General features: G+C 35.8%; 6 protein-coding genes and 1 non-coding gene across 7 annotated transcripts; 5 read left to right on the top strand and 2 right to left on the bottom strand.

Moving 5' to 3' along the window:
* Nucleotides 1-11942: 11942 nt before the first annotated feature.
* On the top strand, nt 11943-12908 carry LOC133037364 (uncharacterized). The gene has a single exon (XM_061114435.1). The coding sequence runs from the start codon at nt 11943-11945 to the stop codon at nt 12906-12908; it is 966 nt and encodes a 321-aa protein (XP_060970418.1).
* A 10743-nt stretch (nt 12909-23651) lies between these two features.
* Nucleotides 23652-24756, top strand: LOC115703853 (CASP-like protein 4D1). Its single transcript, XM_030631082.2, has 3 exons — nt 23652-23967; nt 24069-24189; nt 24302-24756. The coding sequence occupies exons 1-3, from the start codon at nt 23726-23728 to the stop codon at nt 24536-24538; spliced, it is 600 nt and encodes a 199-aa protein (XP_030486942.2). The 5' UTR covers nt 23652-23725; the 3' UTR covers nt 24539-24756.
* Nucleotides 24757-31499: 6743 nt separating this feature from the next.
* Nucleotides 31500-34697, top strand: LOC115703850 (CASP-like protein 4D2). The gene is made up of 3 exons (XM_061114397.1): nt 31500-31504; nt 33384-33504; nt 34476-34697. The coding sequence occupies exons 1-3, from the start codon at nt 31500-31502 to the stop codon at nt 34695-34697; spliced, it is 348 nt and encodes a 115-aa protein (XP_060970380.1).
* Nucleotides 34698-41981: 7284 nt separating this feature from the next.
* Nucleotides 41982-44676, top strand: LOC115704910 (actin). The gene is made up of 5 exons (XM_030632129.2): nt 41982-42237; nt 42732-42801; nt 42938-43331; nt 43655-44268; nt 44363-44676. Exons 2-5 carry the CDS (start codon nt 42742-42744, stop codon nt 44426-44428), a joined length of 1134 nt encoding a protein of 377 aa, XP_030487989.1. The 5' UTR covers nt 41982-42237; nt 42732-42741; the 3' UTR covers nt 44429-44676.
* Nucleotides 44677-44769: 93 nt separating this feature from the next.
* Nucleotides 44770-46240, bottom strand: LOC115703849 (epsin-3-like). The gene is made up of 4 exons (XM_030631079.2): nt 45912-46240; nt 45656-45781; nt 45403-45564; nt 44770-45290 (listed from the first exon to the last, which is right to left on the bottom strand). The coding sequence occupies exons 1-4, from the start codon at nt 46019-46021 to the stop codon at nt 44939-44941; spliced, it is 750 nt and encodes a 249-aa protein (XP_030486939.2). The 5' UTR covers nt 46022-46240; the 3' UTR covers nt 44770-44938.
* Nucleotides 46241-53312: 7072 nt separating this feature from the next.
* Nucleotides 53313-56473, bottom strand: LOC115707581 (uncharacterized). Its single transcript, XM_030635593.2, has 10 exons — nt 56120-56473; nt 55972-56020; nt 55577-55683; nt 55285-55330; nt 54982-55116; nt 54761-54850; nt 54526-54657; nt 54354-54437; nt 54187-54251; nt 53313-53922 (listed from the first exon to the last, which is right to left on the bottom strand). Exons 1-10 carry the CDS (start codon nt 56236-56238, stop codon nt 53736-53738), a joined length of 1014 nt encoding a protein of 337 aa, XP_030491453.2. The 5' UTR covers nt 56239-56473; the 3' UTR covers nt 53313-53735.
* Nucleotides 56383-56455, top strand: TRNAK-CUU (transfer RNA lysine (anticodon CUU)). The gene has a single exon. It is a non-coding gene; the product is annotated as a tRNA-Lys (tRNA).
* Nucleotides 56474-72089: the final 15616 nt, after the last annotated feature.

Below are 72089 nucleotides of genomic sequence, written 5' to 3'. Positions count from 1 at the left end.
GTTTGCTTCGATCCCCCTTTGGCTGACTATGAAGCCCAGGAATTTTCCTGACTTGACCCCAGAGGTGAACTTTTTTGGGTTGAGCTTCATACCGTATCTCTGGACGACTTCGAAACATTCTTCTAAGTCGCTTGCGTGGCTGTTGCATGCTTTGGATTTGACGAGCATGTCGTCCACATATACCTCCATGTTTCGTCCCAGGAGGCTTTTAAACATCCGGTTAACCATTCTTTGATAGGTTGCTCCGGCGTTTTTCAGTCCGAAAGGCATGACTAGGTAGCAGTATACCCCCTTATCGGTCCTGAAGCTAGTGCACTCTGGTGCCGTATGCATTTTTATTTGGTTGTAACCAGCATAGGCATCCATGAAAGACAGCAGTTTAAATCCGGACGTGGCGTCTACCATCTGGTCGATCCTGGGTAGCGGGAAGCAGTCCTTTGGACAGGCTTTGTTTAGATCTGTGAAGTCTATACAAACTCGCCAAGTCCCGTTCGGCTTGGGCACCAGGACCGGATTGGCCAGCCATTCCGGAAAGTATACGTCGCGGATCATGCCGCTGGACAAAAGTTTATCCACCTCTTTCTCTAAGGCCTCGGCTTTCACCGAGTCGAGCGGGTGTCTCTTTTGCTGTACAGGGGGCATGTCCGGGTTGACATTGAGTACATGTGTGATGACATGAGGGCTTATGCCGGTCATGTCTTCTTGGCGCCATGCAAAGATGTCGATGGCGCCCTTCAGTGTTTTTATTATTTTGTCCTTTTCCTCCAGATCCAGGCTCTTCCCTATCCGGAGTACTTTGGTGGAGTCGTCGTCGCACACTGTTATTTCTTCGACGTCCTCCATTGGTTCCACGACCCTTTCGGATCCTATGCGAGGATCCAACTCATCCTCTTCAGCCTTCTCTATCTCAGGAGACTCCCGGACCATGAGTACAGGTAGGTGGGTGGCAACATTGTAACATTGCCTGGCTTCTCCTTGATTTCCCCTCACAGTTCCGACTCCGGCTTCCTGGGTAGGGAATTTTAGGCACAAGTGTCGGATTGAAGTAATTGCGCCAAAGTCCACTAGGGCCGGCCGGCCAAGGATCGCGTTGTAGGCTGTCGGACAGTCCACCACCACGAAGGTGCAATATTTAAATGTGCTCTGGGGGGTTTCTGGGCACAGGGTAACCGGGAGCCTTACTTTTCCCATCGGGATAAGCGTCGTCCCGTTAAACCCCGTGAGCTGTGACCCACTAGGCGAGAGGTCCCGGTCGGTCAACCCTATCGCAGTGAAGGCTTCTTTGAAGAGCAGGTTCACGGAACTCCCATTGTCAATTAAGACCCTAGCCACCACTTTATTTGCAATGGGGGTCTCTATGACCAGCGGGTCGTGGTGAGGAAAACGCACCGTCTTGGCGTCTTCTTCCGTGAACGTGATGGGTTGGTCCATTAGCCGAGGCCTTTGAGCTGGGAGTTGAGTAACTTCCCATACCTCATTGTGCTTCGCGGCCTCGGCGTATCGTTTTCGCTCCTTGCGAGTGTTTCCTCCGATATGGGGACCTCCGGAGATCATGGCTACCCGCCCATTAGGCCGGGGCGGTAGCCCGGGAATATGCCGGGCGTCACCTGCGGGAGCAGCTGGAGCCAATACTCCTGCTGTACCCCCTGGTGTTCCCGGAGGCATACCCCCGGCCACCTGCCCTGGATTAAGGTGGGGCAACCTATTTTTGATCCACTCATAGAGGTGGCCCAAACGGATTAGATTTTCATTCTCGTCTTTGAGATTCTTACACTCATTGGTGTTATGACCAATGTCGTTGTGGTACTCGCATCTTTTACTCGGATCTCTCCGGGAGCTGTCTTTGTACAATGGCTGTGGTCTCCGGTAGTGCGTATTTTGCCTAGTGGCAAAGTACACACGTTCCTGGGAGTCCGATAGCTCCGTGTACTGAGTATATTGGGGTGTGTACCCCTTCTTCTGGCGCTTCTCTCCCGTTCGGGTGCTGCCCTTGGAGGACCTTTTGCTCCTCGACCCCTGGGTAGGGCCTGTTAAGCTAGCAGTCGGGGCAGCCTGTGAAGGAGCTTGTCCATTCACTCCGGACGGGTTGCCATAATGGGAAGATGCTGGCGCCAAAGCTTGGCCCTGGCTGTACCCGGGGGTAGCAGAGAACTGTATGCCACTCACTTGTAGAGTTGCGGCCGGGGCAGTACCCGAGGGCGATACTCCTGGCATGTATCGTGCTATCCCGGTGGGATAATAGCCTCCATAAGCCACGATCTGGGCTTCTTCGAGGTTAATATACTTTTGGGCTCTTTTCTGGAAGTCCTGGAGGCTAGCAGCACCTTCTTGCTGCAACTCATTCCAGAAGGGAGTCCCAGTGCGGATTCCTGCTTGGAGAAGTGCAAGCTGTTGTCCGTCATCAACCTTCTTGGTCTTCGAGGCTTCCTCTCGGAACCTCTTGATGTAATTCTTCAAGGTCTCGGTGGGCAGTTGCTTGATATTGGTCAAGGCACTAACCTCCAAGTTAACCTTTCTGGCGGCGACAAACTGTCTCCGGAAGTTGGTTTGGAGTTTGTTCCAACAGCCCACGGATCCTGGTTCCAGCTTTTTGAACCATTCCTCCGCTGATCCGCTTAGAGTGAGGGGGAAGCATAGGCATTTGGCATCATTGCTGACCCGCATGACTGTCATGACACGGTTGAACCGTGACAGGTGGTCACTGGGATCGGAGTTCCCGGTATATGCCGCCATTTCGGGCATCTTGAAATTTTTAGGGAGCTCCGCCTCCAGGATGTGCTTGGCACATGGCTCCCGATCCTCGCTGTCCGAGTCGGAGTCGTCTCCCTTCTGCCTCCGGGAGACTCGAGCAATGTCTTTTCGAAGTATGGCGAGTTCCGCCATAATCCCTTCGTTTAACGTACCCGAGGAAACCACGGGCCTGTATCTTTTTTGGTCAAGGTGATCCCGGAGGTCACCTTGATTCCCATTGATTTGATTTCTCAGATCAATGGGAGGACATCTCTGTCCTCTTCTTCCTCTACCCCCTGGTTCCTGGTGCACAGAAACGCTTTTTCGGTCCCCTCGATCCTGAGGGCCAAGACTCCCTTTTTGGGGCTTGCCCCTCTGCGGACCTTTCCCCTTAGGGAAATCCGAGCGGACCCTTCGCGGATCCTGCACCTTTTTCTTTCGCCCAGGGGTAGAAGTAGGGTTTTTTGTTTGATTTTCCTCAGCAGGGTACCTTATAGGGCTAGGTTCCCTAGATTTTTGCTGCTGGGAATTAGGCGAAGACGTCGCTGGCTCTCTGTTGAGCCCAGCGGTCATTGCCTTGGGGTGCACGTGAATACCAGCTGCCTTCATGTCTTTCTGCATGGCTAGCATCACTTCCTGCATTTTTTGGTTTTGCGCTTTCTGAGCTTCGATCTCGGCTTCATGATCGATAGCTTTTTGTCTGAGGAGCACCAGCTCTGAGTAACTTCCTTCGTCATAGGCATACTCGTCAAGGTTCCCCTCGTAGTCCTCGTCGGGGACTATTTCTTCTTCTTCCTTGGACTCCTCTGCCGCTCTTGAGGCCACATCTTCCTCATTTGGATCTTGAGCATCTTCCAGAGGGCGAGGATGACGTGTACTTCTTGTCTCCACCATTCTTGTGAAGTCAAATGCTTGTTATGTAGCAGCTTTCCTCAGCTCTCAATGAAAGCACCAAAATGTTGACCGAGATTTTCGGCAACTATTAAAATATGATTATAGTAGTGAGCTGTAAGAAAGCGAGATGGGGATTTTTACGTGGTTGGGGCGTTAATGAGCCTTAGTCCACGAGTCTTTGTTATTAATGGATGTATTTAATACAGATTCCATACTTGAGGGAATGTTGTCCTCATAAATACAGAGAATGTTCTTGGTGAGTATTTTCTCTTCTTGCTCATATGCAACCCAAGATTCTCGACCCCATTAAATGAGCTTTGAGGGGGTATTTATAGTGTTTTGGTGGGGTAATCCCTAGAATCGTTCTTACAAATGTATCTGTAAGTATCCATAAAGTTGGGTATTTCCAATGAATATACCATGGGTGATGCATGGTCAAATCCCTAGGTGCTGTAGGGTTTTTATGAGGAATGTCCTTTTTGCCTTGTGATTGACGTGACTCTTCGCAGAGTAGCCGTCGCTAGACTTAAATGATCATTACTGTGGCGCTGCTGTTTGGGGGTTGTGCCGTCAGACTTTATTGCGTGTTACAGTCCCAACACGCTTCCTCCCATGCGACATTAAATGCGACTTGATTGTTCAGGAGAGGCCTGACACATCCCGGAGAGGCTTCATGCTATGCGAGCTTCCGGGAGTACCTTGTACTCCGGGTGCCTCCTCCGGGACCTATGCCCAGTGTGCTTCCTTGTGGCGTACAAAGACTTATCAAATATTTACAAATTATCTGATCCACGTGTCCCTATTCGACTGGTCCACGTATTTTGGGCAAATTCAGGGGCAACAATGCCGAAATAAAAAAAAATATACACATATCATAGTATTCAATTCAAATAAAGTAAAAGTACAATACATAATTATATATACAATGAATTTTTATTTTAAAAACGTAAACTTAGTTATATATGTATATATGAATGTATATATGTATATATATATCAATATTTTTGAGGGTTGGGTCAAATATAATAAATGAAGTTTCGAAAATGGTGGGGGGCCATGGCCCTATAACTTAATATATACCTCTGTCCCTAGATATGCAGCCTCATGCATCTTATTTCAAATTCTAACCATATATGTAGCAAAAAAAACTGTATTATGAAAGAGAAAAAAAAAAGTTTGCATGTATTATCCAATATATATATGAGATAAGTTGAGGAATACCTCCATTTTGTATCTATTAATAAAAAATACCTTTATACTATATTTTATTAAAATATACACACTTTTATGAGTGAGTTGCCCAATATACCTTTACTCTCTACTTAAGTTTAAAATATAATTTACATCAATTAACCTAAGGGGTTTAATTGAGACATTATTTATAAATTAAAGTGAGCATATTTTAAAGAATATACAAATGAAGGTAAAAATTAAAACAAATAAAGTAAAGTAGATATACAATGTAATTTTCTTTATATTATATTATAACTAGGGCCGGCCCTAGACATAGGTGGGTAGGCCCGTGCCTAGGGCCCACACTTTTTAGGGGCTCGAAATAAAAAAAAAATCATTAGGCTTTATTAAAGTAAAATTAAGTGTAATTTAAACGATAAATATTCATAGCTTAATTGGTTGAGGTGTATGACATATTATGCAATGTTGTGTTCGAATCCCATAACACTCTTTTTTTAATATTTTTTGTATATATTTTTGAGGGCCCAAAATTTTAATTCGCTTTAGGCCCATATATTCTCAGGGCCGACCCTAATTATAACTATATTATGGTGTGGTGTGCATGCTCTTTTTAAGAAAAAAAAATTATATTATGTGAAATACAGCTGGGTAATAAATAATTCTAATGAATAATTAGTTATTAAAGTTAACTACTAAGGGCCAGTTTGATACAGTTGTGCTGTGGGAAAAAACAACTGTAGTTGTGCTATGAGAAAAAACAGTTGCAGCAAAACTGTAGAAAAAAGCTGAGTTCAGTATTTGGTAAATTATAAATTTTAAAGTACTGTGAGTTATTAAGATCTATTATAATGATAATGATAATGTTATAATCTAGTTTATTATAATGACAAATATGTAAAAAAACTTAATTATTTTATATAATATTTTATTTTTTATATATTTTTTTTATTTTTTTGAAAATATAAATTTATATGCATCTGATAAAATAATTTGTAGTATTTTTATATTATATTGTATTAAATATAAAAAAAAAATTAAAAACTCAAGTACATAAAAAAAATTCTAGATTGATGTTATTTGTTAATATTAAAATAAAATATAAATTATTTTTTAAAAAAAATAATAAATTTAATAATTATTTATTTTATTATAATTAATTTATTACTTTAAATATTTTATTTTTTTTAATATATAATAAAGTGAATATAGTTTTAGTAAAATAAAATTATTATAGTCTTTTAATCAAAACAGTTTTTTCTAAAAGTTGAGTTGGAGCAGCTTTAGCTTTTAGCTATAACTTCTCTAAAAATTCTTCAAAAACTGTTTTTATATTGCTTACGAAACACATTTTTATCATAACTTTTTCAAAAAATAACTTTTAGCTTTTTCAAAAACTGTGCCAAACGGGCCCTAAACAAATAATGATATACTTATTTTAGAACATTATATTTACACTTACCCTAACATTAAAAAATATGAACTTAAATTAAATTTTTAAAATTTATTCTTAATATCTTTTTTACTTTTACATTCTTTTGTATTAATTTTAAGAATATTTTCAATCTTGTTTTCTATTTGTAAATCATTTATTTTAAATTTATTATAATAAGATTCATTTGTTTTTAATTTAGTTTATGCTAATATTTAAAATTGATTTTATTTGATAATATTTAAATTTTTAGAATGAAGAAAAGGTAAATATATTTCATGAAAATTAAAATAATAAAATAAAGTATATCCTATATGAGTGCATGTATTATTAACTTTTTTTTTTCTTTGTAAAAACTCTCATTTTTTTTTGACGAAAATGAGAGATTTTTAATTAAATAGAAAAATTAAACCTAAAATAACATTTTTCGTAATACAATCCATTAAGTGAAAAGCTCCTTAACTTCAAAGCAAAAGTCAAGGAAATATATCATTAACAATAACTATCGGGGGAAAAATTTCTCTCTCTCGCGTATGGGTGTACGATACAGGTAGTGGCGTCCTTCCTTGTACGATTTGAATGTCCGGTACGGCGGACAGGGGTAGTGGTCTGCTACCCCCAGACCCTTTCGCAGTGGTCCTAGGGTTTTTTTTTACCCTTTTCATGCTGAGCAAAGGTATTTGGCTTCTAATTCCTTTGCTGATAACGTCTTTCTACTGCCTCTTTTTGACGAAAATTTGAGTATTCTTCTGGATTCTGTTCTTGGTTTTCACTGGTTGCCCGTTCCCTCTTCACATCCCCTCTGTTCTGCTCTTATGGCTAATGTTTCGTTCGGGTCTTTGGAGGAATCGGTGGAGGAAGTTGAGAACTTCTCCCTGGATGATTTTTCGCTGCATATTTCCCCTGATTCTGCTGCAGCTCTGAAAACTATTGAGTCTTCTTTGGTGGGTAGATTGTTCTCCAGGAAGCCTCTCTCGACTGGGACTCTGAGGAAGGTTCTCTCTGGGATGTGGAGACTCCAAAGTGGCTGGAAGTTTCAGGAGGTGGATCGGAAAACTAAAACCTTTGTATTTCGGCTGAGTTCTCCGGCGGAGGTTAAAAGAATCCTTAACAACGGGCCGTGGTCTCCTTGCGATGGTTTTTTAATGGTCTCAGCGATGCCAGAAGACGGGGTTTGGGCCTCGGCGGATCTCTCATCGTTGGATATTTGGGTTAAGGCGCTGGGGGTGCCTCTCCCTTTTTTAACAGACGACTCTGCTGGCAAAATGGCTTCTCGCTTGGGCAAGTGCATCTCGGTTGACAAGGTGAGGAAGAATGGGATCCTGGTTCGGGACTTTCTGCGATTCCGAGTCCGTATCAATATTCTCTGCCCAATGATCCCTGGGATTTCCCTTGATGATGGTAAGAAAAAACATTGGGTCTATTTTAAATATGAACGATTGCCTATTGTATGTTTTAAATGTGGTGTCATAGGACATATGGAAGATGTTTGTTCTGGCAGAAAACGTGTGGTCTTGGTGGATGATGGTAGAGGTGTTCCTCTGTTTGGACCGTGGTTACGGGACGGCTCTAAACTGGAGAATGGGTTTGCTCTCCTTGAGGTGGGGGATATCCATGATATTAAAGCTTTGGAGAAAGATGATTCTATTCTTGGAGGCAGTGCTAGTGCTAAAGGTGATCCTTTCTCAACTAATTCTGTGATGGAAGGGGCGTCTAAGGTTATGGTGGATATTGCTCCCCCCTCCCTCTGGGGTTACTGTGGACTTGGTAGTTGGTGAGAATGGTGGTGCGCCTTCAGTTAGAAAAGACATTCTCCCGACGGGAATGGAGGGAGTTCCTAGGCAACGATCCGATACGGCCTTTTCAGTAGCCTACAATGACTATGTTGATCTTCAGTTTCCTACTCAACATGTTGAACGTGTTGCTGAGATTTTTCAAAAACACTTGTCTCCGGTTCGTTTCGGTGCGGGTTGCACCAATGATGAGTGTGTGGGTTCCCGGTCCAAGTCCACCTACCAACTTAAAAGGCCCAAGTTGATTGGCCCAAAAGGAATTCAAAAGAAACCGGTCTTTAGATTTTCAAATAGGGATTTGGACCTTCAAATTGGCAATAAGAGGAAGAAAGTGTCTACTATCTCTGATCTCGAACCGGGCTTTACCGGGGAGAGCACGGGGAATGACTGTATTGCTGTTCTTGATAACCATAGAGTTCCAGATGTCTTCGGTGAAGGGAGTGCGGTCATTATTGAGGCAGATGATAATTCCCCGAGCGAAACTAATATTGTCCCTAAAAGAGTGTGTTTGACGGGGGGAATTGAGGTTAGTGAGGTGCCTCTCAGTCCAAGTCGGCTTGGTGCGCCTCCGGTTACTTCGGGAGGTGAGTTAGTGACAGATTCGAGTTTACTTGTTGCTTCTGCTCCTGCTGTTTTGGATGGCCAAGTTAAAGTGGGTGACTCTTGTGTGTCTGATGCGCGAGTTCCTCTCTTGGTACACTCTCTGGTGGGAGAGAATATTGATAGTGCGCAGGATTTTCCAATGGCCGAGGAGGCGGGCCTTATCATGCCCCCCAAATCCCCATGAAACTCTTCTCTTGGAACTGTCGGGGCTTGGGCCAGGCTCGGACAGTCTCTGCCCTTCGGGGATTGGTCTTACAGGAGAATCTCGATGTTCTCTTCTTGATGGAAACAAAGCTCAATTTGGCCAGGATGGATGTTTTATGGCGCCAAATGGGTTTCTTTGATGCTATTATTGTGGAAGCTTCTGGTGCTTCAGGAGGTTTATGCTTGTGTTGGAAAGCCGGGGTGGTGGTTTCTAGACTCAAGGCGGAAAAAAATCTGATCTCGGTTCGATTTGATAATACTTTAAATGTGCCTTCTTGGATTGGTTTATTTGTTTATGGCCCTCCTGTGCGAGGGGATCGAGCTTCGTTCTGGGAGTCTCTTGCCCTTGATATCACTCACTTGTCTCTGCCTTGGGTGGTTCTTGGTGACTTGAATGCCTTGTTGGACAATGGCGATAAAGTTGGAGGAAACCGTGTCTATCCCGGAGACCTTCAATTCTTGTCTGATTTTTTGTTTATCTCTGGTGGTGTCGACTTAGGTTGTGTGGGTAATTTTTTCACTTGGTCGAACAAGAGGCAGCACCCGGATCTTATTAAGGAAAGATTGGATCGAGTGATTAGTGCTCCGGATTGGATTACTCTTTTCCCCAAGGCTGGGGTGAGTGCGCTGCCTATTATTTATTCTGACCATGCCCCTATTGTTCTGGACCTTCTCCATGACCTTGAGAATTATCATAAACCTTTCCGGTTTTTAGATGCCTGGACTAGTGACCCTTCTTGTAAAATCGTGGTCCAGGATGCTTGGAAGTTAGCGGTGTCTGGAGCCAAAAGCTTCCAATTGGTCTCTCGGATTTCTAACACGAGGAAAATGTTATCTAAGTGGAACCGTGAGGTGTTTGGATTTTGTAAAGAGAAATTGGTTGCCTTGGAAGCTTTGCTCCTGGAGGTCCAACAACGAAATCCTTCCCCGGTAAATCTAAAGTTGGAAGCTGACATCCTTTTGGAGATTGAGGAAGTGTCCGCACGGCAAAGTAATATTTGGAGACAGAAGTCCCGTGAACTGTGGTTACGGGATGGGGACCGTAATACCAGGTTTTTTCATGCCTCGACAGTCATCCGTAGGAAACGAAACTTCATAAGCTCGGTCTCGGATGATGGTGTTTTCTGGTTGCGTACCCGACAAGAGATAGGTAATTACTTCACCAATAACTTCAAAGAAGTGTTCTCTTCTTCGCATCCCGATATTGGCCAGGATCTTTTTGAACTATTGCCCCCGGTTATCAATGATGAGATGAATGTGGAGCTTACTAGAGTGCCGTCTGAGGAGGAAGTCCGTAAAGTGGTGTGGTCTATGGCCCCCCTCAAGTCCCCGGGTCCGGATGGCATGCCGGGCCGGTTCTACCGGGCCCATTGGAGCACGGTGGGCAAGGATGCTGTGGGCACGGTTATCGAGTTCTTTCGCACGGGGGAGTTTGTTAAGTCCTTAAACCGAACCTTTATCGTCCTTATTCCGAAAAAGAATGGAGCAAGTAAGTTTGATGAGTTCCGTCCAATTTCCTTGTGTAACTTTGTTTATAAGGTAATTGCTAAGCTTTTGGCGAACCGGCTGCGTGTTGTCTTGCCTTTGATTATCTCTCCTTTTCAATTGGCCTTTGTCCCGGGGCGGTGGATCGCTGAGAATAGTATCATTGCTCATGAGATCTTGGACTCTTTTAAGAAAAAGAAGGGTAGATCCGGGTTTGTTGGCCTCAAAGTTGATATGTCTAAGGCCTATGATCGTCTCGAATGGAAGTTTATTGATAAGGTTATGGAGGCCTTCAGATTCGGTGATGATTTCAGAAAGCTTGTTGTGAAAAGTATATCCTCGGTCTCTTTCTCTGTGCTCCTTAATGGGGGTCCTCTCAGACAATTCTCACCTTCTCAAGGTCTTCGACAAGGGGATCCTTTATCTCCTTTTCTGTTTATTATATGTAGTGAAGTGCTGTCTCGTTTGTTGATCCAGGCCGAAGGTAGAGGCCTCATTCATGGTTTCAAAGTAAGTCCCCGCTGCCCCCCAATTTCTCACTTGATGTATGCCGATGATACATTCTTGTTTTGCAAGGCCAAAGCTTCTGAGGTTGACACTATTATCCAATGCCTCCTTACTTATGGCAAGTGGTCCGGACAGCTCATTAATTCTGACAAGTCTTCTGTTGTCTTCTCTGCTAATACGCGTGATGATATTAAGGATACTATTCTATCTACCTTGGGGTATCGGCCTATGACCTTGGAGGACAAGTTCCTTGGAAATCCGGTCTTCTTTTCAAAAAGTATGAGTCGGGACTTCAACTTTGTGGTGGAAAAAGTTAAGAATCGTCTTGAAGGTTGGCGTTGCAAGTTGCTTTCTCAAGCCAGTCGCACTACCTTGATCAAATCGGTGGTGTCTGCCACCCCGCTTTATCCCATGTCAACTTTCCTTCTCCCTTTGAGTCTTTGCTCTGAATTGGACAAGTTGGTTAGGAAATTCTGGTGGATTGGGTGTGTGGATAAATCTCGATATCTGGCGCTAACTAGCTGGGACTCAATTTGTAAGCCTAAAGAGTTTGGCGGGTTAGGGATTAAGAAGTTCTTTGATCTCAATCTATCCTTGATTTCTAAACTCGGCTGGTGTCTTGCTAGAGGGACTGACTCTCTTTGGTGCCGTGTGTTTCGGGCTAAGTATTGTAAGCGTGGTGATTCCTTCTAGAGTTTGTCTCTCCCGAACTCGGCTTCCAGATTTGCTCGCGGTGTTTTGGTGTCTAGGAATCTTATTCGTCAGGAAACTTGTTGGCTATTGGCGGATGGAAGAAATATTGATGTTTGGCACTCTCCGTGGATTCCGGGGCTCACTTGGGAGGAGTATAAAGCTGCCTTCAATCCAAGAATTCAACAACCTAAAGTGGTGATGCTTAGCGAGCTCTGCTCTGTGAGGGGGCTTTGGATCCAAGTCTCCTTGCTGGCTGGTATTTACCTTCTGTATGCTCAACTAGTCTCAATATTGAGGCTCTCCCCGGTGCGAGTCAAGATACTTTGGTTTGGAGGGACTCGCCGGATGGCTCCTTTTCGGTTAAACAAGCCTATCTCTCCTTGATTAAACCAAGACTCGGGGTTTCGAATATGGAGTGGAAGAAGATTTGGGCTTCTCCGGTTCAGGAACGAATTAAACTCTTCCTTTGGAAGATGAGAAAGAACATCCTCCCGTGTGGGGATCGCCTTCGTTCTGTGTTTGGGAACAGCTCCGTTTGTGTCTTTTGCAAAGGTAACAATGATTCTCTCTCGCACTTGTTCTTCCATTGCTCTTTGGCGAGAGCTTGCTGGTTTGCCAGCCCCTATGCTCTTCGCAGTGACTTACTTTGCTTCGGTTCCGATTCGGAGATTGTTCCCTGGATCTTCTCCTCGGTGTGTTGCCCCTTCTTGGCTCCGAATGACAATGACTTCCCTCAGTTTGCGTCTCATCTTTGCTACTCTATTTGGCATGCAAGAAACCAGCTCTTCCACCAAGGTATTGCTCCCTCTCCTTCATCTATTATTGAGAAGGTTATGGCTGCCATTAATGATTATAATAGGTTGCTTGAGAGAGGTCGGGCCTCTTTTGATGAACCTTTGCTGGAACCGGCAAGGACTGCCCAACCCGTGCCCAAAGTGGTGAATTTTTATGTGGATGCGGCTGTCCGAGGTGATCTTGCCTTCATTGCGGTGGTGGTTCTAAATGAGGAAAGGGATTTTCTTGATGCTATATCTGCCAAGGTTAAATGTGCTTCTCCTCTTGAGGCTGAGTGCTGGGCTTTATGCCATGCTTTTTCTTTATGTCTGCGGATGAATTGTGAGGATGCCAACTTCTTTTCGGATTGCCTCCCTCTTGTTTCGGCTATACGCGGATCTACCATCCCGTCTTGGAAGCTTACTAATATGTTTCTGCATTTATATTCTTGTCTGAATTTTGATGTTAATTGCTGTGTGTTTTGGATTCCTCGTAAGGATAACTCGCTCGCTCACAATGTGGCTACTTGGGCTGCGTCCCATAACATTGTTGGGCCTCTTGGTGTCGGGGATGTAGCACCCCTTGTTGCTACAATGGACTAGTTTGCTGGTTTTTTTTTCTCTTTTTCTGGTTTAATGCAGTTTCAGTTTCAGCAAAAAAACAATAACTATCGTTCCAAATGGCATACAAAATTAATAGTAATGAAAATCTGGCTACCATAGTCCATAGATAATCATTGTCCATAACTAATGGTAGTTTAGCTAAAACATAAGTCACGCCACTTCTGACTCTACGTACAACAACACAAATAAGAATCTTCAAAAAAATCACTTCAAATCTAATAATTTTCTCATGTATACCACAAAAATAAGAAAGGTTTATACACTTGTGGTTAATATATATTTTTTTTTTTTGATAAAGGGGAGATGCTGAAGGCACCAATTCATTAAAAAAATAGCAAGAATGTAGGAGTCAAACAACAAAAGAAGCAGTACAGAAATAAGCTAACTAGTATAGATACACTACTACAAAAATAATTTTTTCCGATGTTTTTAAACAGTCGTTTAAAGTATTTCCGTCGGTTTCTATAACCATCGCCTATACGACCGTCGCAAAACAGACAAAATAGGCAACGGTTAAAAACCATCGCTAATGTGGACTTCCTGACGGTTTAAAACCGTCACCTATAACAGGGTATAGGCGACAATTTTAAACTGTCGGGAATGTAAAAAAAAAAGAAAAAAAATACAAATTTTAAACCAAAAATAAAATCTATATTTTTAATGGTAGAAAAATTTGTATTTTTTCCTATTTTTTTCCTACATTAGTTTTATAATTTTACCTAAATTAAAATAAAACAACTAATTAATTAATTTTATTATAATAATAACTAATTTTAAAACACATTAAATTTATACAATAACAAAATAATAAATAGGGAAAAAAACAGAAAAATTCCAAAAAGGGTAAAATATTACAAAAAAACTGTGGGCCGGCCCAATCAACATTTGTACAGCCCACTATGAATATATTACAAAAATACCACCTCACCTATACCTTCAGCCGCACGTCACGAACGGAGACGATGAATGAACCTCCATCGATGCAGTCGACTATGCAACCAGAATGAAACCAGATCGAGCGTAGAACAACCATCAATTCTGGCGAATTTCGATAGGAAACAAACAAATCCAAGGATCTGAACAGAATTTTTTTTTAAAAAAAGACCAGAAAACCATGGAGAAACTGAAATTAAACATTTGATTTCAGTTTTTAATCGTGCAATATCACTCAAACGAGCGTCGAAAATCCAGATTGAAGCAATGTAAATCTGTATTGAACAAATCTGGAGCTCCCCCCTGAAATCCAAAAAAAGGTATGAACTGAAATTTTTTTCAACAATGATGTACGTCATACACAGTTGCATTCTGGTTGATTCACCGGTTTACAACAGGAAAGTCATATTCTAACAACAAAAAACAAGAACTGATTCTAATTAAGGAACCACATGATACTAATAAGGGCTTTTTTAATTTTTTGCGTTGCCTTACAGTTGCAATATCGTTTTAAAATGGTTTACAAATCATGAAGAAGTGTCAATTGACGAGTACCAAAAGCTAGCATATATACAAGGTACGATTTATGTAAATGGTAGCAAATTAGTTTTATAATAGTTGGAAATTGATCTGATTCGAATAAACATGATGAAAAATGACAATAAGTAAGAACTATGTAATTTTGAGGAAAGAATTGTGGTTTTTAAGTTGATTTACAGTTTCATAATCATTTAATAATAGTTTCATTACATTTTTTGCAGGAATTTATTTTGGAAAAGATAGAGGACAAAACAGTTTGAGAAATGGTTAGTTTCCCAAAATTTTAATGAAGTTTCTTAATAGTTTTATTCTCGTTTCTTTGTAGTTTATTTACAACAAAAAAATGGCAAAAGCAGGAATCAGGACAGGAAATACAATGCTTGAACAAAGGGACAAAGATAGAAGTAAGTTTGTACTCTATTTCATAACAGAATCAAACCAGTTTTAAAATTTGTTGCCTCAGACTAATAAACATTGCAAAAACACAGGAAAGGAAAGACATTCCATTCCTAGTCTTCTACAATGGACAATTCGATGAGCGAATGAATTATGAAAATTATGAAGCCAGTGGACATTACATTTCAGCCAATTCTAACTATGAAGATTTGCAACAGAAACTCAAAGATGTCCTGGAGTGCAACCAAGAAAACACTGTTTTGCAACTGAAATATCAAGTGAAGGAAGGATACCAACCATTGAGGATAAAGGATGATCAAAGCCTGCATTTCTACATACAACTCAAACTGAAGGACCCCGACTTCACAACATACCCATTGTGTGTGAATGTCATCCACAACCCAACAACAACCATCGATGCATCATTCTTGGGAAATGACAATTCATTAATTACACATACAAGCGCCTTCCAACCAATCGAATACAATGCAGCAACAACAGAAGATTCAACAAATCATCAACATACAATTGAAGCTACAGTACCAGAATTTGGGGGAGAAAGTTTTGACTTCATGGACTATGCAAAACTTGTGGCAGAGGAGATGGTTGAGCAACTAGAAAGCAACAAAAAAAAGGAACCAGAAATCACAGATTATGACGAACTACTAATCACAGATCCGCAACATCCTGAAATAGAAGAAGCACAAATATACAAAGACAAAGAAACACTGCAGAGTGTGCTTGGTTTCTATGCAATTAGGAACAACTTCCAATTCAGAGTGAAAAAATCATGTGCAAGAACATACAAGATTTGTTGTTTGGATCCAAAATGCAAGTGGGCACTAACAGCATCCAGAAACGGGCCAACAAAGTCATTCATCATTCGAAAGTACGACAGAAAGGTGATACACACTTGTGATCTAAACATAAGATTTGCCGACAAGAGACAAGCTACAACGAAATTGATTGAAAACTACATCAAGCCACGGTACCAACATAAAAACAACTCAAACGCCACAAGACATCAGAGGAGAAATGAAACACAAGTATGGGGTGAGAATGAACTACATGAAAGCATGGAGAAGCAAAGAGCACGCGCAAGATGAATTATGAGGAAAAGCCAACGAATCGTACAAGCTGCTGCCCGGTTTTTTGCACATGTTGCAAAAAACTAATCCCGGAACAATAGTGCACATGCAAACAGAGGATGACAACAGCTTCAAGTACTTGTTTGTCGCACTGGATGCATCAATAAAAGGATGGAAGAAATGCAAACCTATAATAGTTGTTGACGAAACTTTCCTTAAATCAACATATGGAGGTACATTGCTCTCTGCTTGTACACAAGATGCAAATGGACACATTTTTCCACTAGCTTTTTCTGTTGTGGATTCAGAAAACAACAACTCATGGCAATGGTTTTTCACAAAAGTAAGAGAAACATATGGGATTAGAGAGGAACAGTGCTTGATCTCAGATAGACATGAGAGCATAATTAAGGCAGCTTGTCAAGTATTTACAGAAATCACACATTGCTATTGTGTATACCACCTGTTAAGCAACCTAAAAGCAACCTTCAAGAAGAATGCAAGCAAGCTGGATAAACCATTCTTCGTTGCAGCCAGAGCATACACAGAGAGGAAATTTGAATACCATATGAGCGAGTTGGACAGCTTGGACATCCGTGTAAGACCATATTTACAACAAGTTGGATACCACAAATGGTCAAGATACCACTGCAAAAACAGCAGGTATTCAACTATGACTTCAAACATTGCTGAATCTCTAAATGCAGCAAACTTAGCAGCTAGAGAGCTACCAATCACAACACTGATGGAGTCATTGAGAGCTTTGATACAACAATGGACATACACAAACAGGAAAAAAGCACAGAAAACAACAACATTTTTAACACCTACAATAGAGAAGAAATTAGTCGACAACTTTGTGGACTCATTGACAGAAAATGTAATGAAATGTTTAATATTTTAGTTGCATTATAGTTTCTTAATAGTTTGGTTGCCGTTTTCATACATAATAATAATTTTATAAATTTACTTAATCCGCAGGTAAAACCAATAAACAAGACCATGTTCGAAGTCGTTGAACTAACCAGATCATGGGTCATCAACCTCAAGGAGAAAACATGCAGTTGCAACAGATTCCAACTTGACGAGTTACCGTGTGCTCATGCGCTTGCTGTTATAAAAGAGATGAACTTGAATGTTTACAACTACTGTTCAGGTTATTACACCACAAAAACATGGCTTGAAACATACAACGACTCAACATATCCGGTACACAATCACACAACATGGGATGTGCCACAAAACATAAAAGATATCATTATTCTGCCACCAAACCAAAAAATAAGATCTCGAAGACCAAGGAAATGAAGGTTTTTATCTGAATGGGATACAAAAAAACATAACAGGTGCAGCAAATGTGGTCAACACGGACATAATCGAAAGACATGCAACAATCAAGCAATAAAATAGATACATATGAAATATTTGAATTGTTTAATTCTGTGTGCAAATTCAAACAGGTTGATCTGTGATGTTCTAAATACATGGGATTTCATTTTTATGAAATTTGAAACAATTTTTTAATAGTTGCAAAATCGTTTTGTTACAGTTGTGACACTTTGAAAATATTAAGTACCGAAATGACTTCTGCTTTACAGTTTTAAAAGCAGTCAGGTAAGAATTGATAAAACATAACTAAAATAAAGGAAAAAGGAGTAATGGAAAAACAAAGAATAAAAATACATTCATAGCACAATTTAGAAATATGAAAACATTGTTTGTATTCAGTTGGTTAATAGTTTCTCCATAGTTGAGCGACCGTATACAAAAACTTGAACAATTAAACAAAACAAACAACTTTAGGAAATATAGACCTATACAATAAACATATTATAAGGACTAAATGTCAAATATCCTAAAAGTTATAAACCAGGTCCAGAGTATAAAATCAAATATAATACCTACATTCAACCAATAACACTAACTATTGTCTCATAATAGATTCAACCAATAACACAAAATAGTCACCAATATAAAAGATCCTATTTTTTCAATTTAGATGCCTTAGAAGACTTGCTTTGCTTCTCATCCTCGTTATCAATGCTTTCATCAATTTTCCTTCGGCCATATGAGAAGAAAAGTGCAGCAAGCCGGGTACGATAAACTTCGATATCAAAGTCCGCAGGGACATCCTTTCTGTGGATAAAGAACTCGGCAAATGCAGCAACATATGCTCCGCAATCACTATAAAAGCAGAAGAAAAATAAACAGTTTAGAAACTAAAAAACAACATAAAATAAACTTAAAAGAAACACTCACTTTTTCTGCTGAGACGGCAGACCACTAATCTCCACGATTCTTAAGGGAGCTGTAGGGTCAGAACCTGAAGCAGGAGCATGTGACCTATTCTTCCAGAAACCAAGTAAATCGAAAAACAAAGGAAGCAACACAGAATAAGCCTTCATGGCATTCCTAGGTGCAGCATTCATTTTCGCAGTCCTCAAAGAATTATACAGAAACAGAATCCCTTCATTCAAGTCAAGACGACCAAACACCCAATGACTTTCCCTTCTTAGATTGATGATGAATAACACATGATCGGCTTCATACCAAGGCTTGGAACAGGGAATGCGCATACCTCGGATGTAATGCGCTATTGGGTGGGCAGCGTGAATGTGTGACATCTTAGTCTTCATTGACTTGGTTTTGTTATATTTGTGGTACAAAGCTTGGATGGAATCATCAAAGAGACAATCAGTTGTTGCAAAATTCAACGTCACAGCGGAAGAATATTTACCTTTTTTCCGAAGGTAATAGAATATGGTGTTCATATGCTGAAAAAAAAACAACGCAGAAACACAAATAAAAAGGTTGAAAATTGTTAAAAAACTGTAATACAGTATCAAAACTTAAAAACATTTATAAACCAACTGAAAACAAACTATCATAACTACAATAGAAATTGGAAACTTTACCGAGTCGTTTATAAACATGTCGCATGTAGCCAAATGATAAAACTAAGTTTTATCCTCAACATAATCAACACCTAGCCTAAAACCCGGGGTAAATTTCTTTGCGCCATCTTCATAACAACTGTAATGCCTAAAACAACAAAGAAACAACAAAAAAATAGCATTAAAACCAGAATAAAACTGAAAAATAAAACATAATACAAAAACAGATTTAATAAAAACAGTCACCTAGGATGTTTAAGCAATCCTTCACCAATCCAAGCGTCAAATTTTGCCTCAATCTCGGGAGATACGGGATCACGTACGCATCATTAAGAGCATAAAGACCCTTCACATAAGTCACCATTTTAAAATCCCTATCATCCCCAGCTGATTGAGAACCTGAGGACATAAGCTCCATTGGAGTGCTCCCCACATCAGCAGACCCGAAATCAACAAAAGGAGATTTCAAGGCCGGAGCACGCTTCCTCTTATCCAACAGAGGTGTATCAGAGACAGTGTCCTCAGTTTCTTCATCAGTATGAAGGGCATCTGACTTTTGACCAACAACATCTGGATTGGGTGCGGGGACCTGAAAAAAAGAATGCATTAAAACAGTTGCAAAACAAACTAGAAACTATTGAGCAACCAAAAAGAAACCTAATTTTCTTGCAAACAATTAAAAATACACTTACATGGATTTTACCAACAGCCTCCAAGCCAGCCAACGCAACTTGATCATCATCTATTTCAAGCTGGCTTAACCCATCAAAGAAATCGTCCCCCTTCAATCGAGACTCATCGCCCTTTGGCTTCTCAACATCCTTAGCATTTTTATCACTCCCTCCAACAGCCTCAGATGGATTCACATTAGCAGGGGCAACATCAGTAACAACCTTGTCATCATCATCAGCATCACCACCAACTTTAACCAACTCACCACCATCGTCGGAGTCGAAATCAATATTTTCTGGATCAGGCAGTTGCTTCTCATCATCCTCAGCATCATCATCATCAGCATCATCATCAGAATCTTGAGTTACTAATTCATCCGATGACTTTCCCTGCATCAAACAACATAAATGAAACAGTAAAGAAACTTAAAAAAAAATATGAAAAAACCTAAACAATAAAATATGAATAAATACCTCATCAGAAGGACGACGATGAATGGCATTAACCTTCTCCTGGATATCCTTAATTACAGTCATTACGGACTTGAAATTAAGATCAACAAAACACCTCAAGGATATGAAGTCCTCGGCCAATGATGATTGATTCGAAATGACCATCTCCAACTTAGATTTCATCAAATCGATATCCGCTGAATCAGACTTCTTTGAAGATGACCCACTCTCAAAGGATTGCTTCGCTACACCACGGTCATCAATAAACTCATCGAGAAATAAACCGTCAAGTTGAAGCTTCTGCCTTACTTCATCAGTAGGACACATGTTTTTGATCTTCAACTGAACAACATAATCAAACATAATATGAAAAATATTAAAACAATTGAAAAAACTAAAAATTAACAACATAAATAAAACTGAAAAGAAACAGTAAAGAAACTGTAAATTACCTTGTCCAACGGCAAATCAAAAATCTTGCCCTTCAAGTCTCGAAGAGTTGGATTTTTGGTGACAATGGTGTTGCTCCAGTTCAGAATCCTTGGAATAGAAGATGAAACTCTCTTACAGAAAGAGTTCACCATTGCAGGACAACATTCATAAAATCAAACCGTAAAAACCCAAGGACATCCTAAAGCCCTATACCAGCCATCATACTGGCCTCCCTTCTCTGCCTTCCTATTTTTCATAATAATCCCATGCTGAATCCTACCTTTGAATGAATCAATTGTCAATTCAAATGATTCCCTACCCCAACAATACTCGTCCCACCGACCGCTATCCACAACATCTAGATCAAACCTAGATACTTCTTTATCAAGAGTATTGCTAAGAAGAAAACACTGAATGAAATACAAAACAACTATTTTCAAACCAAGAGACTCATCCAAACCCCACCGACTACCCAAAAAAGCATCCTCGATGGCTTTGTGGTCAATAGTTTTTACACCACGGAAACAGGTTTCTACCAACTGATTTGTTTCCTGTGAAAACAACAACTTGTTGCAATCACCGAAACAATCTATTCCAGAAATCAAGTAAAATTCCTCGGCACTAAATCGTATGCAACGGCCAGCAACCTTAGCCCAAAACTCTTTAGGATTGGGCTGGAAAACTTCCCTTAGTAATAAACTATGTACGACTTGCGGATGAAAAATAAACTCAGGCATATCTAGAAAATGGCCAAACTGAGTTTCACGAAACATAGAAAGCAAATTAACAGATAAAGTGTTCTTAATATTATCTATCACGGAAAAAACACTAGTGCATACACACTTAGATCTATAAAAATCAGAAGGACTAAATTTGTAGTCCCAAACCTGCAACATAACAAAAATGGCCACAATAAATTATTAATCGTGAATAAAATAGTATGAAAACTGTAATAAAACTATAAACAAACTACAAACAAACTACCAATCAGATACAACTACACAAAAATAAACAGCAAAGACCTGAAATCGTTTTGAAACCTAAAAAATAACAGCAAACAACTAAACCTAAAGAAAATCGAAAAACACATCAAACATAACAACACAATAAATTATTAATAGTGAATAATACAGTAGGAAAACTACAATAAAATGATATACAAACAACAAACAAACTACAAAACAGATACAACTATACAAAAATAAAGAGCAAAGATCTGAAAATCGTTTTGAAACCTAAAAAATAACAGCAAACAACTAAACCTAATGAAAATCGAAAACACATCAAACATACCAACATTAAACTATAAAAAAAAACTAATAAGAAACTACATACGACTGATTGTACACACTAAAAACGAAAATAAAACACAGAACCTAAAGCACAAAAAAACACTGAAAATAAAGAAAACAAAATCAAATTTAAAAACCACACCCAGAAAAGAACCAAATAAATTGTTCAAAACCCACAATAAATAACTAAAAAATTAAACAACATAAAACGAAATGTGCAAATGAAACCCTAAAATTACACAAAGCAGAATGAACAAAAAAACGCCAAAATCTGGGGAAAGTGTAAATGTTGGAAAAGGGGGAAACGATAATGAAACTTAAAACCAACCTGAGTTCGATCTTCAGCAGAGGCAAGAGATTTTTTCCCAAAAATTTCTGGAACCGTGTGCTCCTCCACGTTGAGCTTCGTTTCCTTCGAAGAATGGGGCCTCCCACGCTTGGGCAGTGGAGCATCAAAATCAGAATCATAGTCTTCAAGGATCGGGCGTTTACCCTTGGATTTGTTGGCCAAAGTTTTCTTGCCCATTTTCGATTTTTGTTTGAGAACTGGAGAAGGCGATGATGATGAACGAGTGATTTCCATCTTATAAATAAATTTGAAAAAAAATGAAACTGAGAGGGAAAAACAGTTGAGAAATCGTGGGCTTAGTGGGAGTTGAAATTTTGTGGATGAACAAAAAACGAGAGGGAAAAAACGTGATCAATAATGGGTGGTTAAGCTTATGAATGGAGGTTACTTGATCTTCAAATCAACTTAGAAACAGAAAGGAAAAATCGAAAAATGAAATTGAAAGAAAATGAAAAAAGAGAGGGAAGAGAGTGGGATTTGATTGATGAGTGATGTGGATAGCACACGTGTATGTGCATGAAATGATGACTAAGTGGTATTTTTGTAATAAAACAAACATGGTAAGTAAAAAAGTTGATATATGCGTGTAGGGGTTTTTTTGTAATAAATTGTGTAAAATGAATTTTTCATGTAAAAATTTCTAATAAATAAATGTATTTATACCGAGCTCAAAAAGAGGGAGACGGACGAAAGGTGGTGGTGGAGATAAGAGGGAGACCGACGGGAGGTGGTGGTTGTCCGACGTATGTGATGGAGAGGAGAGGAAGGCCGACGGAAGGAGGGGTGGGTGGAGATCGATGGACGAGAGAGATGAGAAGAAAGGGAGATCGAGAGAGGGAGGAAGACGACGAGAGAGGAGGGCGATGGTGTGGAGGCGTGGGTGAGGTTTTGGAGAGTTAAAATTTTCGTTTTAGGGTGTGGGAAATGGAGAAGAAATAGATGAACATGTGGGAAATAGAAAAAAAGTAGGTGGGCGTGAGAAATGTGGGGAGAAGTTAGTGACGATTTTTGAATGGGCCCTGACGGTTTTAAGGCATAGTATAAGTGACGATTTTGCTGGTGGCACACCTACGGGCGCATTCAGCAAAACGAAGCGCAATAAAAAATATTGAAACAACGACACTTTTAAAAAATAAGTGATGAATTAATTGATTTTTATATTCTTTGACTTGAAGATAGTAGGCGTCAGAAAATGCACGCCCCAGCTGTTGAGACCTGGCATTATCGACATTATATATATGTTCCTACAAAAAATGTTACATAATTCTATTTTCCCTAGTTAACAACGCCAATCATTTCATAAATATATATATACACACATATCATGCATGAAAGTTTGGCTCTCTTCCTTTACAGGATATATATTTAAAAAAACAAAAAATAACCAGCATATATACACACAAACGCGTGAAGCCAAATTTAATCTAGATATATATCTTATTAAATATATACCTGTAGGCTAATTTCGATCGATCACAATAGGATAATGGCTTGGTCTTTTGATTAATCCGTAATTTTGGGCCAGCTATATATTAACGAGATGATTTTAATTAAGTTGATCATAGTGGTGTTCTTGATAACAAGGCTGACTAAAAACAATATTTCAACTTATTAAATTAAGCCTGCCCAATTGAACTGATATATATATATATATATATCTGTGTGTGTCTCTCTATATATAAATCTGATAAAGGTGCAAGAAATATTATAAATAAAGTAATTATATTACGAACAATATAAGTTGAGGAATGGCTAGTACTGATCAAGAGAGTGGTACTCCTGCGGTTAATAGTAATAATATTAGCTATGAGCCCGTTGGAAAACCACAAAAGTTAGTGCTAATGTCTACGGTTACACGGATTGTGTGTCTTGGATTATGGCTCTTCATTGTTATTCTCCTCTTTATAGCATTAATTGTCCTTGCCACTAATTCCAAGACAATTGAAGATATCCCAATTACTCTAAATGTTCAGAATGTATCTGCTTACAGGTACAGATATGAATATCTGTACAAAACATTTTCTTGTATATATTTCTTAAGTTTAATTTTATCAAAACTGTCACTGATCTTTACTTGTTTTTGAGATACAGTTACATGCTTTCTGTGATTGTGTTTGGCTTGGTATATTCCCTCTGGCGATTAGGATTCTCAATCTACCTTTTCATAACTAATGTGAAGGGATACTTTTTGATAGACTTCTATGGTGATAAGGTCAATTCATTTGAAATTAATCTTAGTGAAAATGTTACAATATTATCTCTGAAACTTAGTGAAAATGTTATCATAAGATATATAAATATATAACGGCGGTTTGATTGAACAGATAATATCATACCTGCTTGCCACTGGAACAGCAGCTGGATTTGCTGCAACCAAAGATGTGAAGACATATTTTAGCCAACAATTTCAACTTTTGGATTTGGAAGATGGGGAATTAGACGGGTTCTGCTCAATGGGATACGCATCAGCTAGTTTGGTTCTCATCGCATTCATATGCACAGCCATGTTATCAGTCATGTCTTCCTACGCATTCGCTGCAAACGCCAAGCCTCGTGCTTAATCCCTTAATTAATTAACAACAACAATATTACTTATCATTTTTTGTTATGTTATTTAAATTTCCTTCTCCGTAATAGCTGTAATTTTTGTGCCATAATTAATGTGCATTTTCATTATTCTCTAAACATTGAGCCTCTTGTATACTCATTAGTGGTGAGAAGTCCTCTTCTAGAAGTGGAAATATATTTCAACTGAATTATTAATTAATAAAGGCCTTTGTAAACTTCTGTCTTTTTTTAATTTTTTAATCATAAAAATGATAATAGAATTTTGATTTTTTAAAAAATAAAAATGTGTTCTATAACAATTTTGTCTTTTAATTTTTTTTAAAAAACAAAAATGTACGTACTTTTGTTTTTTTGTTTTTTATTTATGTGAGGAATAAGAAATTAAGCTAAGAGAAACTAGGTCGAGGTACAATACTAGGGCCTTGGTCTAAAGCCAAGGCTTGGGTCCGAGTACGGGTCCTAGTCAAGGTTGGGTTTGGGTGGGACCGGAGTTGGGAACCAGGGCTGGCCCTCAAATTTAGTAGGCCATAGAAAAAAAAATTATTTTGGGCCCTTATTTAAAAAAATGTGGTATTTTTCAAAATTAGTAAAAAATTGTATAATTTTAAAAGGGAAATATTTTTTGGGGCCTTTGGGCTAGGTGGGCCTTAGGCACAAGCCTAGCCCGCCTATGCCAAGGGTCGGGCCTGTCGGGAACTTAGTGTCCAAGTTCAGGATTCGGGTCCGAGTTCGGGTTTCAAGGTTCAGGGTTTGGGGCCAGGGATGGGGTCAAATCCGGGTCTAGGTTCAGGATCCTGGTCAATGTGCAAGTCTAGGGTTCGATTTTAGGTCTTAGGTCTCAAGTCTGGGTCTAAGTCCGAGTTTAGGGTCCAAGTCTGGCTACGAGTCTGGGGTTGAGGTTAGTCTTTCAGGTTCGAGGTCTGGAGTTTGGATCCAGGGTCTGGCTTTAAAATTATATTAAGAGTAATTTTTAATATTATTTAAGTATTTTTCTAGTAGAGTGTACTTATCATTTTATGGGGTGCAAATAGAATTCATAAAAACCTATAAATTTAGTGTTAACCCTATAAAAAGATAATATGACAAGCTTAAAATAAAATTAAAAAAAAAAAAAAAGACAAAACACAACAAAAAAAAAATGAAGCAACTCAGTACAGTAAAATAGAGGTGCTTAAAAAAAACACAAAAATCAAACTAAGCATTATAATATTCAATCTCATATTATATAAAATCTTGTTATAATGCAATTATAAATTAAAAGAAAAATATCAAGACATCAATGTTGTTAAAATATACAAATCATTCATAAATTAACTTTAAATAAACTACAAAACGTCCAAAAAAATATATACTACATTTATTAATTATGTAACAAATAGAAAAATATAGGAGGAGTGCTCTTAATTTTTTGTAAGAGAGAAAAAAAGTGTTAAAAAAATAAGATATAAAAAAGTACTTATTATATCTATTCTATATAAAGTGTGCCTATATAACAGAATTCTTGGTTTATGAGAAATTCATGGGTGACTTTTTATTTATATTAAAAATAAAATAATTTATTATTAAAAATAAAATAGTTTATGAGAAATTTATGGGTCACTTTTTATTTATATATAAGAAAATAAATCTCATTAATTCCAAAAAAAAAATATGATTGAGTTTTTGTTGTTGTACATCTACAATTTTTCTTTTCTTCTCTTCTAGAATTACCATTTTCCTATAAAAACACTCATTAAAAGAAAAAAAATTATATTTTAGCACATACAGTATAATTAAGAAGCCATAAAATTTATAATTTCGTCTTCTGTTAAATAAAAATAAAAGCTGCTTTATACATGCTGCGACAAAAAGGAATGCCAATCTTATTAATTTCTCCATGTTCTAGCTATTAATGCAAACCAAAAAAAGAAAAATACATTTACTAAAACCTACGAAAACTTATCATAATTAAACCTGAGGCATTAGATGCAAAGAAAAAAAAAACAAATCAGATAGTAAATTACAGCACTGTTTTTGATCACGTGCTCATAAATTAGAAGCACAGTTAAATATATTAGCGAAATAGTAACTAACATCCAAATTTCAGAGTTAACGAAAAATCTGAAACTGAATCAGGTAAAGACTACTACAATATTTACTTTATAAAACTAATTTTGTTTCAATATCTTACTATTATTAACATCATTTGATTTGGATGTACAAAAAATATTTTTGGATTGAGGCGACAATAAAAATAACTGATATCGTCCAGAGTTTTTATTACATGTCATGTGACGCATGTCATAAAAAAATAGATTTATACAATCACAATGAAAAAATTATATGTGACAAGCCAACATGCGGCCAGGAAGGATTTCCTACACCACGGTATATTACAAAAAACATATGATGTTATTGAAATTAAGTTAAAATAAAAAAAGATACTAACAATCTTATTATGCATTTTACAGTGCTATAGCATATGTTGAACTTGATGACAATACAAAGAGCCTATCTGCTATCATGTTCACAGATATTGTGGAAAAAATATTTTCGTGTACTGCTGTCCAACTAATGAAATATACTGCAGAGGTGTAATTCTTAAAAAATAAAATAGTTTTACATACCTTTCATAAGTTAATTTTTTTTTTAATTAAATAAGCTATGCACACCATGTCTAATCATTTTAAATGAAAATAGATCACGGTTTGTAGGAACACTGTCCCTTTGTCGGCACTACCATATTCAATTTATCAACGAAAAAATGGACAATCCAGATATATGCGGACCCGGCTAGAATGAAAAGTGCAAAATACAAAAATTACACTATTGTCTCTATCGAAGCAAATGAAGATTGAAATCCGCCAATGGCTATCATTAGTTTTCTTATCTACAATTTTTAGACAAATGTTATCTTCAATTATCAATAATTTCGAGATTGATTTTTAATTTTCTTTTTATCTTACATCCATTTAAGTAATGTTTCTTTAAGTATTGGAACATCAATTTTTAATTTATTTTTGGATTAATTTAAGAACATATTTAAATCATCAAGCTTTCTTAAACGCTAATATATTGCATTCGGTATTCACTTTTAATTGACAACATTATAAACTATAATATTTAGATACACATAATAATAATCTCACCTAATAACTAATAATATTTTTTCTTTAATTTTTAATTGTATCACTTTCAACTAACATAGAAAAAAACTACCATAAAATTTAGTATACGTGCCTCGCACGTAGCTTTTTGCTAGTATATTTATATATGTATATATGGGTGCACACTCTTAATGGGTATTACCTATATCTATTTATATATGGGTATTATATATTTTTAAAATTAATATTTATATTTAAATTTATTTAGTATCCATCAATAGGTAACACTTGAGAAGTGTCCTATTCATCTACATGTATGTATGAGACAAATTTTGTCAAAATATACAATTTAACCAGTTACCAGCATACACAACCAAAGTTTGTTACAGAAAAGCCATAGCGTTAAAATTAATTTATATAGTTATGTCTTATGAACTAAAATGGTAATGGCTTTTTGGTTAATCCGTAAACGTTTGTAGCAAAGCTTAACAAAAGAAAAAGAAAAGAAAGACAACCAATTAGGTAGAATAGCAGTTATATATAAAAGTTGAGTATCGAAACATAGTGGTGTACTTGGTAACAAAGCACATTAATAAATATTAATGCAGCTAATTAAAATTGACAACTTAAAAGGCCTGCCTAATTAACGTATATGAATGTGCCTCTTATCTCAATATATATATATATATATAAGGTAATTAGGGAATAAATGAAATTTATAAGGGTAGTGATCTAATATAGTAAGGGCAGTAAACAGTAGATAATGGCAAGCAGTGATCAAGAGAGTGGTATTCCTGTGGTTAGTAGTAATATTAATAAGCATGAATCCGTAATTAGAGGATCACAAAAGTTAGTGTTAATGTCTAGTGAAAATTACATGAAATATGGGATTTCATAACAAAGTTAGAAAAATATGGCATTTTTAGGTTTGCCACTTTTCTATGGCATTTTTTCACATTTAAGTTTTTTATGGTATTTGATATGCCATATTTTTATAAACTTATTATCCAATCCCATATTTTATGTTTTTGTTTTTAGCTTAATTAGTTTTATTTATTTTTTTAATTTATTTTACACTTACATTTTAGGGTTTCTTTTTATTTGAAAAATTTACACCAAATACTACATTTTTTTTTCAAACATTACATTTTTAATTTGACAAGAACATTTTACTTTTATACTTTTATTAATTTTTTTTTTCTTTTTTACTTATTGAAACTTCAAAAAGTTTTTTATTTTTTTTTTGTCTTTTTTATATATTTTTTAAGTCAATTTTGGCTCTCTTTTTTCTTTTCAACTTTTAAGTCGCCGTTACTTTTTTTTTCTTTCTTTCGCTTATCTCTCTATTTTTTTTTTTCTAATTTCTCTTTGTGTCTCTCTTTTTTTTTTTCAATTTTTTTCTCAACCTAATTTTTTTCTCTTAATATATATAATAAGTGTACATTTTTATATTTCATTTTTTTTTACAAAAATTAAACTTGTTTTTTTATTTAAACTACTATTCGTTTTTTTTTTTTTGTTAAAAACTAATTATTCCATTAAAAACAGCAGAAAAAAAAAAACCAGTTTCATCAGTATCATCCTGAAAAAAAAAAATATAAAAAATCATAATCTAAAAAGAATCCAAACTTTAAAAACTAGTTTCATCAACATTGAAAGAAACTAATAATTTCATTTAAAGAATACAAAAAATGGTTTCATCAACAAGATAATGAAAAAAATTATAATCTAAAGACGATACTAACTTTAAAAACCAGTTTCATCAATATTAAAATAAACGAATTATTTCATTAAAAGAGGCAAAAAAAAAATAGTTTCAACAATAACATAATAAAAAATACACAATGCCTAATAACTAAACTTTTACAAATTAACGATACTAAATTTAAAAACCAGTTTCGAACATATAAAATTTATATCAATACCTAATAATCAAACTTCTAACTTCATTCTTTATTTTGGCATTTAATTTTTTATTTGCTTGCTCAAAAATTAGAGTTAATTTAAACATACAATATGACGCAAATATAACAAAGAGAATCACAAATTAAAATCAAAGAGAAAAAAAAGAAACAAAGAAAATTAAAGAGACAAAAGTGCAATAAAAACCATAAAAGAATAACAAAAAAAAAACCGCGGAATGTGAGAAACCAGTTAGTAAAACAACCAAAATAAAAACAAACAAATAAAAACCAGTTTCTTGAGATAAATTAATAAAAAATTGAATAAAAATCAATTATGAACAACAATAAAAAAAAATTAATTACTTAAAAAAACCAGTTATGAAAATAATAAAATAATATGTATGTCAGAAACTGATTAATTAAAATAAAATAAAAATTGTTGTTCAAATATCATACAATAATAAAACTGGTTTTATACAAACGAAACAATATATAATAATATCATAAAAATTGAGCAACCCCATTACAGAATAGTTAAAACATGTGAAACCAGTTTCGACATGTGAAACCAGTTTTGACGTTATAAAAAATCATAACAAAATACAAATGTTAATAATAAAGTTAATTGAAACCAGTTTCATCAGACAATCAAATAAAAACATACACACACACAAATATACAAAAAAAAAAAAAATACTAATCACAAATATAATCAAAACAACACATAATGCCTACCAATAATTTAATAACAAAATATAAGTGTAAGTTTCCAACCTAGAAACAAAATAATAAAAAAGTAACTTGAAAAAAAATTCTAATAACATAATGAAACTATTTTTTTTATTCTTTTAATGAAATTAATAGTTTCTTTCAATGTTGATGAAACTGATTTTTAAAGTTTATATTATCTTTAGATTATAATTTTTTATATTGTTTTTTCTTCAGGAGGATGTTGATGAAACTGGTTTTTTTTTTTATTTTTTTCTGTTGCTTTTAATGAAATAATTAGTTTTTAACAAAAAAACAAAGAAAAAAAATAGTAGTTTAAATAAAAAAATAAACAAGTTTAATTGCTGTAAAAAAAATAATATCTATAGTTGAGATCATTTTTTATTTATTTTAGTATTTTATTTTTTTAAAAAATAAAAAATAAATAAAAAGAAACACAAATTTTAAGTTTTTTATGGCATTACTCAAGACTTTTTCCCATATTTGTAAGTTTTTTAAAAAAATGCCATATTTAGTGTAATTAAGTTTTTATGCCATATATATCAAAACTTATCTTTATTTTCCCATATTTTTGTAAATAGCCCTAATGTCTACGATTAAAGGGATTGTGTGCCTTGGATTATGGTTCTTTACTATTATTCTTCTCTTGATAGCCTTAATTATTCTTGCCACTAACTCCAACCATGAACTCACACTCAACTTTCAGAGTCTATATGCTTACAGGTATATAGGCCATCGCCAATCAATGTATCTTATATATTAAATATGGTTACGAATTTTTTTTAATATTAAAATTTAAATTTAACCTCATTGCATATATTTAAAAATATATATGTATAAAAAAATCTTTCTAAAAAATTTTAAACTCATTACAATTATTATTTTTTTTATCCAATTTACATATTTAAATTTTTTTTACTATTAGTTTCTTTTTAAACAATAAAATAGAATAAATATTTATGTTTCTTAAATAATTATTACTTTTAACTATTGTATTTCTCAAAAAAAATATTATATAAAATTAAAAGTAGGAGTTTTTTCATTTTTACATTTTAAAATAATTTTTTTTTGTATTTTTACGAAATTCTACATAGAAATTTCTATTGCAACTAACGCTGCAATCTAAATCGCAATAAAAAATCGTATAGAAACCCTTATTGCAACTAGTGCTGCAACTACTTTAAAAACTCAAACCGCAAATTTGAAAAAAAAAAAAAAGTTATAAAAAACAGTATATGAGGTAATTCCCCTTAAAAGTATTACTATATCATAATTAGTAATAAATTTTGAATATTATTGTATAGTTTTTTTTATAAATAGTTCTTAATTTAAATATGTTTTAATAAAAAAATAATGTTATTTATTAAATAACATCTAAAAATAAAAAACTAATATATATTATTAAAATATACATAACTTAAATAAAAATTAAAAATATAACATTATTTTTACAAAAAATTAAGAAAAACTAAGAATATAAAAATGAAAAACTAATATTAACCTAATATATATCTATTCTATATAAAGTGTGCCTATATAACCGAATTCTTGGTTTATGAGAAATTCATGGGTGACATCTTATTTATATTAAAAATAAAATAGTTTATTATTAAAAATAGAATGGTTTATGAGAAATTCATGGGTCACTTTTTATTTATATATAATAAAATAAAAATAAAATAAATCTCATTAAATTCGAAAAAAAAAGAAACATCATTAAATAAAAACAAAAAAATGACTTAACATCAAATCTTCAATTACACCATACATGTAATTACTCAAACATCACATCTTTCAATTATAAAAAAAAATGACTTTTTAAGAGGGAAAATATGATTGTCTAATAGAGCTAAAACAATATGTTTCCAGTGTGATGAAAAATTAAAGCAACAATTTTGCTAATATCAAAAAGTTTAATTCAATTAATATTATAATCTTAATTTTACGCTTTTTAGAATCAATATATGAACAATAATTTGAATTAATCTTATAATTTTAATTTTTTAATTCAATTAATAATTATTTGTCACGTAATTATTAAGTCATTTCCCTTTAATTTTCCTTTTGTTGATGATACTAATTTATTCATATTTTGATTTCTACAATTTTTGTGTTCAGCCCATTAAGGTAGTGTTCTACTAGGGGATCTAACGAGTTTTGCCCCTTCGCTAATGGTCTTTAAGAGTTCAAATTCCAGTATTGTATAAATCTTCAATTTGTTCTATTTCTTATATTAACTGAAATTTTGCTATTTTTTTTTTTAATTTACAACTTCATTGTTTATATCTTATTAGGGACATTCATGGAAATTAGGGTTTCTTTGAAATATACAATTAATGAGCATTACTTTTTTATCATAGTGTATTTTCCATAGTTGAAAACCTCAATAATCTCTATCATTTGATATCAAATAATATAAAATTATCATGATGTATACATTATGGTTATTTAATAAGTAATTAGTGTGTTAAAATTGTCAAGCTGATATTTAGAATTGTTTATAATTGAATTGTTTCTTTGTCAAAATTAATATTAAATATATTTATATGTTTATAGGTTTATCTATTTTCTCTTAGATCAATCATGCTCATATAGCAAAAAAATCATACTCATATAGACATGTTATTTTCATTTTGTAATTTAGATCTTCTTAGTCATTATTTAGTTCACTTAAACCTTTTTCGATTATGGTAAGTGGTAACTGAAGTTAGCGTGACAAATTATTGTTCATATATTGAATAATTATTTTTGAATGATGGGATTCATATATATAACTGTGTATATTGAATTCTTTATTTAAATAATTATTTTTTATTTTTATGTGATTATTTATTGTTCATATATTTAAAACCCTATTTGATTAAAGTTAAAATTATAAGATTAATTAATTTGTGATTTCTTCCTATACACATAATAATAATCTCACATAATAACTAATAATATTTTTTCTTTAATTTTTAATTGTATAACTTTCAAATAACATAGAAAAAATTAGCATAAAATTTAGTATACGTGCCTCGCACGTAGCTTTTTACTAGTATATACATGTGTGTGAACATGTTATATTTTTTTATGATTCTGATATTGACATTTTTACGTGTATTTTTTTACATATACAGATACATGCTTTCTGTGATTGTGTCTGGCTTAGTATATTCCCTCTGGCGACTTGGATTCTCAATCTACATTTTCATAGCCAATGTGAAGAGATACTTTTTGATAGACTTCTACGGTGACAAGGTGAATTTATTTGAATCTTAGTATTAGTTTTACTTAATTTTATTTATGATCACTAACATAATTGAATAGCTAATAACCATTTATTAAAGTTAAATTTACTTAGTATATATGCACAGGACCGGCCCTGAATTGAAATGAGTCATAGACAAAAAAAATAATTTTTTGGGAAATTTACTATAAAAATAAATGGTATTTTTAAATATTATTAAAAAAATATGTATATTTTTTAAAAGATATAATTTCTTTTATTTGAGCCCCTAAAATGAGTGGGCCCTGAGCGCGGGCCTAACCCGCCTATACCTAGGCCGGGCCCTGTATATTGCACCATGTAGTATGTATATTGGACAAGAGTTAATTATAGGGTTAATTTCACAAATGCACAAAAATAACAAAAATACGGTTTCACGGAATTTTAAATATTTTTACGATTTTTTTTTTATTTTATTTACATAAAATACGGTCTTTTTATGTTGAAATTTTGTTCATTTGTTGTTAAATTTTTGTTATATGTATGTTATTTTTTGTTGTTTTTTGGTTGTTATTTTGATGTTACTTTTATGTTGTTTTCTTGTTGATTTTATGTTGTTTTTGTGTTATTTTTTGGAAAACCGTAAAAATGTAAATATTTTACAAAAAATAATGTCTTATGTAATTATTCCTTATATGTAAAAAAATGTTGTCACATACTAATAACTCTGCAACTTATATTTTTGTTGATAACAGTTGTGCTGGTACGATCTCCTCTCTGCCTGTGATATATCGATATAAATCAAGCTAGCCTAAAATTAATTAATGTTGATTTTTAGAAAATGATCTACTCAATTAATCTTTGAGTTTGCAATTTTAGTTTATCAATCTTTATATATATTGAAATAAAAAGAGAAAGAATGTCATTATTTTTCTAGTAAGATAATAAATATTTTATAAACTTGAAATAAAATAGAGAAGTAATATTAAAGTTGTCTGTACAGATTATATCGTACTTTTTAGCCACGGGTACAGCGGCAGGATTGGCTGTAACCAAAGATTTGAATGCATTTTTCAATCAACAATTGGAGGATTATGAAATTGACGAATTTTGCTCAAAGGGGTACGCATCGGCGAGTCTCGTCCTCATTGCATTCCTATGCACCGCCATTTTATCAGTCATGTCTTCTTATGCAATCGCCGCTAATGCCAAGCCATCTCTCTAAAAATACTATTCATTTAAAATAACAGAACAAAAAAATGTCTGTTCTTTTTCTAATTATATCCATATAAGTTTTACTTGTTTTACGGTTCATTTATTTATTTTATTTAAGATTAATTTAAATGGAAGATATCTCTGAATTTAAATATTAAATATTTTTGGAAAATGTTATATTTAATTATATAATATTTAGAAATTTTTTAAATCATATATTATTATAACAAAGAATTAAAACCATAAAAATATGTCAAACAATCTCCATCAATACCTTAATATTTGTTATAGCTATTCCTATACATTATAACAATTCGACACAAATCAATTATGAACATAAAAAGGAAATAGAAGAGAAGAAATTGTTGAAAAACTCTTTTAAAAAGCCTCCTCGGTCACTTCTTTTCTCTGATAGTACTCTCTAATTGCTTGCCAAAAAATGTGAAAATCCACTCCTTTAAATAGCCAAAAAAGGATACAAAAGATGGAAAAATATCAAATTTTCCTTAGGCGGGTTGCAACACTAGAGGCCTAGTGTCGCGGCCCGTGTCTTGTATACGATATTCCTCTTTGATTTTTATGCACACGGGCCTCAAAACTCGCCTTGAGTGTTGCAGCCTTCAAATGAAGAATTTTGGTAGCAAGCTTATAGGTTCTATTGGTCTTTCGAGATCAACGTTCTTTGGAACGTACGTAGCAATCTACAATCTGTTGGTCTTTCTGGATAAACGTTCTCTGGAAGAAGTCGCTTCTTCCTTTTTTTCCTTAGTATAGTCCAGTAAATAGCAAGGCTTCTTCCTCTTTCTTACAAATGGTACCCCTTATGGGGCCCAGTTAGGAGTAGGACATCGTCCTCTGACTGTGTATCACCAATGACCATGATAATGACATCTATTGGAGTAGACAGTGCCTCATCATCATCTTTTTCCCAATGTTTTGGGAGCACATCTTCATAATCACTCATGAGATCGGTCATCTTTTGGTTGGGATGGTTATGGTTCCCTAACTTTCTCCTTCAATAATGCTACCACATTGGCCAACTAAGCCATCAAAAACTACTTCATCTCTTTTTGACTATCCAGAAAGAAACACATTATATTAGTTTGGCTATCCAATACATTCGTTGGTGAGAGTGTAATGGTAGTGTATTGAGCCTCAATTCTATCCGACCTCTTTGCTAGCATTGTAACGTCTGATGCATTAGCTACAACAGTCGAAGCAAATGGATTGTCTACTTCCGAAGGCGGTGGTTGTGGAATTATATTTGCCTTACGCAGGACTTCAATAATGGTGTTAGCTTGCGTTTCAAACACAAAATTCTGTGTACTATCATCATCTACTGTCTCATCAATGTCCATCTCAAACAAAGAGGAGATTTACCCTCATTGATGGACTTAAAATAATCCTCCTCAGTAGACCGAGAACACAAGTTGTTCTTTATGACCAAATGCAAACAAGAATATGAAAAAAATTTAAAATTCGCAAACTAAAAATGGATTAAAATGTCAACATGAAACACATATAAGAACTTACCCTTCTGTTCAACAATTGTGCAATGTCACTCGTCGTCACGTCCTATTTCTACCGGCCCTCCTTAGTTTTCTAATTTATCATTTTAGGGAACCTGGTTCCACTACAATCAACATACTTCTTTCCTACTTCCTTTTGGCCTCATATGCTCAATACTATATGACAGGTATGTAGCCATGTACGGTATACTTTGCCTCCTGAGAAACCTTCTTGCCCTTCTTCTTCTTTACGTTCTTCTTGTAATGGTGCATGTCCTTACTCATAGATCACATTAACTTACAAAAAGTACGCTCGCCCCACAGATACTTGAAGGAGAACTCGAGTTCATCAACAAATTTCAACATGTTCGACCAAACTTGGACATTGCCTTCTTTTGAAAGCAACACACCCTTAACAAAAGCGCATAGTCCAAGCTTGTACACATCATCTGCTATCTCGCATCTCTACAACTAGAGCAAAAGTGTATCCAAATGCACACCACTATTCCCTTCAAAATACATCCTCACTAAACGGTCACCAGACTTGGCTTCTATCTCTTCCGCTATAGGAGCACTACCCATAGGTAAGCCGATAACCATATTTCATCTTCGAATTCCTTATTAACTTTCATTTTCTATAATAGTAGGTTATGGACCAACACGCCATAGAAATTCAAATTTCTAGATTCCCAGAATGGACCGAAAGGGCTGGCCTTACCCCTCCAAATCAACTTGAGTGCTTCAAACTTGGTCTTAATATCTTTAAACCTATTTGAGCCCCAATAGGTAAGACAACCTGTGAAATGCTCTGAAATTAGAAGTTTAAGTTCAGGAGGAGCCATCTGCAAAAATTTTAAGAAAAAAAAAAGAGCAACATATTAAAACCAAAAATGACATGTTGCTAAATATCGCAAACTATATCGACAGCATATTGCTACTTGTCGCAAACTATATTTGCTTCCTATCCTAGTGTAGCTAATATCGTGAGAAGTTGTAAACTATGTCGAGAAACATTGCTATTTACAGAAATCCCCACATCACCCCAAACACCATATATCGCAAAATTTTGATAAAATATTGCTACTTATCAGTAACTATATTTGCTACATATCCTAGTGTTGTTGATATCGTTAGATGTCCCCAACTATGTCGAGAAACATCAATAATTATAGAAAAACCTAGAAGTAGAACGACCAACAACAAAAATCAAACCCAAACACACAAATTTAACATAAAAATCAAACTAGTTTCCTTAAACTCAAGCATAAACAACAAAACAAACCCATGATTCGATTTGCAAAACCTAATCAAAGAAAAATCACAAAAAAAAATCAAAAACTTATCGAATAATGGAGTTTAATAGAGATTGGTGTCTCGGGTCTTCCAATCTACATTGACTATGTCAAAATGTAGGTAAAATAGCAATTTGGTCTCGATTTTAGGGCTTTGGGACGGTGGTCTTGGGTTTCAGGGGCTGTTATCATTGGTTTTGGGGGCAGTTCTCATGGGTTTCGATTCAAGAACAGAGAAAGAGTGTGAGATACAGAGAGGCCCATAAGTCGTGGTGGAGGCGGTGGTTGGTGATGGTGGAGCGCCAAAGACAGTGAGGGGGTTAGAGTGAGAAGGAGCGAGAGATACTTTGTGAGATGGAAAGTTAGAGTGAGAGTTTGAATGGGAAGGGTATTTTTTGTAGTGTGGAATATAAAGAGTCCATGCACACCATATAAGTATGGAATGTTTGTTATAACTTATGCATGCTTGCAGGGGGAGTTCTTCTCTTTACTTATTTCTAACATATGTGTTGCATGTTTTTGTTTTATTTTTGTCTATCAAATTACTAAAGGGGGAGATTGTAAAATTCTTTATTGGCATATTTGATAAAATAGATAAAAATAATATTTGTGGTATTTTTGAAAAATATTTTTATTTTTTATTCATTATTTTTAAAAATATAGTTTTATTTTCTTAGTGTGAAAAGGCTTTCAAAATCAAATTTTATTCCCTATTCACTTTGTGTGAATTAAATATGAGTTTTCCTTATTTAGAATATTTGATTTTATCTTTGTTTTTTAAGGAAATTCTTAATCATATTTTATATTTTTTTTATCTGATTTCTTAATCAAGAAACCGTGTACAACTATGTGTGTTAATATAGTCAAAGTTGCCTTATTTGCTTATAGAAACTTTGCTGAAAAACTGTCCAGGTTCATCATACCTGTTTGAACGGACTGGCTATCTGTTTAAACAGATTTTGACTTTCCTATGTGGGACGTTTTTCATTTATTGACTTGATTGTTTCTTGGTTGTTCGACCACGACCTAGATGGTTTTTAAAGTTTATAAACACACCATTAGGTCGCTGGTTTTGGTTAGCACTCTTGGTGTATCATTTCCTAAATTACTTTCAAAGTTGGAGAGTTTTTTTCTTTGTTATGTGAAGAACTTGAGTCCAACAAGTTCTTAGTATTATATTATTGTGTTATTCTGTATTGTTTCTTGTTGAAATTGTGCAAGTTGAACACCTTGGATATTGTTCATCAAGAGGTCTTGTTCGTGAGTCACTTTTGGGAGGAAAAGTGCAAGTGAGTCACTCTTCGGGAGGAAGATTGCAAGTTAGTCACTAGGGCTGAGCATTTGTCGGTTTGGTCGGTTTTTTCTATATAAAATCCAGAATTTGGTTTTCGATCCGGATTGGTGCAATCCGAAAACTGACCGACCAATCCAGAACCTATATTAAAACTGATCATTTTGAACCTCAGTTTTGTCGGTTTAAACCGCCCAAACCAAACTCTTTTTTTTTTAAAAAAAGAAAATATGATCTAACTTATTCTATAAACACATTATTCTACATTTTATAACTACAAACATACAAATTAATTGTTCAAAAACTAATTCTCTTATTCTTTTAACTTTAATATTAATAAAATAATAATATAATATTATATATTATTAGTAACTACAATACATAAAGCAAAAAAAAAAAAATTAATAAATTAATATATATATGTATAATGGTCAGTTTATTACTAAAAAAAACCAATCGTTCAATGGCAGTTTTAACCGTTAGCGATTTTTTTAGTTTTCGGTTCCAATGGTGTTCGGTAGGTCGGCTTGAACGGTTTTTTCGATTTTCTAGATTTTATGCTCAGTCCTATTAGTCACTCTTCGGGAGGAAGATTACAAGTGAGTCACTCTTCGGAGGAAGATTGAAAGTTACACACTCTTTGGGCGAAAGATTGCATGTGAGTCACTCTTCGGGATGAAGTATGCAAGTGCTATGATTTAAAGGGAGTTCAAGGTCTCGACACTTGAGAAATTTGATTAGAAGAATAGATTACAACAGTTGCAGCAAATTCAAAGAGGGAGTCTTTATTTGTATAAGTCAATTTAGTTTTGTAATCACTTGACATTCATCTAATAAATTTTATTCTCTGGGCGTGGCCCCCTAGATAGGAGTAATTCAAAAGACTTGCTAATACCACGTATAAAATGTTATGTGTCATTTATTTTCTTTATTTTTTACTTTCTGTATTATATATCTATTTTGTCAGATTCTGTGTTTGATAGAATAGAGATAATTTATGTTCATACAATTATAATACAATTTCGCATTATTTAAATTGTTTGATAATTTCACTTGGTAATTATAAAAAATAGAATTTCAATCATCATCCCATGAATAAAGCGACACTCCACTCGATCGTATGCCTTTGCCATATCAAGTTTTAAAGCACACTTGGATCCATTTTGAAATTGGTTTTTCCTCATAGTGTGTAGACCTTCAAACCCAATAATAGCATTATCATGAATTAATCGTCCTTTCACAAAAGCGATTTGAGACTTCGAGATAACCCCTTCTAAAGTGAGTCTTAGCCGATTAGCAAGACATTTAGAAACAATCTTGTAAATGACGTTGCATAAGCTTATGGGTCTGAATTCCTCCATCCATTTAGGCTGCTCCATTTTTGGAATTACAACAATGATGGTGTCATTTAAACCGCTCATATCCAGCCCATCATTTAAAATTTTCAAGCAGATACTTACCACATCATCATGAAGGTTTGCCCAATACTTTTGATGAAAGAGGGCAGGGAGGCCATCCGCTCTTAGAGTTTTTGTTGGTGGCATCTCTTTCACTGCCAATTAATAGTTTCTTCTTCTTTAAATGACTCTAGCAAATCTCGATTCATTTCTAGAGTAACCCATTGTGGCACTGAGTTTAGGACATCATCAAGGACATCATGTTGGATGATGGAAAAGGTGAAAAGGGTATGAAAGTACGTACTAATAATTCTCTGAACCACAACCTTGTCTTCTTGCCAAATTATCATTGTGTCCATCAACCCATGTATCTCATTTTTTTTCTTCGAGCAGAAACTTTATGATGAAAGTATTTAGTATTATGATCCCCACTTTTTAACCATAGAGTCCTACTTCTTTGTCGCCGGTACTTCTCATCCTTATCAAGAAAAAAATTTGACTTTTTTTCTTATTTTTTAATTTCCATCCCAATGGATGGTTGCTGAACCTCAGATAAGTCACCCAAGGTCTTCTTAACTCTATCAAGTTCTTCATTGTTTTTTGTTTTTTTTTTCTTATTCCACTTCTTCGAAGCTTTCCCACATAGAGAGGCCCTCCGTTTGAACCCCTTTGTCATACCTAAATTAGCTTTGTCCCTCTAATGCCGCTCAGCAATCGCTTTACACTCCCCATCCTCGCACCAAGCCTCTTCGAAATGAAATCAAGTTCTCCTCCTGACCATTCCAAACTTCTATGTCGAATGACCTAGTGATAGGGGTGTTCATAAAAACCGAAAAACCGAAACCGACCAGACCGTAACCGAATTTTCGGTTCCACGTCATCACCGAATTTGGCGGTCGGTTTCGGTTTCGGTTTTTTTGACATGGCGGTCGGTTTCGGTTCTTGAAATAAAAAAATAGTTTAACCAAAAATCCGTCAAAACCGCCAAAAACCGCCCAAAACCGCCAAAAACCGCCTAAAACTGCCAAAAATCGCCCAAAACCGCCAAAAACCGTACGGTCGGTTTTATACGGTTATAATTTCTAAACGGTCGGTTACGGTTTTCGTAAAATAAAAACCGTAACCGACCGGTCGGTTATAAAATTTTAAAAACCGACCATAACCGACCGATTTTCACCCCTACCTAGTGATATGTCAATCACAAGGGCTCTATGGTCGGACTCCAGCCAGCCCAACACCTTAACATCCGTTCTCGCAAAGCTTTCCATCCAAATTACACAATGCCTTGTTTAGCCTCTCCATGACCCTATTTTCCCCATGCCCATTACACCAAGTAAGTTCAGTTTTACAAGTGCAAAAATTAGCCAATCCACATTCATCGATAACCTCCCTAAATTCCTCCATATCCTTCGAAGCTTTAACCCGACCCCTATTTTTTCAGATAGACTAACAATTTCATTAAAATCCCCAACACAAAGCCATGGGCTAGTAATTTCATTATGTAAATAGCATAGTAATTCCCAAGAAAACTTCCGTTGAGATGTATTAGGATTCCCAAAAAAAACCGTCAAATTCCACGGTAAAAGTCCTCCAACCACCACAGCCGTAATGTAACCTGGAGAACTCGAATCCACTCGTAATATTTCGTTTTCAAAAAAAAAAAAAAAGAGGTACTATTTTAATTTTTTTAATTAAATTTTAGCATTTGAAAATAAATAAAGTGGGGAGTAAAATACATTTATAATAAGGGATGGAGCCCAGCCCAACCAGCCAAGAGTGCAACCCACGTACTGTGTTAGCTGACAAATGAATGAAAAGAATATAGAAATGGATTTGTTTGAAGACATAATGACGAGTCCAGACTGTACTCTTAATCTGATCTGACGGACCACATTGCATCATCATCACCATCGCTCATCTTTATATACTATTATTACACACCTTCCCTTTCCCTCTCATTCTCCTTCTTCTCTCTCAAACCTCTAAACTCTAAACCATTCGTTCTTTCATTCATTTACCACAAACCCTCTAAACTTCCATCTTGCTTTTCGCATTTCAACAGGTTCATAATCTCTTTCGATCTCTTTATTTCACCCGATCTGTGCTTCTGTTTAGTATTATCATTTTTTAATTTCATATTTATGTATGTTTCACAATTTGTATTTCATTGTTGGATTTATGATTTTGTGTTTATTTCTTTGTCCAAGTTGTTAAAATTAATGCTCGTTGAATTAGGTTTTCGTTAAAAAGAAATTATTTTTGTTTCTTTTTATGTTTTTTAAGATTAAATATGCAAATATAAATGTGGTAAATAACCTAAAGAAGAAGAAGAAAGAGAAAAGATCAAAAATTGAGTTCATTCCTACAAATTGATTGTATCTGTTTTATTTTGTGTGTACATTCTTATTTTAACACAAGAATTTGGTGTACAAATATATACATGCATTCGATTTATGTTGCATTGTTAGAATCATTGTATCGCTATTTGACGATCTACCGCTTTTATTTATTATTTTATGAAAGATGTTCTTACAGCATAGTTTGGTGAACAAATAGGTAAGTGAAGATGGCAGATGCAGAGGATATTCAGCCACTTGTCTGCGATAATGGAACTGGAATGGTCAAGGTATTAAAGTTATTTGTCATTGTTTAAAATTTTCCCATTGAATCATTAATCTTCTGTGCAAAAGCTAGCTTAATGTTACTTGTGGGTGTGTAGAATTTGCCTCTTGACCATGAATTATTGTGATCTTACCTATTAGGCTGGGTTTGCTGGAGATGATGCTCCACGAGCTGTGTTCCCCAGTATCGTGGGTCGTCCTCGTCACACTGGTGTAATGGTTGGAATGGGCCAGAAAGACGCATATGTGGGTGATGAGGCACAATCCAAGCGAGGTATCTTAACTCTGAAGTACCCAATTGAGCATGGTATTGTCAGCAACTGGGATGACATGGAAAAGATCTGGCATCACACTTTTTACAATGAGCTTCGTGTTGCCCCTGAGGAACACCCCGTTCTTCTAACCGAAGCTCCACTTAACCCCAAGGCCAATCGTGAAAAAATGACCCAGATCATGTTTGAGACCTTTAACACTCCTGCTATGTATGTTGCCATTCAAGCCGTTCTTTCTCTGTATGCCAGTGGTCGTACTACCGGTGAGTACCAAGTACTTTCTTTTCTTCTTTTCATTGTCATAGCATGATTTCTTGTTAGAGTATCCTATAGATACTGAAATGAGTCTTTAAATATGGTAAGAACTGAGATTTTACTAATACCAATCTCATTCTGTTTACCAGCTACTTGCATCATGATATGATAGTTTCTTACCTTGTCAAATATTGTAGTGTGGCTTTGGTTTTGGAAATTATATTTTTCTTGAAGTTTAAACCTTGACCCTCATTTTCTAATACTATTATGTAGCTTTTATATTGCCCTGTCTTAAAATAATTTAGCTAGAAGTTTTGCCTTAGTTTTGCAGGTATTGTGCTGGATTCTGGTGATGGTGTAAGCCATACTGTCCCCATATACGAGGGGTATGCTCTTCCTCATGCCATTCTACGTCTTGATCTTGCTGGTCGTGATCTTACTGATCACCTAATGAAGATTCTCACCGAGCGTGGATACTCCTTCACCACCACTGCTGAACGGGAAATTGTGAGGGATATGAAGGAGAAGCTTGCCTACATAGCTCTTGACTTTGAGCAGGAGATGGAGACAGCCAAGACTAGTTCTGCTGTTGAGAAGAGTTATGAGTTGCCAGACGGGCAAGTCATCACCATTGGCGCCGAGCGATTCCGATGTCCTGAAGTTCTTTTCCAACCTTCATTGGTTGGAATGGAAGCAGCAGGCATTCACGAAACTACTTACAACTCCATCATGAAGTGCGATGTTGATATCAGAAAGGATCTTTACGGTAACATTGTCCTGTCTGGTGGTTCGACCATGTTCCCAGGCATTGCTGATAGGATGAGCAAGGAAATCTCTGCTCTTGCACCAAGCTCTATGAAGATTAAGGTGGTCGCACCACCAGAGAGGAAATACAGTGTCTGGATTGGAGGCTCCATCTTGGCCTCTCTCAGCACCTTCCAGCAGGTTTATATTTTTTTCATATCTAAGTTTGGCATGATGATCTTAATATGATCATTGAATAATTACTGATATCATATTTTATCTTTTCCTTATGCAGATGTGGATTGCAAAAGCAGAGTACGACGAGTCTGGGCCATCAATTGTTCATAGGAAATGCTTCTAAGCATGTGAGAATTAGAACTACTGCAGAGAGAAAAGCAAGTACTGTTGTTTTGATTATGTTGGAGAAAAGTGTTGTTTGCAGAAGGTTCATTCTAGCTCGTTACCTTTTTTTTATTCTCAACTTGAAGTGACTTCGGAAGGCCAGGAGTTAATTTATCCAATTTGTTTCTTTTAAATTTTATTTTATTTTTGTTATTACAACTTCTTTGATTATCATTATTATTATTTTTTGGTCATCCCATCCCAAAATTCCGTACTTACAAAAGCTCATATTGAATGCTTAAATTTCTTATGAACTCAATTCACTAGATAAAGCCTTTATTTTATGAATCAATTAATCTGTATGATCCACGTGAAAACTAAATTTTATTTACACGGCAAAAGCAGTTCTTCTGAATGAAGACTTGCAAGTGAGGCTTCTTCTCAGCATTTTTACACTCAAAATATCATCTTCAAATAAACTTAAGTTTATCAAACAAACGATGTCAAAGGTTGACTTAAACTATTGTAATCAAAGCAGGGGTTTCTTGGTTTGATAGTGTTGATTGCCAAAAAAGGAGTGTTCCCACATAGCATTTTCTTCGGTTCTGGATTGTGCTTCCCTGACTCCATCTTCAACCAAGAACATACTCTCCTCACTTCGACGATAAATATAATCAGAATTACATCTTTCATATGACTTGGTAGAGAACTCTTTCAAATTTCCATCAATGGAAGATGAACGTGGGTTGAAGCTCCCTAACCCTTTGATTCCTATACTCAGCTTTCGAGCTCTAGCTCTCTCTTCTTTGAAATATGATGAGTTCAAGAGAAGCTTTAACACCTTCTCAGATAACTTGTTAACTCTTAATCCCCAGTTGAACCTGCAAATGAAAACACCAAGGGTACTTGTGTCACATATGCTAAATTGAGCTTAAATAAGCATACATAATAATACAGAAGTATGTGTATGTAAGCCAAATTGATATTTGATACCCTTTCTCATCAACACACTGAAAACTTCCCATCTGCTTTATAATATCTTTATCATCTTGAAACTCCTCAAATATTCTAAGAGGTCCATGAGTTAGAAGGTATTCCAATAAGATCATAGCCTTGTAAGGTCCACGCCAGTTCTCTCTATTAAAGTTTAATAGCCTAAATTCATGGGCAAAGAAAATATTGATTAAGTAGAGAGATTTCAATGAACAGTTTAAAAATCAAGAAAGAAAATCATGTTAATGTTAACCTTCTATGCAAAATCTCTGTGATTCTCCAATAATCATCAATTTCAAAGGCAGCCCTTGAAATCAGTTTGAGTGTTCGTGTATCAAGTGGCAACAACGAATTTCCATTTGTGACATCTTCTGTCATCCTAACAAAATACCCCCAAACGAAAAATATAAAACAAAATAATGTTTCACACAAGAAAATTAAGAAAACTCAAAATCGATTCATTCATAATTTTGTGACCAAAAATAAGAATAAAGATAAAAAAAACTCACAGTTGAATAGAAGTTACATCAGTCAGCGCCAAACGAGCGGGTTTTATTACCTTCTCCTTTAACATTAAAGATGCTTGTTTTTTCAATTCATGGAAGAATGGACTACCCATGTTTTTTTTTCTGTTGTAAATGAACAAAATATGAAATGGAAAGGAATGTGCATATCATATATATGTATGTTTATATATTTTTATTTATATACATACGTAAGAGCAGCAACTACTCCACAATCCCCCAAAAAATCAGTACCTAATGCACTTTTGAAAAATCGTTATTGGAAGTTTAATGGTTAATGTACTAATTTTAAAATATTATCAAATAAGTATATTTGTAACAGTTTCATTTAATTTAAGCAAAAAAAAAAATTAGAGCTTCATTTAATTATAAGTTTATAATCATGGAAAGAAGATGAAGTGATTACAAATCATGTTTAGTGGCCTAATTCGCTTGTCTGTTATTAATTAACCAAAAGAGAGTCTGTCTGTAATGATCACTTCAAATTTTTGACACTGTTACCTTTTTTTTTCTTTTTAAAAAGTTAACTCTTACCAAATTAGACGGTTCTTTTAATTATAAGTATTTATTAGTTTAATTAAATTCTGTAACTTCATTTAGGTAGCCTTATTTGCTTGTACTTGACCAATATATCTTAAGGTCGAAAAAACTAGGACGAACACGGTTGATGCACATTGGAATAAATACTCTATCGTATAGTCCAACTCCAACTGGGTTACATCTCACATGAATTATTGTGCTTTTCTAGCAACTTTTTGAGTTGAATATGTGATTTGTTATACCACCACTTTCTTTGGAATTGCATTTATTTGAAAATAAATATAGTATGTAGTTATCTAACAAACAAAACCGTGAAAATAACAAGAAGCGCTCAAAAATTTCTAATTAGTTGGTAATGGGAGAAAACTCGTTTGAATTAAGGAAGATATTTCAAGATTTTAGACTAAAATCTTAATTTGTATTAAGTTTGCAACAAACAAATAGCCAATCAAATTGAGGTTTTTTTTTAAAATCTTAATTTCAATTAAGTTTGCAACAAACAAATAGCCAATCAAATTAAGGTTTTTTTTTTACTCAATCAAAAGTTTTATATATTATTCCTTTCTCTAATTGCTATGACTTTTTTCTCATTTTTTTTTTGTTTCAAGTATTTGTGTGCTCTCTTCAACGAGTTGTGCGACTCTATTGAAAAATCAACGGTCTTTCTATGGTTATGTGCTTCAAATCAGGATTGGCGTTGTCAAATATGGGTGAAAGTGTGGATTCCTGCAAGGTCGACGATGGTGGATTCCAAAGTGGGCTCTTATATTGGGTCTTTTAGGGTTGGAGCTGCGGGGTTTCACAAATAAGTGGTTTATGAATACGGTAGTATTTCAAGTTTGAAGGGGTGGCCAACATTTGGAATTTTTGTCACGTATGTGTTGTGTTTTTATTATTTTATTTTGTTACTTTTTTATGTTTTAATGTTTTCGATAAGAGTCCTATTGTTATGGATTCAGTTAGTGCATTTCTTTGTGTGGAGTGTCTATCATCTATCTTTAATAGTATGGTGTTACTCTCTTTGGCACAATTGATTCATACCATTGATTTATTGGCTCATTCATGTGACAAAAGTTGAATTCGAGAAGCTTTTATGCTATGGCATAGATTTAACATCTTCATCAACGAAATTGTTCTTATTTTTTTTTTTTTTAAAAAAAAAAAAAAAAGATAGGATTTGTGAATTGAGCTTATCTATACAATCCCTATCTGGACCAATTTTATGAATTCAATCTCAAAGAACTGCAAAGCTAATCAGTTCTTAGGCCTTTTATTTATAGAAGAGTGAACAAGAGAGGTAGTTGTATACCAGCTTGTAACAGAATTACAACAGAAGATAATAAACCTGCCAAAACAGAGGACAAGTGGTAATAATCTCACAACTAACTACTGTAACGGCTATTTATAAATGTTGGTAGGAGCATGAATAAATTGGGAAAGCTTGTTGGCAATAAAGGTAACATTTGGTCGAGTTAGTGTGAGGTACTGAAGTGCACCTAAAGTGCTTTTGTACAAAGTTTGGTCACTGAATGACTCTCCATTTGTGAGTGAGAGAGTGTGAGATGAGTTTGTTAGACTAGGATAATGTTTCACTCCATCCAAATGAAGTTTAGTGAGAAGATTGGCAATATACTTTGACTGAGAGAAATACATTCCTATCTCTGTGCGCTTCACTTCAACTCTTAAGAAATGATGTAAAGGGCCAAGGTCTCTGACATCAAACTCATGATTCAACTCAGCAATAATTTGTGTTGAATATACTAATAAAATAATTTGTGTTGCACCAGTTCCCTTGATGAACAATGAGTTATCTGATTTACACAACTTGAATCCTTTGTTGTATAATGTGGCTTTTAATCTGTCATTCCACGCACGTGGAGCTTGTTTGAGGCCATAAAGAGCCTTGTGGAGAGTAGGGTATGCTGGATCAATAAATCCTAGTGGTTGTGGCATATATACTGTCTCCTCGAGAAAGTCATTTAAAAAGGCATTGGACACATCTAGTTGAGTCACATGCTAGTTAAAAAAGACAACAATGGTAAGAATGGTCCTAACTGTTGCTGGTCGAACTACTGGCTGAAGGTTTCTTTGTAATCAATTCCAGGAATTTGAGAGTACCCATTTGCAATTAATCGTGATTTATATTTATCAAGAGAGCCATCTGCCTTTAATTTTATTCTATGTACCCATTTATTGCCTACCAAGGTCATAGAAGGATCATATGGTACAAGCGTCTAGGTCTTATTTTTGATTAAGTCTTTATTTTCATCACTCATAGAAGCAAACCATTTTGGATCAGCAAGAGCAAGTTTAAGAGAAGTGGGTTCTTTGGGTAGGAGAGATTCTAGAAAAGGATAAGAGGTGGCTTGATATGCTTTTGGCTTGGAGACACCAGACTTTGACCGAGTTTGCATAGAGTGAGTATTAGTGGTAGGTGCAGTTGTATGCAGGGGAAGTGAAATCTGCAAGGGTTGTATCTGGTGAGAGGAAGGTTGTGTTTGATTTGGCAAATGTAAGGGTATTGATGTAGTGGGAAATGAAGCAGGAATTGCAGGAGGGTCAGACCTGGTGCACGAGACATGATCAGCAATGCTTGGAGCACTAGTTGATGTTGCAACATAATTAGTGACAATTGGAGCTTCTTGTGTAGCATCTATATTAGTCACTTGATCAAATAAGACTCTAGGTGCATGGACAACAGCGTTTTCAATCACAGTAGCAGTAGCAATAGTAGTGGCAGTAGCAATAGCCTCAATCACAATAGCAGTGGCATAGTCAGTAGAAGCAACACCAAGATTAGTATGTAGTTATGGAGTAATAAAACCGTGTAGTTGAAGTCAGTAAAGGGGGAGAAGAAATTACTTGCTGTGCTGGAGGAAGAGATGAAGCAAGGAATTCTTCTTCATTTAATGCCACATTCTCGGAAATGTAAATTCTGCCTATTGAGTTTTCACCGAGATACCCCTTATGATGCAAGGAGTAGGCAACAAACACACACTTTTTAGACCTTAGAATAAGTTTATGAGTATTGTATGGCCATAAATGAGGGAAACATGAACAACCAAAAGGTTTGAGAAAATTGTATTCTAGAGCCTTGTGAAATAGGCACTCATAAGGATATATTGCCAATAATTGATGTGGGCAACCTGTTGATCAAACAGACTGCACTTTATAAAGAAAGCCACCAATAGGACATGTTGAGTCCAGATAAAGCAATTAATTTTAGGTTAGTTTCAGTTATGTGACGATGCTTCCTTTCTGCACAACTATTTTGTTAATGGTCATGTGGGCTAGGGCGTTGAAAATGTGCCCCATGTTGGTTAAGAAAACTATATAGAGAGCTGTGCTCTCCACCTCAATCGAATTGGATACTTTTGATAGGAAAACCAAACTATTTTTCAGCAAGAAGTTTAAATTGTAGAAAGGTAGGATAAGTTGGAGACTTGATTGTTAAAGAAAAAACCCATGTAAATCTACTAAAGTCATCTATAAAGTGTATATAATATATGTATCCTTCCTTAGATGGGGCATGAGATGGACCCCATAAATTAGTGGGAATGAGTTCTAGGGTTGTAGAGGCTCTAGACTCAAATAAGAAGTAAGATAATTTATAACTTTTGCCTTTTTTACAAGCCTCGCAAATTTTTAGTGTTTTTAAGTTGTTAGGCCTATTGATTTGAGAAAAAACTCCAGCCAATGCTTTGGGAGCAGGGTGCCCTAATTTAGAATGCCACATATTTACATTTGTTGTTTTAGTATGAAATGGTTTTGGACAAGGAAGAGATGTAAAAGCAGAAACATTCTTTTTTATTTATTATAGGATCATTACAATGAATTTAAGCTGAAGAAACAACTTCAAATTTACAATCAGAATGAGAGAAAGAAGATATTTCTAAGCTAGGCCTATTGGTTGCTAGATGACATTGTAGTTGTACACTTGGAGTGGGAAATGAGCGATGAGACAATGTGTACAGACCATTCTTAACTATTTCCTTGAGCAAAACAGTCCATGTTACTTTATCCTTAACAAAACAACAAGTGGAATGAACTTCCAAGAATATATTATTATCATTTGTGAGTTGTAGGACACTAGCAAGTTTTTTTTTTTAATGCTAGGAACTTTAAAGATGGTGTTTAATTTTAACGGAGATCTGAAGGAGGTTAAAGAAGAATTACCAACATGGGTGATGGGGAGTTTCTTACCATTGCCCACAGCTAGTGTTTCAGAACCAGAATAGGGAATTTCAAAATCAAGCTGCTCCATTCCTTGGGTAACATGATTTGTGGCTCCTGTGTCTGCATACCAGACATAGTCATCAATAAATTCTAGTATGGAACTATAGGAATATACTTGTGAAGTGTCTTGATCATCCAGTTTAGTGAGAAAGGCCTTTGACTCTCCAAATTTAGCGGTGACAAAGCCTTTATGAAATCAATAATGGCACACATCACCAGTGTGTCCAAGCTTGTGACAAACTTGGCATAGTAGCCTGAGGATAGAAGGGTGCTCACGCCCATAGAATCTTCCTGATGGTCGAGGATTTGGACCATTATATCCACGACCTTGTTGGCCATAGGAACGATTTTGGTATCTAGGTCCATTTCTTGAATTGTGGATAGTGAGATTTGTAGACATCTTGGATGCAAGATCAGTGATGGAGTGATGTCTTTCGATCCTGCTTTTGTGAGTTAACAATAAAGACTGTATCGACTCTAAGGAAAGATTATCAACAAGATTGGTTTACATGAAAGACAACATGATCATATTCAGGATCTAATCTATTCAATAAAGGCATGATTAAGTCATTTTCTTCCATGGGATGACCAACAGTAGAAAGAGAGTTAGCAAGAATTTTGATTTTATCAAAGTGTCTGAGATGTAAAGGTTACCTTATTGAATTGTGGAAAGCTGTGATTTAATCTGGAGCAATCGGACCTTGGATTGACTCGAGAATCATTGTTCAAGTGCTCACCAAACATTGAACGAAGAGTTGTGATGGGTTAAAGATCCAGAACTGTCTCTGTCATGGATGAATGGAGCCAGCTAAGCAGCAGCTGATCTTTTTGCTTACAGATGGTGAAGTATGGATTGAAATCACCGGTGACGAGCTTCTGAGTCAGAGCAATACCAATAAGAAGTATGACGTCCAGTCCATGATCGATGACAGTGGGAATCACTTGTGATTTCCAAGGTAGTTCGTGCGATCAAGACGAACTGTTGAGGAATTTAATGAGTTTTGAAAGGGATTCCATTGTTGCATCTGAGCAATCAAAGGAGTCAGAGGAATTTGTGTTGCAGAGGTAGCTGCGGTGCGTTCTAAGTTTCTAAGATCCATTGTCGACGATAGTTAAGGGCTTCCTAATACCATGTGAATTTAGCTTATCTATACAATCCGTATCTAGACTAATTTTATGAATTGAATCTCAAAGAACTACAAAAGCTAATCAGTTCTGGACCTAGGCATTTTATTTATAGAAAAGTGAACAAGAAAGGTAGTTGTATATCAGCTTGTAACTGAAATACAATAGAAGATAAACTTGCCAAAACAGAAACAAGTGGTAATAACCTCAGAACTAACTATGGTAACAGCTAATCATAAAAAAAAAATACTTAGTTTTATGAGCTATCAATCAAATATTTTTTTAATGATTAATAATATTATCTTTGTATATTTAACAAAAACAAAGAATAAAAGAAACGTAATATTTTTATTAAAATTAAATAACGAAGATATGTAATGCTTGCTATAGAATTATGTTCTTTAAGGGTTCGTTTGGAACGTCGTATTAAGTCGTAATGTATTGTATTGTATTATATTGAATTAGATTATATATCATATTTTTATATAATACTATGTTAAATTTTAATTTATACTAAAGCATTATATATTTAGATGCCCATAAAAACTAATATCACATATAGTTTTATATAAAAATATTGCATGAAATACAATTCAATAATATAATACAATACGGTATAATATGGTGTACCAAACAAACCCTAACTTTATTTATCTTCTTTCTCATATTTATTTATTCTAATTTTATTTGAATCTTATATAATTTTATTTATTATTTTTTTTATAAACTTCAATCACAAAATACTTAGTAATTATGAGTATAAATTATAATATAAATCTCACAAATCACTCAATAATGTGGGATAATATACAAATAATCTTTTTTTTCTTAATAGATTTTAACCACGCATAACAATGAGGAAATTACATTGTATACCTACTTTACTTTACTTGTTTTAATTTTTACCTCTATTTTTATATTTTTTTTAGATATACTCACTTTTATGGATGATGTTCCCATAAGATCCCATGTTCCCATAAAACCCCTTAGGTTGTGTAAATTATATACTACACTTAAGTAGAGAGTGAGGATATATTAGGCAATCTACTCAAAAAAATAGGTATATTTTAATAAAAAATAATATGAAGGTATTTTTGATTAATAGATACAAAAAAAAGAGGTATTTTTTAACTTATCCCATAGCAATCCTATCATGGAGTTAAACGTGTTAGTATAGCCCAAGAAAAAAGCCCAATAACAATTGGTCAAGAAAAAGTGGACCAAAGGTGAGAGAATGGCTAGACTACAATTGACAAAATATGTTTAAAATAATTATTGTAGAGCGTAGATAATAAATTTTAATGAAATTTTAAAATTAAAAAATAAATAACTAAACAGTTTAAAGCAGCATGGTAAAGTGTTTTTAATTTTGTTCTTTAAATATTTTAAAACATTTAAAAATTCTCTAATTGTGGTGGTGCAAGCAATCAAAGATCCAAAAATACATCAGTAGACCTTTGTGCTGGGAATATCAGTAAACTTAAATTGTTGTAATTGAGCTTATTAGATTTGTATTTCGTAATGACTAATATTTGTAACAATATTGTGTACCATGTTATAAAAAAAAATAATAAACACACCCCGTGGAAATTTCAAGTGATAAAGAAACCTTTTGCCACTTCTTTCTATTCTCTCTCTCTTCAAAATGTATAACTTAAGCTTCACTTCTAAACAAAGTGTTTCTGCTCTAAAACCAGTAAGCAAAATGTAAGGTCAAAATTTAAATAAATGAACAAATAATACCAGTCAAATATTACGATTAGCTGACAATTGAAAGCAGAAGCTGCTTCTGAAGCCAAAGACATATGATGGGGTCCTAACAGATCATTTTTCTCTCCTCTTGCAGTGATATAGAGGCAAAGCAAGGTTAGAAACCTTAGCTACGAAATTGAATTCGGACATGATTGCTCATGTTCGGATTCTCCACATACCAGTCCTATATCCAATAGACATCAGCACAAGCTCCCACAGCATGTTAGGAATGCTTAATGGGTTCACCTTGGATCCAGGAATTTCAGACCAGTTCACTGATATCTCAAGCACCCGGATGCCAAAATGTTTACATAGATAAACTAATTCAACATCAAAGCACCACCTGTGAAATATTCACAATGTAAAACCTTAAACACCATCTTACGAATTCTTATTCTACCGCTACATTTCGAATTTATGCAATATTTACTACTTAGAAAATAAACAGAGCAAGGACAAGGATAACACGAAAGATAAACTAGATCCTTAATGTTCACTCTGCCAATAAGATGTATTAAGAAAAATGCCCATAAAATTTGATATTTTTGCACTCCAAAATCTAAAGCAGTGAATATTTATCAATTGTAACATCTACAAGCAAATATACCTTCTCAAACGAATATTACTGAAAAGTTTCCTTGCAGAACTCCTTGTAAACATCTTAAAACCACACTGATTCAAAAAGTTGTGCTCATTAGGAGGATTAATTAAAACTATGAAATCAAAGGAACAACAAGAATACAACTGCTTGAAAAATAAAATATAGAAAATAACCTGTGTATCCCGAATTCCAGGACCAGCTGACAAGAGAACCACGAGATGGAAACCCTTCATTAAAAAATTGCGGTACCACTTCCTCTGAAATATTAAGTGAAACAGTTCAAGTAATAAATATGAATAACAAGAATTAAAGTACACATAAGCATCAAGCAGCATAAGACTGAACTGTTGACAAGGCCTTCTCCTCAAGATGAGCACGAGAACCAAATGCAGCAAGTGGGATATCAGCTACTTTAACAGTTGAATCACTCGCTGCCGAATCTCCAGAGTTAAATTCTTTTCTGGCAACTGAAAGGATCTGGAAGGCAGCAAGAAACAATAAAGTTATGCACTATTAGTGGCCAACAAGACAGACCCGACAACAAAATTATTGAGACTTGAGAATAAATAAAAGAACAAACCTGATTTTCAAGTTTTTCCAAGTCAGTAATCTTTGTTGCTCCATCAGCATCCAGCATTAGAAGTAATTCACCACGTGAATGAAGCATTCCCTGTTTTGCAATGCTTTCACAAAGGCAAAAAGCTTCAATCAATTGATGTCATGCATCAAGGGAATACCATGGATCCTTCAATAACATGTAAAAGAATACATATTCAAGTAAATAACTTAGATCAGACTCACTTTTCTAATAGCTTCTCCCTTGCCATGATTTCTGCCAAGAAGAATAACCCTCACATTATCTACATTGTATTTCCTCACATATTCAAAAGCTACCCTTTTTGTCCCATCAGCACTACCATCATCAACAATCACCACCTGTTTAAGAAATCATCTATAAGCAAATAAAGGGATAAAGCAACAAATGTTATACTATGTTCTGATTTTTACAACTATAATTACTCATAGCTTCTACATCACAGATTCAAAAAGAAACATATTGAGCCATTTGTGGTGACCCAGAAAAAGAAGGAAACAAAATAGTACCTCAAACGAAAAAGATTTATCCTTTGCAGCACGTTGTTGAAGATAACTAAAGAACCAAAATATGAAGATTAGTTACAATCCAATATTATCTTAAAGACGTACAGAAACTATATGAAATTTGGAAACCCTAAGCCAAAAACCTTCCCTATGGGTTGCTTGGAGAATCAATGTTAGTATGACAGCATGAAAGAACATTCTTTCTGATCAAAAATCCAGATTCCATACAATATGAAAAATCTGAAAATAAACTTTTAAAAAGAGATATAATAATAAATATTCATACACAACTTACTTCATCATTTCCTCAAGTGCAACAGGAAGTCTATGCTCTTCATTAAATGCAGGAACAATCAAAGATAAGTACTTCTCCGCTGGATCAAAAACAGATGGGCAAGGAACCTACAACAGATAGACCAAAACGATTTCAGTATATCACAACCCGTAATTTAACACAGTAAGTAAAAGCTTATTTTTTATCCGCATTATAAATCTCAACAGAAAGAATTACAAGATAAACACACTGAATAAGACGTTGACTAATGCAATAGAAAATCCAACAAACAAAACTAATAAGGAAAAATATGGGAGATTCAAATTAAGCTTAATTTTTTTCAATTATTAAATACAAACTTCAAATTGAATCTGAAACAAAAACGTTGCAAAGCAACTTTACATAAGATAATGAACCTGTTTCAACGAATGGGGATCCTCGAAGATCGCCGGGGCTTCGACGTGACTGCCCAAAAAAAAGGAAAACACGATCACAGTATTTAATCAAAGAACAGAAACGAAAATAGCAGAATTGAGAATGGGTGACGATGGGAAGTGAACGTACGTGTGGTTGTGCCTTCTTCGATAAGCTTCAAAAAATATAACAGAGAGTAAACCCAGGGTTAGTATTACGACGAGGGCTACCAAGATCTCCACCGTGGTCTGTACGATTTCAAACTCCATTGTTTACTTTCACAAATCGTCTGCTTCGGGATTTTGCTCAGGTATAGTTCTTACGTTTCGCTGCTCTTTGTGTAGTTGTGAAGAGAGACCTATTGGCTGAAATTTATTGATATTGATAATATTTACGTTGTACTAAAATCAAAAGCCCGTCTAGCTCAGTTGGTAGAGCGCAAGGCTCTTAACCTTGTGGTCGTGGGTTCGAGCCCCACGGTGGGCGAAATGATTTTTTGGAGCCAGTTAAGTGGAATCTAGGGAATATTTCTTTTTCTATTCATTACTTAAAAATATCTGGGTTATCTAATATATTTTCACCATCTAGTCTACATAATTTATGAATATGAAAATAAAGGTATAAATTAAAACAAGTAAAGTAAAGTAGATATACAATCTCATCTAGTTTTTATACTTTTATTGTGGCTGACACGATTTAGCAACCCCGTAATAATAAGGTCCACAACAATAATTTATTTAACATTACACATTATATTAATATGATTTCTTACTGTTATGCAGATTATGGTGCTTCTTTTTTTCCTCGAGATTTTGTGAATCCATGCCTAGGTGGACTCCACCTCCTACAGATAAGATCAAAGTGAACTGTGATGTCAAAGTGGTCATCGAGACCAGTGTGCTACGATTGTGTCTAAAGACCATTTGGGTACACTCTCATCTGTGGCTACCAAGCAGTTTCAATTTTCCTACTAAGCCCGTAATGATAAGGTCCACAACAATAATCTATTTAACATTAAACATTACATTTATATAATTTTTACTGTTATGCATATTATGGTGTTTCTTTTCTTCCCTGAGATTCTGTGAATCCTATGTCTGGGTGGACTCCACTTCCTAGGGATTGGATCAAAGTAAATTGTGATGTTAAAGTGGGTCGCTGGGGCGAGTGTGCTACGACTGTGTCTAAAGACCATTTCGGTACGCTCTCATGGGTTGCTACCAAGCGGTTTCAATTTTCTGACCCTCTTAAAGGTGAAGCTACAACTTGTCTTTTGGCGTTGGAAACAACTCTCAATCAAGAAAATCTTTTTGTTATTGTGGAAAGTGACTCAAAACTATGATCAAAGCTCTTAATGGAGTCCTTTCTAGATGGGAGATTGAGAACTGTACTCATTATTGTAGGATTTCTAATTTGCTTTCGAGCTATATTTTTTCTAGTATTAAGAGAACTAGTAACTTTGTTGCCCATAATGTAACTAAGTGAGCGTATGCTCACAATTGTTTTGGTTTGTTTGATCTATCTAGCATATCGTGAAATATTTTATGTAATGATTGTGATGCCTAATTTTTACATTTTGAAATTATATACAGTTTCTTTCCAAAAAAAAATATGTATATTAATTTTTTTTATTTATTTAATATAGAACTTTTATTAATTTATCAAATCAGCCAAAAGACAAAATTGTACCTCAACAGGAACATCACCCATATTGACCCTCTCATTCTAGAATTTTTTGTCCAATTCTCTTAGACTTCTCTCTATACTATTTTAAAGTATACTAACTTGAGCATCAGAGAGTTATTTGTAGAAAACAAACGAAGTCTTTGAGGACGACAATCAGAATACAAATGGGAAATCAAGAATTCATAATGCTTGGGTTGATTAGTTTTTATTTTCAGTAACTTTTGTTAAAGTAATTTTTTGACATTAATGTTTGGCAACGTCTGTGAGAACTTCTTTAAGAAAGCTACTGATATGCTTGTTTGAACATTTGGCAACATCGGTTAAACTTGGAGATAAGTCTTGTTCCTCTAGGAAATTGTTTGAAGTACCTAGATGAAACCGTAAGAATTAAATGAAAAACTAATACTTTGCTAAAAGCTACAATTTGACAGATTCTTCAGAAACTCTAAAACAACTTTTTGAAGCGCAAACTGGGATTAAGGTGTTGAATGAAAAACAACCATTTGTAGATAAAAGCCTAGACGATCTTCAAAGGATAATGAAGCTTTGCATGTAGAGCAAGCAAGACAGCTGCCAATGCCAAATCCTTAAGATCCTATAATACCTACCATGGAAACTGACACACCAATTTGACTCAAACAGAACAACATGGACAAGATGTCAGGGGTGAAGTTTTAGAATACTACACTGGATCGTGATTTATTCAAGAATTTTTATTTATTTACCTACAAATAAAGTAAGAAAAACCTAAACATATTTCTAATAAAAATAATACAAATACAAAGTTTAGTAATTATACTAATTATACAATAGATTTATAACTCCTTCCGTCAATCACTCTAGCCTTTGTTTCTTGTTGTTGCAAAGCATTAATAAGTGATTGACCTCGATCTTCAGCGGTAGAAAACTTAAAACCAAAGTCTTCCACAAAAGTTTTTGTTCTTTTAAACTAAGTGTTAACTTGTAAACGCAAACTAACAAGAACAATGCACACACAAACATGAATGCACACACACACACACAAATTAGCTAGGGTATTTGCTATCCCTCATATTTTGAGCAGCCAATATGGGAGATTAGGGCTTGACATGTGTATTGACATTTGGCAATATGACTTGGCTCGTATATTAAATGTCCCAAATTCAACGTATATGTCCCGGGAAGGAAACTTCCTTAGAGTACAACGATCGATAGAATGAAAGAAAAAATAGTGCCTTAGGCAAATTAGAAATAAAAAATATATTTAGAATTATATGAAGTGGAGATGCTATCAACAAGGAGAGGAAGGCAAAAATTAAACAAAACATTATGTAATCATTAAATTGAGTCTACCTATAAATAATGGTTCATAATTAATTTGTGATAATTCAAACTTGGATAAATTTTCTCACAAAAAGTGAAGGAAATATATCTTAAAGTAGCATAAATTATAAATATGATTAAAAGCTAAGTTGGTCATCCAACAAAGCAAGATAAACCTAACTACATAAATAAGAATACCACAAAATGCAAGATATATTCTTGGCCAAAACGCCATTATTCAAAAATTAAAGATAATCAAACTAAGTCTACATGGTGGGAGACTTAGAGGTGACTTCATCTTCTTCTCCCTCGACTACTTCAGCCCCTTCCCCCTCCTCAATGCTTCCTCACTTTTCTAGTTCTGTTTATTTGAAATAAGCCAACATCTTATCGATATTTGCACCTAAGAAACTGAGGTCCATGCTCCAATTGACAACCCAAGCTCTATAGATTGAACGTTTACCCATTTTTTTTTACCCTCTCACAAGCATCAATTTTAAGGGCTTCCTTCACCTAATCTAGTTCCTTTTTGGCTTTCTCAATGTGGTCAAGTAGATTTTTCTATAAGGTTTCAACCTCAGCCTTCAAATCCTTCTTAGACTTCTTTAGTGCCTCAATCTCCTTCTTAAGACGAGAAATCTCTTTGTCAAGATCATTCCTTTGAGCGGCTAGTAGCTAATGATGCTCGTTTGCTTTACCCAACTCTAAGGTGTGATGGGTTGAGTTTTATTGATGGGCTCGGAGGCCCAAGCTCGCCAATAGAGAGGCCTACATAGAATAACAAAGTTAAAAAAAATTGATAGAATGAAGGGAGAAGTTAGAATACTAACCGAGTGCAAAAGTTTTGCACTTCACGTCAAGAGGTCAGTAGGTGTGCCAACCTTAATTAAGCTCTAGTTGTCTGGCTGGAAACTTCTAAGGTTGCAACACGCCTAGGTTATGTGACGAGAACAGGCCTTGGACCCTTCAATATCAGCGTCCAGAGGCAGGGGCATATTGGGTCCATCAAAACCATTGTGGGGTTTGCCGAAGAGAAAGTGACTTGATGAACTGACCCGAGGGTCTACTTTTCTTTGTTTACAACTTCAGGGGCCGAGAGGGAAGCATTAGGGGGTGAACTATTGTTTTTCTATAAAACAATACTTGGAAAGGAGGAGAATCTTTTTTATTAGTTTCTCTTTTCTTTCCCGGGCCTTTGGCTGCTTCTCAAAAGTTTTAACTTTAGAAGCACCTCGCTCTTTACCCCCATTTAATAGGGATAGCGGGGCTTCTTAGGAGATTCTCCAAGTCAAACTCCCTTTCTGTAGAATAAAACAAAGTGGTGGTTAGAGAAAGAAAAAGGAGGGGAGAATACACAAACATTCTCTACACATGAGAGTGAAATTCAACCTAAACTACAGTCAAATATTAGAAGTTACTCGAAGTGGAGAAAGATCAGTGCAAGGAGACTTGATAATAGGCTGATTGTCAGGTCCTCTCGACTCGGTGATATCATAAAGGTCAAATATATTTGAGGGAGATAACTCCCACTCATCAGCTCGCCAATCATAAGTCCCATATTGATAAGCAATCCCATAAAATAAACTATTACACGAGGTTTGAACATGAAACTCAGGGTACCAACTATCAAACCTATGGGCTATTAAGTCGATGCATTTCCAAATAGAAAAATTGTATTGATTATTCCTAATTTTGACTAAACTCGTTGGATCGGTCCTAAGGACGGTAGGAAACCAGCCATAGAAATAAGAAGTTTTACCTTAGGGAGCCCCTTCTGTAGTCTCGAAGGCTTCCCAAGTAGCTAAGGTGTTCAAAAAATGGGTATGAGTGACGTAATTGCGATCTTCTTCTTCCTCAGGCATTGGGAGTTGTTACCATGTTGGATACTTGGGATCCTTAAAATCCTTGGTGCATTGGTTCGTTCTGAGAAGACCGCATGTTTTTAATTTTTGGTCGTGAAGAAGAAATTCTGTTGCTCGCATACCATAAGGCAAGTTCACCAAGATCTTGTGACGCCTTTGGATGACAACAGTTGGGATTTTGAAAGAATTGAAAGAACAACAATGAAAAGAAGTTAGTAAATTCCAAACATAAAATTAAACTTGGAATTAAAGTTTGAAATATTGAATACTTACGTATAATTCTAAAGGTAATGGTGTTGATTAGATGAAGCCCGATCGTCCAAAAGAATTCTTCCTTGAACTCTTTTTTATTTGGGAGTCATTAATCTTATTATCATTACAATGAGTACCCAAATAGTAAAAGTCACCTGAGCTGTTATTCCTCACAGTGCATGTATTTAAGGCATAGAAGCACATGATCTCTAAGGGATTTGGGCACTCCCTTACTAAGATGTGGTAAAGTGACTTTTAAAAGACTAAGATTCTATATGTATTTGGGACAAGTTGAAAGGGCGTGCTCCAATACAATTTTAGAAGTCATTGAAGTACTGATTGAGAGGAAGGATGACCCCTACTTTAATATGCTCAATACTCCAAGAGCTTATGTAATACCCGGAATTAAGAAATGGATTAGCAAAACCCTAACTAGATAATTATGTATAATTGAGGAATTATATTATTATATAGTTCAATATATGTGATTTTATATGAATTTTAATATATTAAAGACCTCGTTGGTGAGCCAGGGGCATTTTGGTAATTATGACCCGAGAAGGGTAAAATGATGAAATTAATATAATTACGTGCTTAATAGAACTATATTATGGTATAGTATGTCTGTGTTGTCTTTTCAGGTGTGTTCTGACAAGTTAGCGCGGTATAGTCACAACCGGGAATTCGGGCCGAACCGGGTTCGGGCCCGAAATGTAAACTGGAATAATCTAAAATTTATTTGGCAATATTTGAGTGTGAAATGGCAATTATGCCCTTGTGAGTGTGTATGCATGTTTTATAGCCCTAGGGGCAAAATGGTCTTTTGACCTTTATTGATTTATTTTGATAAAAATGGTATTTTGAGGAAAAACAAATTAATTTTCTGGTGTTTGTTTCCTCCTTGGCCGAACCCTTCCCCTCTCTCAAACCCTCTCTTATTTTCTCTTTGATTTGGTGAGAAATTGGTTGGATTTGAAGCTTAATCTTGGTGGATCTTTGTGCTAGCATTTGAATTGAATTTTGAGGTAAACTTTGAAGCTTAAATCCTTGTTATCCTTGCTGAATTTATTGTGGAAAAACATGATTTTGTTGAAGATGATAACATGTTGCATGAGATGATGTTCTTTTGTTAATTTAAGTGAGTTTTGCTTGAATTCTTTGTGTGTTGGTTGTTTGAGCTCTAGATGGAGTTCTAGGATTTCTTCTTTATCTTGAATTCAAAGTATTTGATGATGATTGTTGCTGGAAAAATAGTTTGGATGCATGGTTTTGAAGCTTTAGTTCAAGAGCTTGGATTTTATGGAGTTAAGGCATGGATTTTATGTGTTTTTACAATCTGAAATTATGAACTAAATTGTGGGATTTTGGATGCATAAATATATGTTTTTAATCCTATAATATTTGCTAGTTGCTGTAAGTGGATTAATTGTGAATTTGGTTGTGAAAAGCAAGCTTGAGTTCATGGAACTCAAGCTTGGTGCTTTAATGACACTTTTTGATTTTTAGTGCAATTGTTGGGTTTAAGTTGTAGAATATGTTTATTATGATATATATTGATGCTCTGGAAAGTTTGGGAATGTTTGGGGATGATTTGAGTGAGTTTTGGGGGTTTAAAGATTGAGAAATTTCGTGTTCTCTGCCCAGACAACCGGAATTCCGGTTGGTTCATCCGGAATTCCGGTTGGAGTTCATCGGGAAATGCTGAAATTTGTTTTGGCCATAACTTTTGACTCGGGACTCCGTTTGGGACGTTCTTTATACCGTTGGAAAGCTCTTTTTGAGCTCTATGTGATTATCTGTATTTGAAATGCCACGAATTTATTTTATGAATGTGAAATCAGGGGTTAACCCTATTTGTGAAAATCTCAGATTGTGTGTGACTAGGATTACCGGCACCTGGTTAGAAGGACCTGGGGATTTGGAATCTCTACTATTGTGGGAAAACAGGTAAGACAGTGATTAGCACGTAGAGTATGCGCAGTGGGGCTTATATTGAGAATGATATGCATGAATGTTTAAGTAACCGGGATTAGGGTGATTACCCTAATAGGAACGGTCTAATAGCCTAGGGTTATTACCCTAGTGATAGATGTGTATAAATGCCATGCCATGTTAATTGAAATGAGATTTAAGGATTATGTGCTCAAGGCATAATCAGGTTGGACTCGGTACTCATAACCGAGATGAACCACTTCTAAGGCCTTAATGTATTCAGACGTGTGAGAATAACACGTGGGTCTACGTCATGTAGATTTAATTAGATGTGTGAGCGCAACACATAGGTCTACGCCACGTAGACATAAATGGGCATGATGAAATAATGATCAGGTCTGTGCTATACAGACATATGTGAATGAGCATAATATATTTGTTATGATTTATACTGTCTTGCTGGGCTTGGCTCACGGGTGCTCTACTGTGCAGGAAAGGGTAAGGCATTAGCTGATCAGCCATGAGTTTTAGGAGCAGGGCGAAGAATGTACATGTTCATGCCACTTCAGACCAAGCAGGTTATGGGTCTAACAGTGTTGACTTTTGTATTCTGTTTTGCCGCTTAGGTCGGCTAATAAGAAGGAACTTGTAATAAGTTTATAAATATTTTTGGGATCCCAACTATTTTGAAAAGTTTAAAAAAATTACAAGTTTATTTTCAGTCTGTTTAATATAAAAGTTTAAATTCTGCGCTATTTTAATTAGTAATCCCGATTAGGGGATTAGGGTTTCATAAGCATTTTGGGTAGCTTGCCTAATTATTTAGGGCGTTACAATTTGGTATCAGAGCGCCAAGGTTTTTAAACTTCTTGTAGACCGGCCGAGCATGTACATTCGTCGTCAGAGATAAGCTCGACTCATGGTGCAGTAAGTATTGAGAGTAAATACTTGACTGTATGTGTGATCATCTGTTTACCGCTTTCCATTTTAGGCAGTATGCAAGAATGTAGAGTATGTATGTGTTATGTGATGCCATGCTATAAATGCTATTTGTTTATGTAAATATGTATGAGGTAAAGAGATGAGTTAGGGTTTAAGGCAATAAGGGCGTAAGTGTGGTATTTGTGCTTAACTCGCTGGGGTTGTTGATTACAGGGGTACTAGTAATGGACCCTCCACAATCATCTAGACCACAGGGCGAGCAAGTAGAGCCCGGGGTTACCCAAACCGATCCACCAGCACTGCCTCCACCTCCGCAAAATCCGAGGGATAATGCGGGGGCCGTTAATGCTAATCCTCCTGCTGACTGGCAGCAGATGTTTCATGAAATGCGAAGTGTCATACTTCGTCAAGAGGAAGAGTTGCAACGTTTAAGGCAACAAGCTGCCCCAGTTAATCAAGGGTTACCACCAGCTCCTGTGCCAGTGGTGGGTAACAAAGGGTATATTATGCCGCATCGGGACTCTGTGTTCGAGCGGTTTGTGAAGCTGCAACCTCCGGCTTTTCTGGGAGGCATTGATATTATTAAGGCCGATCAATGGATGAACACTGTTACTCGCATCCTCGATAATATGAGGGTGACGGGAACTGAGAGGGTGAATTGTGCGGCCTTTATGTTTCAAGATCATGCCCGCGTATGGTGGGATATAGTGAATCAGACTCGAGATGTCAGTGTGATGACATGGGAAGAGTTCAAGAAACTTTTTGAAGAAAAGTTTTATAACGTTGCAGTGAGGACTTCACACCAAGAAGATTTTGTGAAGTTGACTCAGGGGAAAATGTCTGTGACCGAATATACTCTGGAATTCGATCGGTTATCTAAATTTGCTGGTGATCTGGTGCCTATAGATTTCACCAGAAAGCAGAAATATGTTCGAGGACTAAATGCTACAATTAGTCGGGACTTGAAGATTACCACATCACATGACACTCTGTATAAGAGAGTGGTAGACTTGGCCTTAATTGCTGAGGAGGCCGAGCAGCAAATAATGAAGGAGCAGGCTGCAAAGGATGCCGCCATGGCATCAAACCCTCCTGCTGGTGGTAATGTCAGTGAGGGGACCGACAGTGGCAACCCTGAGCACAAACGGAAGGCTGAGGATTCTGGAGCTTCAGGGGGAAATAGAAAGTTTCGGGGAAACAGAGGTGGCCGTCAGGGTCGCGAGTCCTCATTCCGATCATATCCAGAATGTCCTAAATGCAAGAAGCATCATCCTGATGAGTGCCGAGCCAAGGCATGTTTCCAGTGTGGCATGGTGGGCCACTTTATCAGAGCCTGTCCCCAAGCCAAGAGAGAAGAGCCTAAGAAGAATGTTGCTCAGAACCCGGGGCGAATTTTCACTATAACTCAGGCAGATGCTGATGCTAGTCCGCCAGTTGTGACAAGTCAGTTATCTATTAATGGTTGTGCTTATACTGTGTTATTTGATTCGGGAGCTACTCATTCATATGTATCGAGTAGAGTGATAGAAAGTTTACATAAGCCATGTGATATTTATGCTTCGGGGTTTGGAACCTTGTTACCCTCGGGAGACCTGATAGTATCCACAAGGTGGATTCGGTCCTTGTCTTTTTGGATTGACGGTTGTGAGTTGACCGCCAATCTAATTGAGTTGCAATTATCTGATTTTGACATAATCCTGGGAATGGATTTTCTGTCTAAGTATGGACCGATGATTGACTGCAACGGAAGATGGTGGTGTTTGAGCCCGAAAGTGCTAACCCAGCGGTGTTCGTGGGTAAAGTTCAAGGGGCACGCATACGGAGAATATCATTATTGAAAGCTAAAGACCTGATGGGTAGAGGTTGTCTAGGGTTCATAGTTACTACAGTGGACACTAGCCAACCTGTGACATCAAGGCCTGAGAATACGAGATTGGTATGTGAGTTCCTTGATGTCTTTCCAGAAGATTTGCCGGGATTGCCCCCTGTTCGGGAAATTGAATTTGTTATTGAATTGGCTCTGGGAGTGGATCCAGTGTCTAAGGCACCGTACCGAATGGCTCCAGCTGAGTTGAAGAAATTGAAGATACAATTGCAAGAGTTACTGAATCTGGGATTCATTAGACCGAGCTACTCACCTTGGGGTGCTCCGGTTTTGTTTGTGAAGAAGAAAGACGGAACCCTGCGAATGTGTATTGACTACGAGAGTTGAACAAGCTTACCATTAAGAACAAGTATCCTTTACCTCGAATTGATGATCTGTTTGATCAACTGAAGGGGAAGACGGTCTTTTCCAAGATCGATCTTCGCTCAGGCTATCATCAGCTGAGAATTCGAGAGGAAGATATCCCGAAAACTGCGTTTCGTACTCGGTATGGACACTATGAATTTCTTGTGATGTCTTTTGGACTCACTAATGCCCCGGCGGCAACCGGGTGTTTAAGGATTACCTGGATAGGTTTGTGATTGTGTTTATCGATGACATTTTGGTGTACTCTGAGATAAAAGAAGACCATGAATTGCATCTCAGAGCGGTTTTGCAAAGATTACGGGATCACAAGCTTTATGCTAAGTTCAAAAAGTGTGAATTCTGGTTATCTCGTGTCTCATTTTTGGGGCACATAGTGGATAAAGATGGGATCATGGTGGATCCGGCTAAAATTGAAGTTGTACGGGATTGGCCAGTACCGAAGTCAGCTACAGAGGTCAGAAGTTTTTTGGGTTTGGCTGGTTATTATTGTCGGTTCGTTGAGGGTTTTTCAAAGATTGTTGTACCCTTAATGTATCTGAATTGAAAGAACCAGAAGTTTGTTTGGACTGATCGGTGTGAGAAAAGTTTCCTGGAGTTAAAGCAACGCTTGATTACCGCTCCTGTACTAACTCTTCCTTCAGATTAGGAAAAGTTTGTGGTATATTGTGATGCCTCGAGACAGGGTCTCGGTTGTGTGCTTATGCAGGCTGGGAGGGTAATAGCTTATGCTTCTCGACAGTTAAAGGAGTACGAGCAGAGGTACCCTACTCACGATTTAGAACTCGCAGCGGTGGTATTTCTGCTAAAGATTTGGCGGCATTACCTTTATGGCGAGAAATGTGAGATATACACTGATCATAAAAGTCTGAAATACTTCTTCACCCAGAAGGACTTGAATATGAGACAAAGACGTTGGCTAGAATTGGTGAAGGATTATGATTGTGAGATCCTTTATCATCCTGGTAAGGCCAATGTGGTTGCTGACGCTTTGAGTAGAAAAGGTCAGAGTCAGTTGAGTACTATGAAGCAAATCTCCCGACAGTTAGCAAATGAAATGACTCGAGCTCAGATTGAGTTGGTTGTGGGGCAATTGGCTAATATTACCCTGCAATCCACTCTTTTAGAGAGAATTAAAGAAGCACAAAAGCAAGATTCAGAGTTGATAAAAACCCGAGTTAGGGTTTCGGCTGGGAAGGCTAGTGACTTCTCAATATATGAAACGGGAATGTTGAGATTTGGGAGTCGAGTTTGTGTGCCTATGGATGAGAACATCAAGAAAGAGATCATGGATGAGTCTCACACGACTCCTTATTCAGTTCATCCAGGGTCAACAAAGATGTACCAAGACCTGAACGCCATGTTTTGGTGGCCAGGAATGAAGAATGACATCGCTGAGTATGTTGCCAAGTGCCTTACGTGTCAGCAAGTGAAAGCTGAGCACCAGCGACCTGCAGGGTTGCTACAACCGCTGAAAATACCAGAATGGAAATGGGAAGATATAGCTATGGACTTCGTGGTAGGTATGCCTAGAACCACGAGACAATTTGACTCTGTGTGGGTCATAGTGGACAGATTTACAAAGTCTGCTCACTTTTTACCTGTTCGGATGAATTTCTCCATTGATCAGTATGCTGAGTTATCTGTTAGAGAAATTGTGCGTCTGCATGGTGTCCCAAAGTCCATTGTGTCAGATAGAGATCCGAAGTTTACATCGAGATTCTGGGAGAGTCTGCATCAAGCTATGGGAACTCAGTTAAAGTTCAGCACGGCTTTTCATCCTCAGACGGATGGACAATCTGAGAGGACCATTCAGATTTTAGAGGACATGCTACGGGCATGTGTGCTTGACTTTGAGGGATCATGGGTAAAGTACCTTCCCCTGATCGAGTTTTCTTATAATAACAGCTATCAGGCAACAATCGGGATGGCTCCTTATGAACTTTTATATGGAAGAAAATGTAGATCACCCATACACTGGGATGAAGTGGGTGAAAGAAAGTTCTTGGGTCCCGAAGCTGTTCAGAAAACAAGTGAGGCAGTTGATAAGATTAGAGCGCGAATGCTCGCAGCTCAGAGTAGGCAGAAGAGTTATGCTGATCCAAAGCGTCGAGATGTTGATTTTCGGGTCGGGGACATGGTATTTCTCCGAATATCTCCGATGAAAGGCATAAAATGCTTTGGGAAGAAAGGAAAGCTTAGCCCGAGGTTCATTGGACCTTTTGAAATCCTTGAGAGGATAGGGCAAGTAGCGTAGAAGTTAGCTATGCCCCCAGCGCTGGCAGCTGTACATAATGTGTTTCATGTTTCAATGCTTCGAAAATATGTCTCAGACTCGTCCCATGTTCTGAGTTATGAAGCATTGGAACTTCAGCCGGACTTGTCATACGAGGAACAACCAGTGCAGATACTTGATAGAAGAGAAAAAGTCTTAAGAAGTAAGACAGTGGCACTGGTGAAAGTACTGTGGAGGAACAATAAAGTAGAAGAGGCAACCTGGGAACTCGAGACGGATATGCAGCAGAAATATCCGGAGTTGTTCAGGTAAATTTTGGGACGAAATTTCTATAAGGAGGGGGTAATTGTAATACCCGGAAATAAGAAATGGATTAGCAAAACCCTAACTAGATAATTATGTATAATTGAGGAATTCTATTATTATATAGTTTAATATATGTGATTTTATATGAATTTTAATATATTAAAGACCCTGTTGGTGAGCCAGGGGCATTTTGGTAATTATGACCTGAGAAGGGTAAAATGATGAAATTAATTTAATTACGTGCTTAATAGAACTATATTATGGTATAGTATGTCTGTGTTGTCTTTTCAGGTGTGTTCTGACAGGTTAGCGCAGTATAGTCACAACCGGGAATTTCGGGCCGAACTATGTTCGTGCCCGAAATGTAAACTGGAATAATCTAAAATTTATTTGGCAATATTTGAGTGTGAAATGGTAATTATGCCCTTGTGAGTGTGTATGCATGTTTTATAGCCCTAGGGGCAAAATGGTCTTTTGACCTTTATTGATTTATTTTGATAAAAATGGTATTTTGAGGAAAAACAAATTAATTTTCTGGTGTTTGTTTCCTCCTTGGCCGAACCCTTCCCCTCTCTCAAACCCTCTCTTATTTTCTCTTTGATTTGGTGAGAAATTGGTTGGATTTGAAGCTTAATCTTGGTGGATCTTTGTGCTAGCATTTGAATTGAATTTGGAGGTAAACTTTGAAGCTTAAATCCTTGTTATCCTTGCTGAATTTATTGTGGAAAAACATGATTTTGTTGAAGATGATAACATGTTGCATGAGATGATGTTCTTTTGTTAATTTAAGTGAGTTTTGCTTGAATTCTTTGTGTGTTGGTTGTTTGAGCTCTAGATGGAGTTCTAGGATTTCTTCTTTATCTTGAATTCAAAGTATTTGATGATGATTGTTGCTGGAAAAATAGTTTGGATGCATGGTTTTGAAGCTTTAGTTCAAGAGCTTGGATTTTATGGAGTTAAGGCATGGATTTTATGTGTTTTTACAATCTGAAATTATGAACTAAATTGTGGGATTTTGGATGCATAAATATATGTTTTTAATCCTACAATATTTGCTAGCTGCTGTAAGTGGATTAATTGTGAATTTGGTTGTGAAAAGCAAGCTTGAGTTCATGGAACTCAAGCTTGGTGCTTTAATGGCACTTTTTGATTTTTAGTGCAATTGTTGGGTTTAAGTTATAGAATATGTTTATTATGACATATATTGATGCTCTGGAAAGTTTGGGAATGTTTGGGGATGATTCGAGTGAGTTTTTGGGGTTTAAAGATTGAGAAATTTCGTGTTCTCTGCCCAGACAACCGGAATTCCGGTTGGTTCATCCGGAATTCCGGTTGGAGTTCATCGGGAAATGCTGAAATTTGTTTTGGCCATAACTTTTGACTTGGGACTCTGTTTGGGACGTTCTTTATACCGTTGGAAAGCGCTTTTCGAGCTCTATGTGATTATCTGTATTTGAAATGCCACGAATTTATTTTATGAATGTGAAATCAGGGGTTAACCCTATTTGTGAAAATCTCGGATTGTGTGTGACTAGGATTACCGGCACCTGGTCAGGAGGACCTGGGGATTTGGAATCTCTACTATTGCGGGACAACAGGTAAGACAGTGATGAGCACGTAGAGTATGCGCAGTGGCGCTTATATTGAGAATGATATGCATGAATGTTTAAGTAACCGGGATTAGGGTGATTACCCTAATAGGAACTATTCTAATAACTGTGAGTTATTACCCTAGTGATAGATGTGTATAAATGCCATGCCATGTTAATTGAAATGAGATTTAATGATTATGTGCTCAAGGCATAATCAGGTTGGACTCGGTACTCATAACCGAGATGAACCACTTCTAAGGCCTTAATGTATTCAGACGTGTGAGAATAACACGTGGGTCTACGTCATGTAGATTTAATTAGATGTGTGAGCGCAACACATAGGTCTACGCCACGTAGACATAAATGGGCATGATGAAATAATGATCAGGTCTGTGCTATACAGACATATGTGAATGAGCATAATATATTTGTTATGATTTATACTGTCTTGCTGGGCTTGGCTCACGGGTGCTCTACTGTGCAGGAAAGGGTAAGGCATTAGCTGATCAGCCATGAGTTTTAGGAGCAGGGCAAAGAATGTACATGTTCATGCCACTTCAGACCAAGCGGGTTATGGGTCTAACAGTGTTGACTTTTGTATTCTGTTTTGCCGCTTAGGTCGGCTAGTAAGAAGGAACTTGTAATAAGTTTGTAAATATTTTTGGGATCCCAACTATTTTGAAAAGTTTAAATATATTACAAGTTTATTTTTAGTCTGTTTAATATAAAAGTTTAAATTCTGCGCTATTTTAATTAGTAATCCCGATTAGGGGATTAGGGTTTCATAAGCATTTTGGGTAGCGTGCCTAATTATTTAGGGCGTTACAGCCTATCCTTGAAGAACCACTAGTGTTGCAATCTTCTTTATTTGACAAGCGAGTTGAGGAATCAAATGAACTCGCTTTGTTCGACTAAACAAATTCGGCGCCCCTCCTCATTCTTGATATCACAAGACCTTAAGAATGGACCCAGTTAGGGCAATTGACCTATCTTAGACTCAATCATTTGAACCTCGAATTGAATCGTAGGGTTCTAGGGTAATTTAGACTTGTGCTCCTTTGGATGCATGATGTCAAAGTTTACCTAGAGAAAAAGCAATGGTAATCTCGGGTAAAAATAATGGTCTTGCCAAAAAATACTTTATTAAACTAAGGAACTTTGGCCAAGCCACATCTCGTAAGAAGCGGTGCTTCCCATCAATAACCCCGTTAATAAAATATTTAGAGCGCAATGAGGCATCCTCTCGGCCAAGATTTTCGTTGAATAACCTAATTTCTCATCATTTATTTCTGAAATTATTTTTGGGTATCAAGTCTTGGTTTGAAGGGTAAGGCAAGAAATTTTGGGTTTTCACGCTCTAAAAACTCTAGAAACCAAAGTTTTGAAACAAATATAAACATTATTTTTCTCAATAAAGAAAATATTTTAAGGATTCTAAAATTTTTGAAATAATTTTATTCAGAATAAGGGATTTTTAAAATTTAACTACCTTATTACTTCATGGCAAAAATCAAACAAGAACATACAAAAACTAATAAAAATAACAGAGAAAAAAGGTAAAAATTGAAGACTTACTAGATTCTGGGTTTCTCTGAAGGCGTTGATGATTTCTTATTACTAGAAATCTCCAGTACCAAGGGTCCGGAATGTAACGAGAGCGAGGTTTAGAAAAAATATTGTTAATCATGGGAAAGAAATACGTCAAAGATAGACTGGGCATGCAAGATTTTCAAAAATCTCTAAAGCTAAAGTAGTAATTTCT

The sequence above is a fragment of the Cannabis sativa genome, chromosome 1 (genome assembly GCF_029168945.1).
Source record: "Cannabis sativa cultivar Pink pepper isolate KNU-18-1 chromosome 1, ASM2916894v1, whole genome shotgun sequence".
Lineage (NCBI taxonomy): Eukaryota > Viridiplantae > Streptophyta > Magnoliopsida > Rosales > Cannabaceae > Cannabis > Cannabis sativa.
The sequence above is the reverse complement of the archived record's forward strand: the minus strand, read 5'-3'. Positions and strand labels throughout refer to the sequence as shown.

Coding starts and splice junctions, on each gene's coding strand:
- LOC133037364 (XM_061114435.1), top strand. CDS start 11,943: ATGGAGTGGAAGAAGATTTGGGCTTCTCCGGTTCAGGAACGAATTAAA.
- LOC115703853 (XM_030631082.2), top strand. CDS start 23,726: ATGGCTAGTACTGATCAAGAGAGTGGTACTCCTGCGGTTAATAGTAAT. Junction 23,968..24,068: donor CAGAATGTATCTGCTTACAG/GTACAGATATGA, acceptor TTTGAGATACAG/TTACATGCTTTCTGTGATTG. Junction 24,190..24,301: donor TAGACTTCTATGGTGATAAG/GTCAATTCATTT, acceptor TTGATTGAACAG/ATAATATCATACCTGCTTGC.
- LOC115703850 (XM_061114397.1), top strand. Junction 33,505..34,475: donor TAGACTTCTACGGTGACAAG/GTGAATTTATTT, acceptor TTGTCTGTACAG/ATTATATCGTACTTTTTAGC.
- LOC115704910 (XM_030632129.2), top strand. CDS start 42,742: ATGGCAGATGCAGAGGATATTCAGCCACTTGTCTGCGATAATGGAACT. Junction 42,802..42,937: donor ATGGAACTGGAATGGTCAAG/GTATTAAAGTTA, acceptor CTTACCTATTAG/GCTGGGTTTGCTGGAGATGA. Junction 43,332..43,654: donor TGCCAGTGGTCGTACTACCG/GTGAGTACCAAG, acceptor TTAGTTTTGCAG/GTATTGTGCTGGATTCTGGT.
- LOC115703849 (XM_030631079.2), bottom strand. CDS start 46,021: ATGGGTAGTCCATTCTTCCATGAATTGAAAAAACAAGCATCTTTAATG. Junction 45,565..45,655: donor ACAGAGATTTTGCATAGAAG/GTTAACATTAAC, acceptor CCATGAATTTAG/GCTATTAAACTTTAATAGAG. Junction 45,291..45,402: donor CAGTGTGTTGATGAGAAAGG/GTATCAAATATC, acceptor TTTCATTTGCAG/GTTCAACTGGGGATTAAGAG.
- LOC115707581 (XM_030635593.2), bottom strand. CDS start 56,238: ATGGAGTTTGAAATCGTACAGACCACGGTGGAGATCTTGGTAGCCCTC. Junction 56,021..56,119: donor CGAAGAAGGCACAACCACAC/GTACGTTCACTT, acceptor TTTTTTGGGCAG/TCACGTCGAAGCCCCGGCGA. Junction 54,658..54,760: donor TGGAAAAACTTGAAAATCAG/GTTTGTTCTTTT, acceptor GCTGCCTTCCAG/ATCCTTTCAGTTGCCAGAAA.